Source organism: Cervus canadensis, chromosome 8 (genome assembly GCF_019320065.1).
Source record: "Cervus canadensis isolate Bull #8, Minnesota chromosome 8, ASM1932006v1, whole genome shotgun sequence".
In the NCBI taxonomy this organism is placed as follows: domain Eukaryota; kingdom Metazoa; phylum Chordata; class Mammalia; order Artiodactyla; family Cervidae; genus Cervus; species Cervus canadensis.
The window spans coordinates 85,689,474-85,761,562 of record NC_057393.1 but is presented as its reverse complement, the minus strand read 5'-3'; positions in this window follow the sequence as shown (position 1 = coordinate 85,761,562).

The window sequence follows — 72,089 nt, the reverse complement described above, 5'->3', positions numbered from 1 at the left end:
AGGGGACGACAGAGGATGAGATGGTTGGATGGCATCACTGACTCGACGGATATGAGTTCGAGCAGTCTCCAGGCAACAGTATCCAGGTGATGGACAAGGAAGCCTGGCGTGCTGCAGTCCATGGGGTCACAAAGAGTCAGACACAACTAAGCAACTGAACTGACTGAGGCCCTCTGACCTCCTTTTGAATATAAGTATTTGAGGCTAGCTCTGTGCAGCACTTCCCTCATGAACTGTAGTCTTCAGAGCACTAAGATCACCAGATAAGGAGTAGAGTGAGAGATGCTTAAGGAAGGAGTGGAGGGGGCAGAGACTGGAGAAGCAAAATCACAGATGGCTTCCAAAGTGCTCTGAGACTGTTTTGGATTTGAAAACTCTTTGTCCTAAGGTCCAGAACTTCAGTGTGAACCTGGCATCGGAAAGTGACAAGACCTGATGACAAATCGTCCTAACCGAGAAGCACTTTGAGCTTCTTGAAAAGAACTTGAATGAGGCCAGAACTGGGCATTATTCTTTCAGAGCCTCGTCTCCCCTATGCAAGTTGCTTGAGTTTTCTTCTTTTAAAAAAAGATTTATTCATTTCTGGTTGCACTGGGTCTTGGTTACTGTGTGAGGGCTTTCTCTAGTTGCGGTGAGTTGGGGTTACTCTTCATTGCGGAGGATAGGCTTCTCATTGCAGTGGCTTCTCTTGCACGGGCTCTAGGTCACACAGGCTCAGTAGCTCCTTAGCATGTGGGATCTTCCCAGACCAGGGATCGAACCCGTGTCTCCTATATTGGCAGACAAATTCCTATCCGCTGTACCACCAAGGAAGTCCCACTTGAGTTTTCTAATAGTCACTGGGTTCATCTCTTCAAGAGTGACCCTACAATTTATTGTTCAAACAAGTGCACTTTTGAGAATAAGGGGCTTCCTTGGTGGCTCAGCTGGTAAACAACCCGCCTGCCAATGCAGGAGATGCAGGTTTGATCCCTGGGTTGGGAAGATCCCCTTAAGAAGAAAATGGCAGCCCACCCCAGTATTCTTGCCTGGAGAATCCTATGGACAGAGGAGCCTGGTGGGCTACAGTCTCTGGGATTGCAAAGTCAGACATGACTGAGTGTGCACGCACACACACTTCACAGTTACTCTGGGATAATAGTGGGGATTGGACTGTCGGGGTTAACAGGATGCACAGTCTCCTTGCTGTCTTTTCTAACCAAGAGTTGAGTGATGATCTAGCATTTTAATGCACCAAACAAGGAAGTGAAATTCTCAGCCCTGCCCCCACCAGAGGGTACAGCTTCATCACTGCTGCTAGCGTCCCTGCCACCCTCTGCTCCTTCCCTGTGCCCAGGTCTAATTAATCCCTTTCCCTAAAGGTCTAAATTCTTCTTTGAGTCTTCTGCCTCAAATATCAGCAGAGGAATGCCGATTTCAACCATACTTTCCTGACCCCCACAGATTTTAGACAGCATGGCCCCTTGAAATGACCCCTTCTGGGTGCTATATGAATGCCCACTCGCAGTGAGCCGGCTGTCTGGTGGGAGAGACTGGCCCTGCTGGTGTTGCCCGAGGTCCCTGACCACACGGTTTGGAAACATCTCCTCAGCAGGGTCCCGCTGACACTGGTCTCTTATAAAGGTCTATTCCCACGCCTCGAGGAGCAGAGAGCACCAGAGCTGCAGAATGCAATTTTGCTAAGATCAAAGCGACAGCCAGCTGAGGCTTCAAGTCTGCAACTCCCCAGCGATCCCTTTGTGCTTGCCAGGTGAGCAGGCTTGATGGTGAGCGGACGTGCAGAGACCAGCGAGACCTGAGCCCGAAGAAGAGGGCTTTCTACAGCTTGATGGCTCTGTCAGGGGTGCTTCAACACCACTGCAGCCCAGCACATAGTAGGTGCTCAGTAAATTTCAGCTGGGTCACTAAATGATCAACTTCATCAATCATGCTAAGCCCTAAGCTGTTCAGCCAATGTGATGGGTGGGGTCAAGAGCTTCACAGTGAATGTTAGAGCTGGAATGTTAGAGCTATAAGAGATCTCGTGTGTTTGTGTGTGTGTGTGTGTGTGCGCTCAGTCATGTCCAACTCTTTGCAACCCCATGGACCATAGCCCACCAGGCTCCTCTGTCCATGGAATTCTCCAGGTAAGAACACTGGAGTGGGTAGCCATTTCTTTCTCCAGGGGATCTTCCCGACCCAGGGATCGAACCCACATTTTCTGCATTGGCAGATGGATTCTTTACCACTGTACCACCTGGGAAGCCCATAAGAGATCTTAGAAATCATCAAATGCAGCACACACACACACACACACACACACACCTGACAATTTCAGGTGTGTAACCCAGAGAGGGCTCTGAGAGGTGAGATAGGCGGCCCAAATTTTGCTAATGTCAGGGACTACAGGAGGCTCGGCTCTCCTGACAGCTAATCCTGTACTTCTCTGTCTATACCACATGCTCCGTGCCAGCTGGCCCTTTGACCACCACGATTTGCCTTCCTTACAGTTTTACTAGGGATATCATTTTCATCTTGGCTTCTCTCATGCCTCCATGGTGTTTAACACTCCTGTGTTATGGTATTAAGAGAATTTCTGTGTGACCCTAGGCCAACTATTCACCATCTCTGGGCCTTCTCTTGGATCTATAGAATAAATATGATACTGCTGACCTGTATGCAATGTGGCTGTATTCTAATGTATATATAACTGCAGAAAGATTTTGGAAATGCAGACTCCAGGAATGGTGCTCAAGTAGACGCCTGGTGCTGAGAGCGTTTCTTGGAGAAATTGAAAGGGGACTTTTCCGTCTGTGATGGAAGAAACGGAAGACGGTTCTGAGCAAATCTAAGCTCACACAAACTCTGTGTATCTGAGCACCCAGCCTGGATCCCAGTATCACCTTTTGGTGGGGGAGGGAGAAATCTGGTAGGGGTCCAAGAATGCAAGCATCCTGTGGAGAGGGCTTGATGACACCCTGACCCTCCTCTACGCAGGGCCCCGAGTGCTGCCCGGTAGGGTCTGTCCCGGCCGCCTGCCCACAGCGCCAGCCAGCAAGGGAACAGCCTCCCTTGTCAGCTGGGCTCCCAGCGTTGCAGATGGAGGGGGGAGCTGGCTGCTTTTAATTAGAGGCACTGCTTTCCTGTTTTCCATTGGCGGCCAGTTTCTGAGTTTCCCCGCACCCTCTGCTGCTTCCCAAAAGCAATTTCTTTCTTTTTTTTTTTTTTTAAGAATCCAAACTGTCTGGAATGAGAAAGGAGAAAACTATCATTATGTGAGCTGCCTGGTGGCTTCCGTTGCCTCTGCAGTCATTAGAGGTGGTCACAGGGAGGACTGCACTGTCCAGACGTGGCCTATGGTTCTGCTGTTAATTCTCTCCTCCCCATCCCCTGGGCTCTTCTTGTACCACCGATCCCCTGTGGGGAGAATATAGCGGCACCAGGCTCTGACCCCGGTTAGAACTCACTTCCTCACACGAAGCCCATGTCCATTTAGAACAGAGGGCCTTCAGAAGGGCTGTCAGAGTTGGCAGACAAGAACACAGGGCAGCCAGTTTCACGTAAGCTTCAGACACACCGCGTAACTTTCAGTGTAAGTATGTCCTAAGTGTTGCATGTCTGCTTTTAAGAATATACCATGTAGGACAAACCTGTATTACAAAAACGATTCTTTGGTGATCTGAAATTCACATGTAACCTGATGTCTTGTATTTTATCTGGCAAACTCTTTTCTGAGGTCCACAGAGAGTCCCAGACCACAAACCTGACTTGCTCTCCCCAAGAGTGGGTTGTGTGGAATGTATCCCTTTTGGGAGAGGTCAGCAAAGCCAAGGGGAAGAGAGAGATGGCTGTCTTGTGTCACCAGGATAAAAAAGAGAGACTTCTCAAATCTAAAGGCATCCACGTTATAGGTACTTTGGCTTGTTCAGATAAATCAGCACGCAAGGGGAAAATGGCGAGATGGTTCCAAGCCACAGGGCCTGTGGATGAGTCTGGTCTGTCCGGAGGCCAGTGGCTTGACCAAAGAAGGAGAAGGAAGGACACAGGCCAATCTGGGGGGATGCAGGCCTTAAGTCAGGAATTCCTAGCCCTTTTGGTCCCTCCATTCCTGCCATGGTCTGCTTTGATGCTACTCTGGCTCCACCTCATTATGCCTTAGATGGCTTACAGCCTTAATCTTCATTTAGTTCAAGTTTAATTTTATTTGAGAACAGGTTTACAAACACGGAACATGCTCAGACAAAGGAGAAGATTCAGAATCTCTGCACCGGAAACTGGAAAGTTCTAGAAGATTCCAGAAGGACAGGCAGAACGAGGAAGGCAAAGTCTCAATCCCCCAGGGTCCTTCCTCTTCTGGAGGAGATGGCCAAGGGGAGTCTGGAAGGAGAGGGTTGCTCCCCCTCCACACAAGGCAGATGGGAGTACTCTGCCTGGAGACAAGAGAGGTGCCCCCCACCCCACCCCAGACAACCCTTAGACCTGAGAGCAGATGAAAAAGGTTCTCAGGCAGCAGAACGTGCAGCCTGCTGTTATTTATAAACCGTCATGGAGCTTGAGAGGCGGTCTACCAAGTTTCCCCTTATGTAAATGACAGTTTACAATGCACAGGGCCCACACGTTGCGTAAACCAGGCCTGATATTTTAAACCCTCTCTGTTCGCAGAGGGCGTTGTGCTTTGTTCTCCGCTCCAGTTTCCCACTTCAGGAACTGAGATCTGTAAAATTGCACGTGGTCAATAGGGAAGTCCTTCAGAGCTGTTCTGAGCTGCCGTCCCCCTCTCCGCACCCCCACCCCAGCTCTGGTTTCATCTAGGATATCAATTATGGGCTTTTACATAAGATGGGCTAATGCATTTTCAAAGCCGGCAGATCCCCCTCCCATGTTGTAACAGTTTGGCTGGAGTTGAAATATAATTAAACTTTTTGAAAACCAGGGCTTTGAAACACAATCTCCTCCCTGTTGACACGCCGGTTGTTTTTTGTTGTGTTCTTTTTTTTTTCCTTAAGAGTTGGGTTTTTACTTGCTGCGGTGCAATGACTTCGCCCTTCACTTTCTGCACTCAAAACAAACACTGGTTTCAGGCATTCAGCTTTTCTAGCGCTGCATAGCTGAGAGTGGAAAAAATAACATCTGAAACAGGACGGGCTTTTGATGTTCCCTCCTTATGACAGACACATTTGAAAACCACCGCAGTGAGTCACACACATTCTGTGCATACCCTCTCCAAGGAGCAGGAAGTGTAGGTATTTTAAACCCTGAAGCCAGGAGAAGTTTTCAGCTGCATCTTGGCCCGCACCCCTCCTGAGAGAAGCTCAGTGGCCCTGCTAAATGTGGCCCAGGCTCCTGCCAGCCTTTCTTTGTTCTCTTTGCCCTGGTTTTGCTTTTTCGGCTAGCAGGCCAAGTTGAAAAAGCACAGAGCTAGCGAATTTACAAAATCAACAAAAACTTAAAAAAAACAATCAGCAACAACAATAGCAATGGAGGCCAGGGGTTTGTGGGGGCAGGCAGAAGGAGCCACGAGATGTCCTGGGGCAGCTCGCTAAGGACCCAGCCCTGCGGCTCTTTGGCCCAACAAGAAGTAGAGTCCAGTCCCTGCCAGCTAACTTCTAACCCAAGTCGTTAGCTGTGGGGAGCATACCCAAGTCCCCTCCTCCACTAGCTCCAAAGGCCAAAGGAACAGGAGGGGGGAAAAATACAGACAGAACTGGACTGAAATGACTTCCTCTCACTCATGTGTGTGCTCAGTCGTGTCTGATTCTTTGCAACCCCGTGGACCATAGCCCGCCAGGCTCCTCAGTCCATGTAATTTTCTAAGCAAGAATACCAGAGTGGGTTTTCCCTTCCTCCTCAAGGGGATCTTCCCAGTCCAGGGACTGAACCGGCATCTCCTTGGTCTCCTGCTTGGAAGGCGGATTCATTACCGCTAGCGCACCTGGGAAGCCCTGAAATGACTTGAGAGGAAAGATTTTTTAAAAAAAAGGACTTGGTGGAAATGAGCCAGATGTCGCTTTGAAAGAAGTTATAAATTCTAACCTTCCTTGGGACAGGAGACCCAAAGAGGGGTGTGCGGAGCTTCTGAGGATGGGGGCAGGGTGGTGGTAGGAGACCGTGGCTTCCTCTATGGAAGGGAAGGAAGACTTCCCAGAACATCAGCCTCTGATGTCACCAGCAGGTAGTACGGGAAAGCGGTAGATTCATGCAAGAATCCATTTTGCTCTGATGTTTTTGCTGTTGTTGATAGTTTTCTTCAAGAGGTGGAGTTGTTTCGGAAAAGCAGTCCCAGCCTTCAGCATTTTTCGTACAAGAACATGGTATGACCCTTGAACTGCTTGGGAACCGTGTAAATCACAAAAGCACCCCAACTATGAAGGACTATTTCTATTGTCTCAAATGCCAGCTGCTTCTCCATCCTAATGGAACCTAGGGACTTTCTGGGTGGAAGAAAATCCTGGAGTTGCCACGAGCAGCTCCTTAAGAGGTGAGATTGCTCAGAGCATCATGGAGTCTTTGAGGGTTTTATTGCGACATACGAATTCCTCAGAAGGGCAATGTGGACTGGGGTCAGTGGGGCGGCGGGGAGGGCGGTGTCCAGGCATAGCACAGACAGGGCAAGCATCTGGGATCAGTCACAGGGGGAGTCCACGGGACACACAGGGACAGCCATGAGGATTAGCCTCCTATCAGACGGTAAAGGATCCACCTTCAGTGCAGGAGGCCCAGGTTCAACCCCTGGGTTGGGCAGATCCCCTGGAGGAGGGCATGGCAACCCGCTCCAGTATTCTTGCCTGGAGAACTCCACAGACAGAGGAGCCTGGAGGGCTAGAGTCCATGGAGTCACAAAGAGTCGGACACGATTGAGCAACTAACACTGCTATGACAAATGACCATGAACTTGGCAGCCTAGACAGCACATGTTTATTACCTTGCCGTTCTGCAGGATAGAAGTCTGACATAGGTCTCACTGAGCTAAAATCAAGGGACAACAGGGCTGCGGTTCTTCCAGAAGTTCTAGGAGAGCTTCTGCCCATCCCCTCCAGAGGGGTCTTTTGGCGCCTTTCCCCTGATCCTTCACCCCCTTATTCTGCCTGCTCCCCCCACTTTCCAGGACCCTTCTGATTACACCTGGAGAATCCAGGGTGAGCTCCGTGTCTCAAAGTCAGTCAATTAGTAGACTTGATTCCCTCTGCGACCTCCACTCCCCTTGGCCAAGTAGCCTGACATCTTCCTAGGTTCTGGGAATGAGGCTGGGAATGTGTCTGGTGGCCACTGTTCTAGGAGGGTCCATAGTATCCTTTGTCAGTCTCACTGAGCATAACATGGTTTCTCATTCATAATAAGGTAATTGACATAATGCACATGTACTATCTGCCTGGCATGGTTCTAAGTATATCTTGCTGTACTTAATCTTCATGACAGTTCTGTGATGTTATTACTCACTCCTTTGTACAGATGAGGAAACCATACAGAGAATGTCCATGGCCAGTGAAGGGTGGAGATGGTTAACACTCAGCCTCTGGCCCAGACTCCAAGTTTTCTAGATAAATATAGGGCTTGTGTGTGTGCTCAGTTGCTCAGTCATGTCTAACTCTTTGCAACCCCATGGACTATAGCCCACTGGGCTCCTCTGTCCATGAGATATTCCAAGCAAGAATACTGGAGTGGGTTGCCACTTCCTACTCCAGGGGATCTTCCCCACCCATGGATCGAATCCACGTCTCTTGCATCTCCTTGCAGGTGGGTTCTTCCGCACTAGAGCCAGCTGGGACTTGACCTTCCAAACCCCCAGGGCAAGTCCTCCCGGCCCCTTGTTCCCTTTAAGTCCTCCTGCAGAGAGGGAGGGCTCCCTGTTATATCAGAGGACCAGCCCAGCAAAGAAGGTGAGTTATAAAGTTCTGTTCATCCTGCTGGCCTCACACCATCCATGTCCTGACCACCTGAAGCTGTTTCCAGCTAAGAATTTGGAGGAACCAGAAACACATGCAACCTTGCATACTTGGCTTAGACCATGACAATACAAGCTGGTGACAGCTGAGGCTTGGAAATCGTCTTGCTGATCTTTTCCCTGAGTGGAGAGGACCTTCTGCAGAGGAGCGGGAACTGGCATAAATTGGAACATGGTCCCACCCTTCAGGGGACCCTGGAGTCCCCTGTATTGGAGGGGAAAGCATGCACACTCACGCAGGGAGATTGTGTCCTCCTCCTCATCCTGGCCCTGTGACCCCCTGCCCCCGCAGATGGTCCCACAACCCACCAATGTCTTCTCAACTTCCCACAATGACAAACGGAAGGCAGAATTGGACATCCACACTGGGAGTTGCCCCCAGCCCCTTGATGTGTTCAGAAATCAGTCTAAGATGCAACGGCCGGGCCCTAGTTGGCAAGAAAGACCCCAACCAGACAGAAATAAGAGCTAACATGAAGGTCCTCAGGGCCCCAGGGAAATCAGCCAAGAGAACCTCCACTGCCAAGTTCCGCAAATTTCACAAGTTTGTTACAAACCCCACAAGTGTTGTTTGGTTGCTTAAAAACGATTTAATTTTTGCAATCTCCCAGAGAGAGAGTGCCCCAAATTAAAAGTGATGTTTGAAAAATAGCAACTATGAGGGATGAAAGATGGTTCTTCTCCAAGGACGGAGGCCAGCAGGAGTGGGGGAAACAGTCTAGTGTCAAAGGAAGAGAACCCTTAGGTCCAATACCCGAGCCCTGAGATGCCGGGTGACGGAGCCGATTCTCCCCTCAAATAACTAGAAGAGCCATCTTCATGCAATTCCCCTGGAAATCTGATTGTCATCAGAACCTTGAGCACTGGGGGTGAAAGGAGGCCCCCTGTCGTAGAGGAGCACTGGGTGAGCTGTGGCCTCAGGCAGGCCAGGGTTTGAAATGTAGTGCAGCCGCTCACTCACGTCATGGCTCTGACAAGGTGCTCAGCTTAGCTGACCCTCGGTTTCCTTGACTGCAAAGGGAAGGTGATTGGTCGGGACCGGACATCACAGGGATGCTGAAAAGTGATGATCATGCTGTGAAGCACACGACAGCTGGTGGTCTAAGGGACCTCCATCGTGGTCATTACTATTACTGTCATCTTAACACGTCATTACTCCTGGCATCCATATGGTCATCAAGTTGGCCTTCTTAAGAGGTCATCTATAGAGTATGACCCTTTGTGACCCCTCATGCTCCTTGTACAATTCCCTCAAGGCCTAGGGCTGAGGGACCACCTGTGTGGACTTGGACGAGTGAGCTCTGCACAGCCCAGCAGCAGATACATGGCCTCAGTTCATCATTGGGTATCACTTGGCCCATGGCCCCGAAAGATAGCTCAGCAGCAATATCCATGTCGCCTGGACCCTGTCCCTCCCAGGGACCTTTCACACCCCGGGACCAGCAGCAAGCAGGACAGAAGGATCCATGCTCACAGATGGAGAACCCAGAGGTGAGGTACCTGTGTCGTGGAGAGGTCAGCGCTGGTGACCCGTGAGAGAGGCCGCCACTGTCGCATGGGCATCTGGGGGTTGTGTGCCAGGGTAGTGCCTTTCCATCCTCTTTGTTTGAATGAAAGCTGACAGCACAGGAGCTGGCTCCATGTTGTATAGCTGAGCACCAACCGGCTGTGCTCACAGAACCGCCTTTGACGTCTTTCAATTGCCTGGCTGCCTGATCATCGTTCAAGCCACCTGGGTCTCCCCAGCACCAGCCTGGCACATAGGCAGTTCTGGTTGTTCTTTAAAGAAAGGCCCAAGGACTTCCCTGGCGGTCCAGCAGTTAAGACTCCATGCTTCCACTGCGGGGGGCACGGGTTTGATCCCTGGTCAGGGAACTAAGATCCCAGACGCTGCACAGCACCGTCAAAAATAAATAAGTAAAATAAAGGACAGCCTACCTTGGTCTGGATGAGTGGCCGGGGACAACTGAGCACAGGCTCCAGGGACTGACTCGCCAGCGGTGGCTGCACATGATGCCAAAAGAGTGGGGAAGCCAGGGAGCTCTGGGTCTCCCCCGGGAAACTTCCCATTAAGGGCACTGGGCACCCTGACCTTCCACCTTGGCAGCACACAGATGGCTGCAGGGAGCCACGAGATAGCCTGAGACAACTAGCAAGTGACTACATCTACTCTTGCAAGCAATTGCAAACCACAGGTGTCTGTGAGGGTCTCAAGAATCAGTTTGCTAAACTCCTCTCTCTAGTGGGCAGTTAAGACGCTACATTCACCGGGGGAGGGCAAACTTGGGGAACATCACTCAGTTCCAGAAAGAAGAAAAGGCACAGAACACATACCCTGCAGGTGAATCAGCCTGCCTGGCTATCGGGAAATCTGACAATTTCAAATGTCAAATAATCATGCAAATGGACACCAACCAAAAGAGAAGCCAAGATGGTCAGAACAAGTGGTATGGAAGTGTTTTATTTTTTATTTTTTGATGTAGACTATTTTTAAGTCTTTATTCAACTTATTACAATGTTGTTCCTGCCTTGTGTTTTGGTTTTCTTGGCCATGAGGCATGTGGGATCTTAGTTCCCCCATCAGGAACTGAACCTGCAGCCCGTGCATTGGAAGGTGAAGTCTAAACCACAGGGGCAACCAGGATACCCCTCAGGCAGTGTTTTAAGAGCTTCATGTGAGCTAACTCATTTAATCCTTGTGACAACCTAGCAAGCTCCATGCTGTCCTCACCCCTGTTTCACAATGAGGAAACTGAGGCAGGTTAGACAAAGTCCATATGTGATGACGCTGGGCTTTGAACACAGACTGACCCATGGTGGGAACACTGCTGACTCCCAGGACCATGCACCGGATCTGGACACCAAGCTGAATAAAAACAGGACATCTTGCAAAGCAAAGAAAGAGGAATCTAAAGATGTCAACAGCCTCCCTTTGGCAGAGGGGAAGGACCGGTGAACAAGATGGGTCAGGTTTCTAAACTGGCTCCCCTCCCAGCAAAAACTTTCTCTCCACCTTGGAGAGGACCTGCCAAGACCCTCTTGCTCCACCCAAATGAATCACACAAGTGTTGGGAAAGCAAGCCACCCCAAACCTTGCCCCCCAGCCCCACTGGGCACAGAATGCTGCTTACAGTGAGCTGTGGCAGGGTTTCCAACTGCAAACAGAAGAGGGCTGGCAAGGAGCAACGGAGGGATCTGATCCAGACGTTGAATCCCCCCTAAAGAGCACGGCACTTCCTAAGAGCCAGCCTGAAGCCTCTGGGACGGTTCTAGGTAACACCCAGGGACAATTCTCAGGTCCCTACGTGTGCCTCTGGCAGCCTGCAGCCAGTCTGCAGCAGTCCCCCCCCCTTCAGCTGGTGACCTATCCCAGCTCCGATGAGCCAAGCCAGGCTTCACTCTCACAGGACCCACCAGGAGCGTTCCCGGGAATCCCTGCCATTTCCCGGGGCTGTTTCACCAGCCTCTTAGAATCTACTGTGTATCTTGACTTGAGGCACATCAGGGGCAGGATGGCCAAGAATGCACCTTGTCCTTGCAGAGTCAATGAGACTTTGAGCTGATACCTGGTAGATGGTGGTTGAGGGTGGGGTGGGGGAGAAGCAGTTTAATTAGAAAGCAGAAATCTCAGTTTGATTCCTGTCTGCAGCTTGCAGCCTGTAAGACCAGGAGCCCGCCATCCACCTCAGAAAAATGAAGATAATCGTACCCAAGCCACAGAGGTGTGTGGGTGTGCTCTGAGTTACTGGTTCATTGATTCATGGAATATTTGAGCACTCGTTGTACATAGAGCCCTGGAAGTGAAGGTATTTTGAAATCAGAAGGGCACACCATGGGCTGGGAGGAGGAAGGGGTGCTAGTCTGAGGAGCAGAGCTGTAAGCAAAAGGGAGAGTCTCCAGGGTCCTCTGCCTGAGCAGTCAAAAGTGCAGGAAGCGGGGGCCTCCCACAACCTTGGGGTGCCATGGAGTGGCACCTGGGGCTACTGCTTGAAGGCACTGCTTACCTCAGGTAGCTCCCTGCGGCCAGCCTCCGAGATGGCAGGCTGTACCCTGCCTCTCAGCTGGTCAAGACTGGCATGCAGGGAGGAGACGAGCCCTGCCCTAGCCAGCATGCAGCCTAATTCAGCTCCTGGCCTAGCAGCTGCAGCCAGCAGCCCTGGAGAGGCCCCTACCAGGAGTGGGTCCACATTGAGAGCAGCCCACTGGGTGGCTCAGGATGCTCCCTGGCCGCGCTGATGCCTCCTGCGATGATGCTCCAAGTAGCTCACAGCCTCCGCAGAGAGCCAGCTGCTCTGGGAGGCTCCCCACTTGCTCCGTGGCACCTCACAGACTGCCACCTTCTCAGGCTTCTGTTGGACCAATGGATGATTGAGGATGCTGGCAATTCAGAAGCTGACGGAGATAATCGTTCAGTCCAGGCAACAGCTCTCTATTCTCCTCCTCCCTCAGCCCCATCGAGCAGCAGTTGACCAGGTACCTTCAGATGACCTGGCCCGAGAATCCCAAGAAATTGCCGCCTCTTCTCTAGAAACTATGCTCACACCTAGAGAGAGGGGTGGTGTCTGATCGCCAAGCTAAATTCTGAAGCACCAGGTCTGGTCAGACAAAGACAACCTTCCAGGACCATGAAACTAACAAAGCTCTGCAAAAATCACATCTACCCTTTGTCCTTTTAGGGAGAACCTGGGTGGTGAAATAAAGGACTTCGTGTTTGATGGAAAGAGAGCTGGATGAGACATCTGCGGATCTGAGCCTGTCACGTCTATGACTTACTGGCCTTTATTCTCCTGGTGCCTCCAATTTCTCATCTATAAAATGGAACAATAATACTTGTGGGTCAAAGTAGAGTTCCACGTGTACAAACGCTGTGCAGTTTATAAGGAGAGCTGAGTGTCATTTATCAGCAGCCTTGGGTAGAACCTCCCTGGAGGAAGGAGCAGAGATGGTAGAAACATTTCTACCTGTTTACGATTCTGAAATCCTGGAGTCTTAGCTTGTTTCTGTATTTTCCAGCAGGTCTGGAACATGATGTTCACTTGTTAACATTTCGTCTCTGAAAACTAATTTCCTTCTGGAATACAAGATCATGGCTGACCTCAATCCTGGGTCCATTTCACACATGAGTTGGACAGCCACATGAAATATCCTTGGCATCTACAATTAGAGACTGACATAAAATTAGTTGCAACTAATTTTGGCCAGTGGATGTTTCAAAGAAAATTGAAACTCTAATCCACACCATTAGCTGGGTGCTTCCTCACACTAGTGATGCTAACCCACCAGGAAGCAATGTGTCAGGTACCCTGGGAAGCATTTAATGGGCAAGCTGGTGAAATGTGGAAACCAGGCTCCATTAGGAGAATCTTCCACTGATTGATTGGCTCTTCTGGGTAAAGTTTTCGAGAAAACAAAAGCCTTCTTGGCAGAAATCTAAAAGATCAGGCATCCTGGTTATGTTGGGAAGAAGATGGGTTTGGAGCCAGACAGATCTTGATTCAGCGTGGACTCTATAGATAGTGCTTGGGGAGCAGTCTCATTAAAAGGGAGGTGGCCAGCAAGGCAAGACATATCAAAGTTTGATTTTGTCCCCTGCATGCTTATCTTACTTAGATCATGTGTTTATTTGTGCCGGGGAGGGTTTTGGAAATCAGTGGCTACTGAAGATGATAGCTGGACAGAAACCCTCCCAAACCACCCCTTGGTGGTGTCACTGTCCTGATACAAATTCAGGAACTGCCACTTCCCATCTCTGTGACTGTGGCCAAGTAACTCAGCCTCTGTGAGCTTCTGTTTTCTCATTTTTTGTAAGAGGAATAATAATAATTCCACCCTGGCAGGGTTTTGTGAGGGATTCTATGAGAGAGCATACGGGAAAGGGCTTAGCACAACTCAAGGGTATAACAGGCAAAGGTATAACAGCATCATCAAGTCTCTTCCAGCACAGGCCCCCAGATGTCTTAGGATCCTAAGGAAGGAACCAGATGGGCACTCAGATATGAAAATCTGAAAAAAAAAAACAAACTTTGGTTAGATTTTGAGAGGGTTTGCCTTTGGATTCTGCGGCCCACCAACAAGTGTGCTCCAAGAGGGTGCCACATCTGCCCCCCATATTGTCAGTCAGGAGCGCCAAGTAGCGGGCTTACTTGAAAGGGAGGCCTCACGGACTGAGCTAGAGCAGGCAGCGCCAGGCCTGCAGATGAAACAGTCACCATAGCGAATGAATTAGACCAGCGGTTTTCCTAAGGTCTGGAGGCAGCAGAATCTTCCATCAGTGGGTTTTTTTTTCCACCCTTTTCTCCCCGCTGCTCTCTCACAGAACTCCCAGAGTCTGGACAAGACACAGGATGATAGAAGTAGACATGATAAGCCTATTTCAGCACTGCGTTCTTTGTAAGGAATCTGCAGAGGCTCCCTGTGGAAACTGCGGGGCTGACAGGAAACTACTGCATTCGCTAATGACCAACACAATGAGCCCGTTCATTCATTCAAGCATTCGTTCAAGAAACGTTTACAGAGGGAGCCTCTGCAGCTTCCTGGAAGATGGTAAGATAAAATGCCACACAGTCCCAGGCCCCACACATCAATGATGTATCCTGGGTAACAAGCAATGTTGGCTCAGTTAGAAATAGAAAGTTGCAAAATTATCTGCCTTGAGACCTCGACCAGTGGATTGCAGAGGCCCATACCTGCACGTTGGTTTCTTTGCAGGGATCAGACATCTGACTTCGGTCTACCACACCCTGATGGCAAGCCATGCCAGCCCCGTGTCTAGCTCACAGCACACTTACTGAATGAATCTGGAGGAGCCCTCTTTATTGCCTGCAAGTTACAGCTTCCCAAGGATTAGGAGTCAGAGGAATAAGCCATTTAAGTGAAATTGCTTTTGAAACACAGATGAGTTGGAAACCTAGAAGAAAGGGCTCTTGGCAACAAACGTTTGGGATCTGGCGGGTTCTGTAGCTCACGTTGTTTTATGCTGCCATAAACCAGCTGCTTTCACCATTCCCTAAACATCAGCTCCCAAGGGAGCAAGTCAGCCCAGGGCTCTCGGGGCAACAACAGTTTCCCGAATAACGTGCAACCTCGTCTGGAGGGCCCAGCCAATCAGCACACAGCAAGCAGACTCCAGGGGAGTGTCGCGCCCATCCAAAGCTTTTTGCTTCTCTTCTTTCCATGGTTTCCATAACAACGGATCACATACACACACACACACACACACACACACACACACTGCAATACAGTGTCAGTTCAACTAAGCATGGTTCCTAGCACTTGACACAATAGATTCCTCACCACTCAGGAGAGATGTCTTCTCACGTGGCATCTCTGGGGCTCCTGCTTCTGGGGGGCCACAGGGGGTCCGACACCAGTAGCCCATCCTAGGGGACCTCCCTCTTCTCTCTTCAAGGGCAATGCCTCAGCAATCTGTTCCCCTCCTTTCAAGTACACCATACTTGCCTAGGGCTTCCCCGGAGGCTTGTCGGTAAAGAATCCACTTTCAATGCAGGAGATGCAAGAGACCCAAGTTCCAGCCCTGGGTTGGAAAGATCACCTGGAGAAGGAAATGGCAGCCCACTCTAGTATTCTTGCTTGGAAAATTCCATGGACAGAGAAGCCTGGCAGGGGATCAGAAATCCCCTTCAATCCATGGGGTCGCAAAGAGTCAGACACGACTGAGCAAATGCACTTGCCTGAGTACTTGCCTAAATGTGCCTGGAGAATCCCAAGCCAGAAAGATACTTGCTTCATCTTCTCTGATTCCAGGGTCCCTTAAAACCCCTTCCCCCAACCCTGCTCCTACCCAGTTCATAACCAGCTCAAAAGAAAACACAACTAAGACGGTACCTTTGATGGCCTGCAATCCAGCAGCCAGATGAGTGATCCCAGTGGGATCTGAATTTCATTAGTCAAACCAAGATCAGAGGGTTCTGGGTAAAAGTTTGTCAGGCTCAGAGAGACCCAGCCAAGGCTGTGTGAGGAAGGAGGCTGCATCTGGCTGCAGGGACACTTCTGGAGGGCTGGCTCAGAAAGAGAAAAGTAAGCCTCCCCTTTGCCGTTTGCAGACCCAAGCTGTGTGGTCTTAAAGCCTCTGGGATCAACGAGGAGGCCCCAGGCCAAAATTTCAGGCTTAGGCTTCTGGACCCAAATGGGTAGGCTTTTATTACGATGAAAAATACATAAAGTTGAGGGGATGGGTTTTTGTTTGTTTTTGTCTTTAGAATATTAATAGGTTTTAATACAGTTGTCTGGAGGCTTTAGAATAGAAAGACATACCTAACATAGTTCTCGGCACCTTGTAGGAGTTGCCTATAGGATTGCTATTGAAACAGCAAACGAAAAGGCCCAGCCCCGCCGGGTCTGGCTGGCCTCCTCCTCCCAAGCTGCCCCTCCCCCAGCCCAGGGGCTGGGAGCATCGGTTTTGCTCTCGCCACTGCCACCTGTAACTGGGTCACGTCTTACTTATTGCTCTTGTACTCGGCAGAAGAAATCAAATGAGAGTGTGAATTGAGGACTGGGTTAGTTGACACGGCTGCTCTTTTCTGGTGTGCTTTATGAGAGTGTAAGACAATCCCAGTTTACAGCGGGGTTTCGGTGTAACGGAGATTTCTCAGCGCTTTGTGACAGCCTTGCATTCAGTCCAGACAAAGGGTAATGAGCATCATCTCAAATTACCTAATCACATGGTGGCAGCAACCCATCCCCAGGCCGCGCTGGGCATTTCCATCGTGCGGTCCATCCAAGGAGCTCAAAGGGCTTAAAGAAAACCCTTTATTTGTTTGGGAAGTATTATTATCTGGGTTTGACCGAGAGAGGTACGGAGAGGTGACCTGCTTTAAGACCACACAGTAAGAAGGGGCTGGGCTGAGCCTGGGGCCCAGGCGGCTGAGCGGAGCTCCTTGGCTGGGAGATGACACATAGAAAGCATCTTGCACAGAGCCTGCGCTGGCCAGGCCCTGGGGGGTCTCGCGAGGACATTGAATGCAATAACAAAGGCCAGTGCAGATGAAATTTAAAAGTGTTAGCCTGAGGAAACGTGTGCAGAGAACTGCCTTCTCCTTGAGGAAGCAGAATGCTGACCACATTGCAAGACAGGCATTAAGACACCAGAACTCAGATTACCAGCGATTTCTTCAGCCCTTACCGGGTGCCTGGTGGCATGCCTGTGGACTGACGGCCAGAGAGGACATTGCCTCACCCCTGCTCCTATATGACCACGTCACTGTCATTAATAATCATAAATGCAACAACAGTAATGGTTAGAAAAGAAAAGCGGATAGTATTTTTCTGACCTTTTCTGCAGATGGTCGTGCCTATCCAAAAAATAGAAAATACAACAAATATTCCAGTACCGAGCAAATGCAATGGATTAGTCCCTATAATTACATTTGTTACATCTTAGTTACATGAATGTGTTATTTGGGGAAAAGGAAAAACTTATTTCCAGATTGTTCTATTGCAAAAATGAGGAATAACATTATAGTTTCTGTTATTGATGGGTAAATTCTTCATTTGACCATGTACTTGAAAAATTGATTTTGAAATTTTCATGCTCAGTGAACAGGATAGCCAGATTTGTCCATCTACTTTTACTCCTGGTTAATGAAAGAAAATCATTTATTAATTTTAATTTTGGAAATTGTCTTTCCAGGGACTTCCCTGGTCCAGTGGCTAAGACTCTGAGCTCCCAGTGCAGGGTATCTGGGTTCAATCCCCGGTAGGGGAACTAGATCTCATGTGCTGCAACTAAAGAGCCCTCACGTGCATGCTCAGTCGCGTCAGTCATGTCCGACTCTATGCAACCCCATGGACTATAATCCACCAGGCTCCTATATCCATAGAATTTTCTAGTTAAGAGTACTGAAGGGGGTTGCCATTTCCTCCTCTGGGGGAACTTCCCAGCCCAGGTATTGAAACCGTGTCTCCTGTATCTCTTGCCTTGCAGGTGGATTCTTTACCATTGGGGAAGCCCAAAAGACCCCTCGTTCACAAGGACGATGGAAAATCCCAAGTGCTGCAGCTAAGACCCGGCCATGTCGTGCCCTGCTTAAGTTCCAACTCTTTGTGACCCTATGGACTGTGGCCAGCCAGACTCCTCTGTCCATGGGCATTCTCCAGGCAAGAAGACTGGAGTGGGTTGCCCTGCCCTCCACCAGGGGATCTTCCCAACTCAGGGATCAAACCCACTTCTCCTGCAGCTCCCACACTATAGGTAGATTTTTTACTGCTGAGCCACTGGGAAGCCCTAAGACCCACACAACCAAATAAGTAAATATTTTTTAAAAAGTACCTTTCCTATAAAGCAATAGATATATTGAAAGCTCTTAAAATATACATAGCAAAAAAGTCATAAAAATTCAATTTCACCATAAATTCTAGAAATTGCAGCACTGCCCACATCTTTATTTCTCTAAAATCCATTCCACTCTCTTCCAAATGTCTCCATACGGGAAAAATTTTTAACACAAATACTCGCAGTTTGACAGAAGAGATTGACAGAATTGAAGTAACTCAAGTTTCATATGAGGACACATCGAGAGAAACAATCACATGATAAATATAGAGAAATAAAGAAAATTCAGAGCAAGGGAAAAAAGAAATAAGAGGTGAAAGTGCAGCCAGAGAGGAAAAGTCATGTTCCTCTCAGTGCACTGATGTAGCTGCTAGCCTTGAACCATAAATTTCACTGTACATTCTGGGCTTCCTGGCAGCCAAAGGAAAAAGGGAGATGTGACCACTCATGGCATTCACACTGGCAGAAAAGAAACCCTGTGGGAAAGCCTTAAGAACAGCAACTTGTGAACCCGTACAGAAGATTCCACTCAAGGGCCAGCCGAGTCCACCAAGGGAGACAAAAAGTTCCAGGACAATTTGATTCTGCTTTGGTTTCCTTTCCATATTGGTTTTAGGCCAGGAAAGGATGAGTGTTGGAAAGACATAACAGAGACCCTGTGAACAAACATCAGAAAGGAAGTAACCAGAAGAGATGAATTCTGTTAAGACATTAGAAAATTTGTATTTAGCACATTTTAAAACTGATGTTCATCCCACTCCTGGGCATATACCCTGAGGAAACCAAAATTGAAAGAGAGACATGTAACCCATTGCTCATTGCAGCACTATTTACAATAGCTAGAACATGGAAGCAACCTAGAGGTTCATCAACAGATGAATGGATAAAGAAGCTGTGGTACATATACACAATGGACTATTACTCAGCCATTAAAAGGAATGCCTTTGAGTCAGTTCTAATGAGGTGGATGAACCTAGAACCTATTATACAGAATGAAGTAAATCAGAAAGAGAAAGATAAATATCGTATTCTAATGCATATATACAGAATCTAGAAAAATGGTACTGAGAATTTACTTACAGGGCAGCAATGAAGAAACAGACATAGAGAATAGACATGAGGAGAGGGGAGGAGAGGGGAGGAGAGGGTAAAATGTATGGAAAGAATAACATGGAAAATTACATTACCATATGTAAAACAGGTAGCCAACAGGAATGTGCTGTCTGGCTCAGGAAACTCAATCAGGGGCGCTGTATCAACCTAGAGGGGTGGGGTGGGGAGGGAGATGGGAGGGAGTCTCAAGAGGAAGGGGATATATGTATACCTATGGCTGATTTGTGTTATGGTTTGACAGAAAACAGCAAAATTCTGTAAAGCAATTATCCTTCAATAAAAAAATAAATTAATTTAAAAAAACTGATGTTCAATAAATGGCAATGCTTAATCCAAAGGGCTAGATCAATAGTAATGAGGAAGAAAAAGGAGAGAGCTGGGCCGCAAGAATGGCCTAACACTGCCTTTGAACTCCACATTTGCCCTCTCCCCCAGCTCCTCCAGCTGCCAGGAGGCAGCCTCAGCTCCCCGGGTCTGGGCACGTGGGGACCAACACCCAAATCCTGCCTCAGGGCATCTTCCCTGGTGATAATGGCAGACTGGCTCATCACAGACTACCCTCTTGCAGAAAATACTGGAAAACATGGACAAGACACATTTTTTTTTTTTTCAATCTGCTTCAAGCCACCAGAATATCACCAGGGCATTACAAACTAAGGGGCCAAGATCCCAAAAAGAATGCATGAGTTGAGAGAGGAGTCTCAGCCACTTTTTTCCTTGGGATTTGTCAATTCCTAAGCAGTATCTGAAAAGTTGAGCAGTTTCTAGGAATCTATGGGGCTGGGTGACAAAAAAAAAAACAAAAACAAACAAAGGAATGCAGGGTTCTGCAAGAGGGGAGGGCCAGGTTGAACACCTCAGACTTGCAGCTAAGACTCCTTGATAAAGCACAATCCAGAAAGAAACCAGCCTGCAGAAAGTTCGAATCATCTTTCAAAAGCTCAGTCCTTGATTGAATCAGTGTGTTGTAAAGCAAAGCAATACATTTCTGAATAACCCATGAGTCAACAAAGAAATCATAAATGGAAATGAGAAACTATTTTAATGAAAAGATAATAAAACTAAAACATATCAAAACTTATGGGATGTACCCAAAGTGCACTTAAGAGAAATCTGTAGTCTTAAATGCATCATTAGAGAAGAATGGATGAAGAAACAATGAACCAAGTTTCTATATTAAGATTTTAGTAAAAGAACAACAAATTAAATCCTAAAATAATACAAGGGTGGAAATAGTCAACAGCAGGAATTAATGAAGTAGAAAACAATAATAAAACAAAACCCACAAAGTTAAAATTTTTCTTTTAAAAAGACTAATAAAGTTGATAAGCTCCTGATAGGACTGATTTCTTTAAAAAAAAAAGAATGAGGCACAAATAACCAATATCAGAAATTAAAAAGAAGACATCACAATATAGCCTACACCTATTAAATAAGAGGCTGTTCTGAACCAGTTCACTGTCTTATATCTATTAAATAAATGAAATCCACAATGAAAAATCTTTCTACAAGGAAAACTCCAGGACCAGATGGCTTCATCAGTGAAGTCTTCCAAATACTTAAGGACAAAATAACATCAATCTTACACAAACTGTTGCAAAGAATAGAAAATAAGTGGCTTCTCAACTCATTTTTGAGAACAATATTACCTTAATGTCAAAATCTGACAGGGAAGGAAAATTATGGGCCATCTCATCACCCACTAAAACATGGGTGCTAATACTAAACAAAATATTATCAAACTGGATGCAACAGTATATTAAAAAAATAATACATCACAACAAAGATAGGCTTTATTTCAGAATGAAAGATCATCTCAATGTTAGAAAATCAATTAATGTTAATTTGTAATTAACAAAATGAAAAAGAAAATAATTTATCAACTTAATAGATTCAGGAAAAAAATCATTTGATAAAATGAAACCCCTACTGATAATAAAAGGGAAAAAAGAACTGTCTTAAGAAACTAGGAATAGAAAGGCAATAGCTTAATATGATGGCGTAGCTACAAAAATATCTCTAGTAAGTATCATGCTTAAAATTCAAATATTAATACTTTTCCCCAATATTGAGAATAAAAGAAGGATAATCCCTGTCTTTATTTCTACTCATTATTATACTGGGGGTCCTAGCCTTTGCAATAAAGCAGGACAAAGAAATAAAATTTTAAGAATTAGAAAAAATATTAATTAAACTGACATCATTTATAGACCATAAGATTATGTATGTAGAAAACACAAAATAGTTTGCAGAAAAACTGTCAGAATTAATAAATAAATCAAGCAATGTTGTTGGATTAAAAACATCAACTTTGCTTGATTTATTTGTTAATTCTGGCCTTTTTTTCACAGATTATTTTGTATTTTCTACATATGTAATCATGTCATCTGTATTTTTTTATACAACAGAAACAGAAAGTAGAATCCAAAAAGGTAAAACGTTAAGAAATTTAGACTACATTAAAATTTGGACTTTCTTGTCACCAAAAAAAAAGAGTGAGAAGGAAACCCACAAAGAAGATATTTGCAGTTCATTTGACTGACAAAGGACTCATACCCAGAAAATACCAAAAATTCCTGCATATCATCAAGAAAGACACACAACCCAATAGAAAAATGAGCAAAAGACTCAAACAAGGCAATAGGTATTCAAATGACAAAAAACATTTGAAAAAATATTCAATTTTATTAGTCATCAGGGAAATACAAGCTAAAATACATTCACCAGAATCGCAAAAATTAAAAAGGCCAGCATTATCAATTGTTGGTGAGAATACGGTTACCTCTCCACTCACCCCCAGACTCTCACCAGAATTTGTTAGGATATGAACTGGTACAGGCACATTGCAAAACTATTTATTAGCCTCTACTAAAGCTGAACATAAGCATACCCTATGACCCAGCAATTCCATTCCTTGGTACATATCCCACAGAAATGTATACACCAAAAAAACATATACAAGAATGTTCCAAGGAGCATTATTTGTAATAGGCCCAAATTAAAATCTATCCAAAGACCAGCAGCAGATGAATGTATAAATAAATTGTAGTAGAGTAATACTAAGGAAACTCATAAAGCATTAAAAATGAGAAAACTATTTGTAGCCTTAACAACATTATATCAAATTTGCAGACAAAATTCTGAGTGGAGGGGGGAGGGGAAGCCAGATAAAAAGAATGCATGATGTACAATTACAGTTTTACAAAATCAATAGGCCAGCAATCTAATGTTTGGTGACAAAAATGGTTATCATTGGGGAAGAGGTGACTATTAGAGAGGGAGGGTGTGGAGGGATTTTTCTGATGCCAGTAATATTCTAGCTCGTTTTGGGTGTACTACAGTAGTACAGATGAATTCACATTTATGATAATCTATTAAGTAGCACACTATAGTGTTTTTTATGTCCATTAGACGTCACTCTTAAAAAATTTATTTACTAGCTGTGTGACAGTAGCAAGTTACTTAGTTGTGTTGTGTTTCTGTCCCCATTTAGAAAATGGGTATATAACAACCATCTCAAAGGATTACTCTGAGATACAAATGAAATAATGTATGTGAAAGGGACAGCAGAGGATGAGCTGAATAAACAGTAGCTGCTTTGTTATCACTCTAAAGGATTTCAGCCATTCCATTGTTTACTTCTGGGATTATCTGGGTTTAGCTGCTTCCCAAAGCAGCCAGCTCCCTTCCTGGGCACACTAGTCAGCACTAAACCTGGGAATTTTCCAGGCTGGTGGTCCTCACACCTACAGAGGGATTAGCTGCTTGGGGGTGTGGCCAGGATGAAGATGGAGATTAAGCTTCTGTCATCCCAGACAAGCTCAAGCCTCTGGCTTCCCCACAGGAGGCCCAGAGCCAGGTCTCCAGGAGAACCCGAGACAGGGAAATGTAGTCATTTGATCCAGAGGAAGTCTGTAGAGCTGGGACTTGAATGAAAGAGAGAGGGAGGGTAGGCAGCAGCCCTTGCAGACTGTCGGTCCCTGAGAAGGAAGAGTCCAAGGAAAACCCAGCCTGGGACTTTGGTGATGGGGAGCTCAAAGGGAATGGTTCAGTGGAGTACCTTGATAATAATGTGGGTGCTGTGATGGCCTGGAGCAGGCAGACCACTCATCCTGCTTGAGAAAAGGGAACTGCAGACTCGGCTATTTCTGAAACTCATGGGAGATCATGAAATGTGGACTACAACTGCTTTTCGCCAATTCCTGTTTTCTAACAGGTTCACATTGTCTTGGTTCCTGCCTTTTGGGGCAGACACCTCTCTCTGAGACCCGGCTTCGTCAAGTTGCTTTTTCAGTTTGAGAGGCAACACCTTCAAATCCAGGGTCTACCTAAATCTTCCTTGAGTAGAAGAAGATTACTGGGGAGTTCTGCTAAAAATGCAAATTCCCTGGCCTCAACCTGGACTCACTGAATAAAATCGTTAAGGAAGAGAACCTGGGAATCTATAGTTGTAAAGAGAATCCCAAGGGATTCTGATGGTCATTCGAATTGGGAAATCAGTCTTTCAACCTGGAACTTTTTCTGGCAACTTCCCACTTAGGATAACCGCCCCCCCCCCATCACCCAAGTTTCTCTTCTTCTGTGGAATAAGCTCTCCTAATGGTAGTTCTGAGCTCTGTCCACCCCAAGTTATCAAACCTCTCCTCTCGTGCAGGCCCAAGTCAGGAACTTTGTAGCCTTGAGCCTTACCTGCATGCCCACGATGCCGAGACAACGTCCTCTACTACAGTTTCACATCCTAGCTGGAGGAAATTCAGTTACATGACATGTTACAGAATTCAAACGAAAAAAAAATTTTTTTTTGAGAATTTTGGAATTATTGGTAACACCATGAGGTAACTCAAAGCCATCCTGTAAAATCACTGCACATGTCTGAAATAGCATCTTGAGCGTTACAAACTAAAATAACATTATTTGCCAGGTAAGAGTACTTTTCCCTGTCAGTATTTTTCAATAATCATTTGACCAGGAGCTACTGCTCATAATTGAGAGTTTGTAATTGACTAGCTGAAGTGGTACATACATACACAATAGCCATAAAATAGAAGGAAATAATGCCATTTGCAACAAAAAGGGATGGACCTAGAGATTATCACACTCAGTGAAATGTCAGACTGAGAAAGACAGATGTCCTGTGATATCACTTATATGTGGAATCTAAAAACAAACAAAAAATGATACAAATGAACTTAATTAAAAATCAGAAGCAGACTCACAGACTTAGGAAACAAACTTATGGTTATCAAAAGGGAAGGAGGAGGAGGGGCAAATTAGATAAATTAAGAGTTTGGGATAAACAGAAATACTACTATATAAAAAACACAAAAATGACAAGGTTCTACTGTATCAATTCAGTTCAGTCGCTCGGTCGTGTCCGACTCTTTGCAACCCCATGAACCGCAGCACGCCAGGCTTCCCTGTCCATCACCAACTCCTGGAGTTTACCCAAACCCATGTCCATTGAGTCAGTGATGCCATCCAGCCATCTCATCCTCTGTTGTCCCCTTCTCCTCCTGCCCCCAATCTTTCCCAGGATCAGGGTCTTTTCCAATGAGTCAACTCTTCGCATCAGGTAGCCAAAGTATTGGAGTTTCAGCTTCAGCATCAGCCCTTCCAATGAACACCCAGGACTGATCTCCTTTAGGATGGACTGGTTGGATCTCCTTGCAGTCCAAGGGACTCTCAAGAGTCTTCTCCAACACCACAGTTCAAAAGCATCAATTCTTTGGCGCTCAGCTTTCTTTGTATTCCAACTTTCACATCCATACATGACTACTGGAAAAACCATAGCCTTGACTAGATGGACCTTTGTTGACAAAGTAATATCTTTGCTTTTTAATATGTAGTCTAGATATAGCACAGGAAAATATATCCAATATCCTACAATAAATCATAATGGAAAAGAATATGAAAAATAATATATACCAGGTGCTGCTAGTGGTAAAGAACCTGCGTGCCAATGCAGGAAACATAAGAGACTCTGGTTCTATCCCTGGGTTGGGAAGATCCCCTGGAGGAGGGTATGGCAACCCACTCCAGTATTCTTGCCTGGAGAATCCCCATGATCAGAGGAGCCTGGCGGGCTACAGTCCGTAGGGTCACAAAGAGCTGGACTCGACTGAAGCAACTTAGCACGCACTAACACATGTATACATATAATCAAATCACTTTGCTGTGCACCAGAAACGGAAACAACACTGTAAATCAGCTACACTTCAATTTTTAAAAAGAGTTAGAACATCTGAGTCTTAGTCTCCGTTTTGGTATCACTGAGCTGTGGGAGATGGCTCTAACTAATTGGGTTTCTTCACCTTCCACATGCACAGTTGAGAAGACTTTACCTGCTTTCCAGGGCTCTTATCATCAAATGGGCCAGAGAAAGGACCCAGCAGACAGATGACAAGGGTTTCATTGAATAAAGCAAAATATGAACAAGTTAGTGAGTGAGTAGAGAAATGGTGATTCACTCCGAAAGAGTTTTATTAAGAATAACTAAGAACAAATGTTAGATCTTTTAAAAAAAATAAATCCCATAAGGTACGAGGCTGAGATTCTCTGAAGTGGCGTCTAATTTGGAGATGGAGTCCTGCCAGGAGAATGTTCTTCTCTGCCGGTGTCTGTGCTGACCCTCTGTGCAGTCTGCTGACTGCTCGAAAAAACACATTGGGGATCTCTCTTGGGTTTCTACTTCTTTTGTCTCTCGGCTCATGGTTGCATTGGGACTGCCAGGGAGCAGAATTTGGTGACAGCTTTCAGGTTTGATTTGCCAATGAAAATGTTTGGCTGAGTGTGGGGTTTCCGTGGTGTAGCTGGCCCATGGCCTTGAATCTCTTCCGGTTTCAGTGAGCCCACGGCATTACCCAAATGGCCTCTTGCAAATGGTGTCTCAGAAATGAGAAATGCATGCATGTGTGAATGTGGAATTGTGCACACATGTGCTCAGAGAGAAGACAGTCCTCAGACACCCAGCCTTTTGGACGCCTGGCCTTGAAAATGATATTCCCATCCTCATCACCATCCGCAAACATGCCTTGTCATTATTTGCAAAGCACCATTCTGTAGGACAATCAGATACCGTGATGTGAAGTTGCTCAGTCGTGTCTGACTCTTTTCGACCCTAAGGACTGTTGCCTGCCAGGCTCCTTTGTCCATGGGATTTTTCAGGCAAGAATATGGGAGTGAGTTGCCATTTCCTTCTCCAGTGAGATATGGTGCCTTCCATAAATTTACAAGCTAAGTTAGATACAATGTATATACATGGTTAATCAACCTCCCATTTACATCATCAGGTTTCTTGGTTACATGCCTTAGAAACCAACTCTGGATAACTTAAGGGGAAAATTGAATTATTGGGAAGGTTAGAGGAACAGGTTTAGTAAATGACCTTAAACCAAGGGATCCAGGAAGTAGAAACAGTCTTATGCCTTTAAGGAACATAGCTGTGATGGCTGGACTGCCTCCACCACTTTGGCCAGTTCTAATCTCATCATCTTTGTTTGCATCATTCGTTTATTCATGGAATAAATAATCTTGTAGGAGGCTGACGCTGTTCTAGAACTGGGGTTTCAGACATGAACCCAAAAGGCAAAACTCTCTGCCTTTGTGGAACTGACATCCTAGTGGGGTCATCTCTCACTCACTCAGGTTGGGCCAAGCTTGGTCCTATGCTTTTGCCCAGGCTATTATATGCCCCACAGTGAACTCCTTCAACCTAGGAAAAGAATGTAGATATTGGGAAGTTTTAAAATGATAGTTTTATACTATATCGTTAAGATCATATCAAAGTCTGGATAATGAATGGAGAGATGTTCAGAAGAGCTCAAACTCTCTTCCAGGTGGGGGGCATGGGTAGCCATGCATTTATCTAGAAAAGGCCTTGGAGAAATTAGTCATTCAGGGGAAACCGGGTGTCTAAGGGTCCAATTGGAAAAGTGTTCTCCAACCTCATGTATTATCAGAATTTCACAGAAAGTGACTTCAAGAAAGATCTAGAACAAAAAGCCCATCCTTTTAAGGACTGAGAAGGAGAGGGTTCTGCCCACAGCTTCTTGAGATCATGGAGTTGAAAGAGCAGTTTTAAGCAGGTGTGAAATAACTATTCAATTGCTTCTTCCTTCCAACCCAAAAGTAGCCAGTATAAGCCTCCACTGGATTCTCAGGCCACACTGGGAGCCATATGACCATCGTGGTAGTGACAGTGACCATGGAGATTTTGGATTCTGAGAGCAGAAATTAGTCTGCAAAAGAATTATTTGTCCTTCTACAAGGAGGGGACATAATACCATCAGAAGAAGGAGAGGCAGGAGCCCAAAAGTGTAATTACATCTTGGTGTCAATTTGTTCTTCTGCAAAATGGAGATACTAGACCCTTTCCTGCCAAAAGCAAATGGATGTCGATTATAAACTGAGATAAGAGCAATATAGTGAAAAGGATACAGAATAGGAGAAGCCATGGGACCTGGTCTTGCATCCAAGATTTATTAGCTGTGTGACCTTGGGCAAGTCACTTAAATTTTCTGTATCTGTTTGGGCATCAATAAAATGAAGATAGCAATTCTTCTCAGGTGTGTACAGAATAAACAAATAAGATAATGTATATGAACGCCCTTTATAAGTTACAAAGTACACAGACCTTATAAGGACCTATAATTTTTACACTGTAATAAATGCCTATGGCAGTTATCAATAGACTACCAGGAAGAGGTTTAAAGATGCTTATTAAATAACTTATGCCCAAAGTTTCTTCCACTGCATTATACTTAGGCTGCCGGCCTACCCTGCAAAGGGCCTGCTGAGACCCCATTCACCTCCAAAACAAGCCAGTGGCCAGAAGGTACTGGAATACTTTGGGCCCAGGAGGGCATGGAGGTCATAAATCTTGTGTATTGACCCAGGAAAAAGCCCCGACACAAAAGCCCAGTTTATTATCTTAGTAAATCACAAATTGTTCCTGTAGCAAAGAAAAAATTCTTAGGAATTCTTCCTAAGAGTGTGCAAAGCATCAGAGTCTCTAGGAAGAGAAAAAGAGGGCCCAGATGGATAGGAGCTGAGCTGTGGCCATTAGGCACAGTCAGAGAGCTCCTAGATGACCCCATGAAACTGTCCCTATGAAATACAGTTGTTCAATAGGATTGGGATGAATTTTCCCCCATAATCTAAAAACCTTCTATGCCTGTTGCTAACATGCCTCCCCAGACTGGCTCATGGGTTAGAGAGGGTGTTTCAGGGTGTTGGGGTACCAGTGCATCTTGGTGGCTTAATTTTTTAATATAGGCCATTCTCCTGCAGTCTTGCAAAGTGGTCTGTGTAGTTCATATTTAATGTCTAAATGAAAGCGAATTAAAATTAATCTTGTTTAGGGAATTCCACAACTCCCTCTTGAGATAAGTGGAAACACCCCAGGGTGATATAAAATTGAGGTTGGGAATTGCTGTGTTGGAGTGCCGTGCTAATGAGGTGAAGGTCAGGGGTTCAATCCCCATGTGAAGGAAGCAGTTAATTTCGCTCTGCCTCATGGCCTCAGATTCCACCCTTAACCCCGACCATCTGCCTCAAAGATGAGCCACTGGTCTCTAGCAAGACAATGCGATGGAAGGCCCAGATCCATGCAAATCCATCAACCCTGTAGAAAGACAACCCAAAGCATGACCCATGTGTAATGCGCCAGGATCTGTAATTTTGCTGATGAAAGCATGATGACAGTATTACTTTATGTTAAAAATAAAAATATAGAAGAGCCCAATGAATCAGATGTTCGGGGTCCATGAACTCTGAGGCATGACTCTTCATTCTCAAGAGTTTAGCTAATTTGTTAGAGAGATACCTTAATAAATGCAATGCATTAATATATATGGGATTCCCAGATGGCACAGTGGTAAAGAATCCGCCTGTCAATGCAAGAGACCCAAGAGATGCTGGTTTGATCCTTGGGTCTGTTCTGTCCACAGCTCCTTGAAATCATGGAGTTGAAAGAGCAGTTTTAAGTAGATGCAAATGAACTATTCAATTGTTTCCGCCTCCCAGCCCAAAAGTTGAGCCCTTGCTCTGCAACAAGAGAAGTCACCACAAGAAATCACCACCACGCCCATACACAACTAGAGAGTAGCCCCCGCTCATCGTAACTAAAGAAAGTCCACACGCAGCAACGAAGACCCAGCCCAGCCAGAAATTAATTAATTAAAAGAAATAAATTAAATATTTTACAAAAGGAAACTGAAAGCTGAGAGAGGCCAGCACTCTGGATTTCTGTGCCCTGGGAGGCTCAGAGCTTTGAAAAACCCATAGGGCAAGGAGCAGCAATATGGTGCCAGGGATCAGCAGAGAGATCAGGGGACTGGATTAAGTGATGGATCAGCAAACAAGGAGATTATCAAGAGTCTAACAATATTTTTCACCACTAATAAGGGCTGGAAACCTCACTGGGGGCTCAAGACCATGGACTGGCCACATAAAAAATAATAGCATTAAGGTTATACTAAGCAAGAAGGACACTTACATGTCTCCTCCTTTGTTCAACAAATATTTAGTGAGAAAATTCCAGGAGCCAGACAATGAGGCAAGTGACCAGAACACAGACCTGGCCACTAAGAGAGGAAACAGAGTAGCAAGATCCTCACCCTCATCACCATCCGCAAACATGCCAGCACCCTACCTCTGCTGGCAGTCTCTGTCAAAAGGGCCTCCTGCATGGATGAGGCATCATCTCTAGGGAGTTGAGAAGTCACGTGGACCCCAGGAAGTGAGGAGTCAACTGGATTCCTAGCAGAGAAGAAAGTGACATCTTTCAGTTTGATTAAGGCTCACACCCCCAAAGAGCCCTTCAGCTGGATAGGGGCTCTTTCTCTGACTTTTCACTTCCTGGGGATGTTACATACTTGGCCCATGACAGAGGCTGGCTTCTTCCAAGTGAGAAAGTGGTCAAGAGCCTCTCAGTCTTTGGAAAGCAGAAGTCAGGATGCCGAGTAGAACAATAAATCCTTCACACTTTTAACAACCATTTATTAGAGACATTACTTTGTCAACAAAGGTCCATTTTGTCAAGGATATGGTTTTTCCAGTAGTCATGTATGGATTTGAGAGTTGGACTATAAAGAAAGCTGAGCGCCGAAGAATTGATGCTTTTGAACTATGGTGTTGGAGAAGACTCTTGAGAGTCCCTTGGACTGCAAGGAGATCCAACCAGTCCATCCTAAAGGAGATCAGTCCTGGGTGTTCATTGGAAGGGCTGATGCTGAAGCTGAAACTCCAATACTTTGGCCACCTGATGCGAAGAGTTGACTCATTTGAAAAGACCCTGATGTTGGGAAAGATCGAAGGCAGGAGGAGAAGGGGATGACAGAGGATGAGATGGTTAGATGGCATTACTGACTCAATGGACATGAGTTTGGGTGGACTCTGGAAGTTGGTGATGGACAGGGAGGCCTGGCGTGCTGCGGTCCATGGGGTTGCAAAGAGTTGGATAAGACTGAGTGACTGAACTGAACTGAACTGAATGTGCCAGCCCCAGTGACCAATGGTGAGCAAAGTATGCTCTCTGTCCCCAGGGAACCTACAGTCCCCTATGTCAGTCAAAGAGAAGAAAGGTTCTTCGGTTCTAACAGAACCTCAAATTAGTAGGTTTCAAATAAGCTGGAACTTCCTGTCTCTCTCACATTTCCATGTGTGTATAAAGCAGTCCAGAGCTCTGATGTAGAGACCCAGGTGCCTTCCATCTAGAATGCTGTCCTCATCCGTTTAGTCCAAGATGGTTCATCACTAGGTCCACCTTCCAACAAGGGGGAAGGAAGTGTGGGGAGCAGAAGAATGAGAGACACAAACCTCTCCCCCAAAAGGCCCAGAGATGGCACCTACCACTTTAGCACAAGCTCCATTTACAGGAATGAGTCCTATGACCCTCTTATGATGCAAGAGATCCTAGGAAATGGGGTCTTTAACTGGACGGCCATGTGCCCAGCCCACTTTCAGTTCCGGTGGAAGAAGGTGAGTGTGGCTATTGGGGCGAGGGGTAAGCAGTCATATCTAATTAAGCAGGGAGGTGAGTAGCAAGACCACATAGCTCTCCTGGAACGAGAGCTAGTGAATGAGAGATCCAAAGCTGGGCAGAAAAGGAAAAATCCACAAAATGCACAGGACCTAAGGGGCAGGGAGAAAGGGCAATAGCGAGAAACAAAGGGAACCACTGATGCTCATGCAAGGTTTCAGACTACCTAGGAATGTCACCTGAATTTCCTTCAGAGGCAGGCATCACCCCAGGCAGTTTACAATTGGGAAAGGGATAAAGAGGGTGCAGCCTGCGGCAGGTCTGATGAAGCAAGCTCCTCAAGAGTGTATTTTTTGGTTCCAGAACCATCCATCATGAAAAGGCATCAAGAAGGGTGAGGCCCAGTAGTGACACCAACTTGTTGCCTTGCCAACCATCCTAATGGCCACAGCAACGCTGGTGGTGATGGCAATGTGATGCTGGATGAACACTTTGTTTCACTGGTGGAGCAGTGAATTCCCTTAGCATCCTTGGATGAGAAGACCGGTGAATTAGAAACTTTAATTGGAGCTATGCTGGTAGGCAAGGGAGAAATCCACATTTGTGTGCACAATCTACAGAAATTCTAAGCCCATCCTCTGTAGAACAGGACCTGGACCAACAGCAAGTCTCCCAGTGATGGATAAGCCCAGACTCGCAGGATGTGCTCACTACCCCTCACCCCTTCCCAGCATGTTTCAGCTTTTTCTTGCATTTCATATTTTCATGCAAAATGCACAAGAAGAGTTGAGAACAATTTCCAATGATTTACACCCTATGCTGTGCCAGGCATGGTGGTCAGCACTCAATGGCATTTACACATGTGTTTTCCACTTCACAACATCTTAACCAGATCCTTTCTCTGTGAGGTACATGTAATGGGAATCACAGTTATTCCCACTTAACAGACGAGCAAAATGTGAACTATGATTTACCTAAGATCATGTGGCCAGTCCGGAACCAAGGCTGACCTAGACGCCCTCCTCTCTGGGGGTCACTTCCAATGGTCACTTCAGCTGAACCCACCTCTCTTTCCGGCAGCTTTGAGAATTTCTCCTCCAGTACCATGTGTTGGGGTGCTCAGTGATGTTCTAATATATGTCAAATCCCAGGGCAGGTAAACTCCACTCATTATCTGCACACCTTGTATTATAAAACAGTTTTCTTTAAAAAGTGGGGGGAGGTTTGCAAAAGGCTTCCTTGAAGGTCCTCTAGGGCAATTACGATATAATAATCTCTGGAATAATTGCTTTTCCATTCTGTTTTCAGGAAGGCACCTGCTGTGGGGTGGGAAGCACGTCAGGTCGTGAGAACTTGATGGGAGCCCAGCTGTACCTGGGGAGCACTGCAGTGGTTTAGTAGAACCTAGTGTCAAGTAACTAGACTATGGATTGGGGTTTGTGATTTTTGTTAGTTTGTTTATTTCAGTCTTCAGCTTCTGTCATTGGTCAACTTCTGAGGGACTAAACAGTGCACAGTATGTTGGGGCTGCATGGAGCTGGGCTCAATCTCAGTCCTCATCTTAGGTGACCTGGCATCATTTGAGCCAGCTGATTACTTCCTCCTCCTGAAATAGCTCCTTCTACCCCCACCTCCTCTGAATTTAGTAACACCTACCCTGTGATGTCTTCACAAGGATTAGAAAGAGCCTGTGTTGGGTAGCCTATCCCGTCTCCAGTGGATCTTCCCAACCCAGGAATCGAACTGGGGTCTCCTGCATTGCAGGCGGATGCTTTACCAACTGAGCTATCAGGGAAGCCCATGGAATAAATAAAGAAGTTAAAATTTAAAAAGGAAAGTGCATGTGCAAAAATAAATAAAAGTTCAAACTAAAAAAGAAAGAACATGTTCAAAAATTAATTAAATTTCAAAAAGAAATTTCATGTGCAAAAATAAATAAATAATAATAAAAATGAGAAAAGAAAGAGCACGTGCAGAAAATAATTAAAATTTTAAAAAGGAAGTGCATATCAAAAATAAATAAAATTTAAAAGAAAAGCATGTGCAAAAATAAGTTAATTCATTGAAATTTTAAAAAGAAAGCATATATGCAAAAATAAATAAATTGAAATTTAAAGAGAAATAAAGAGCTTGTTCAAAAAAGAAACGAATTCATTAAAATTTTTAAAAAGAAAACAAATATGAAAAGTCAGTGTAGGACCTAAAGTGAAGTCGCTCAGTCGTGTCCGACCCCATGGACTGTAGCCTACTAGGCTCCTCCATCCATGGGATTTTTGAGGCAAGAATGCTAGAGTGGGTTGCCATTTCCCTCTCCAGTGTAGGACCTGGTGCGGGGTAATTCGCTGATATTGCTATTATTCCAGAGGTAAACAGAGCCACGTGAAACACACAACTCTGACCCAGTAGATTTCCACAGCTTTTTGACCTGGTTGACCTCCAGCTTGGTTATCATCACGGCTAAACTCTCCCTACTATGCAAAGGATACAAGCTAGTGGTGTCCCAACAACACTGTGTTCAACAATTTCACTGTAAACCATCCAGCATGCAGTCAGCAATATTTATGGATATGTGGGGATATTGCAAAAGCTGGAGGTCCAAAGAAAAATGAGACTTTGGCCTCTCTCCTCATGGAGCTCATGGTCCTTCACAGAGGATGAGCAGGTAGACAAGCGATGTCAGATGGGGTGGTAAGTTCTAGGACATTCTGGGGCTAATCTGTGGCCTGCCCAACACCTCCTGCCCCATCCCATTCCACATCCTCACTCACACACATTACACCCAAGGTTCCAGACCATCAGCAACAAACCCCCAAGTGAGCATCATTGGCATATCCAGTTATACTGAGCCTGCAGCAGCAGCCATGGAGACACAGACCTCTGAGGATACCTCAGAGGGCCAAGTGGTGAGCATCTGGCCCTCAGCTGTGCCATACTGGCCTGGGTTTGGCCTTGAGGCAAGCTGGTTCATGATGGAATGAAGGCAGTGAAGTGAGGCTGCATGAGCCCCTCTAGACCAACTCAGAATCCAACGGGAGTTTAAACAAAGGCCAGGCAAGCTCCTGTCTGGGTCCTGCCTCCCTAGTCAAGTGCGGAGACACTGGTGCCTCCTGGTCTTTCCGGAACACAACTCCCTTCCCCTCCGCCTCCTGGGGGTGGGGGTACTTCCTGCCCGGTGGCAGAGGAAGGTTGTTCAGGATGATGAGGTGCAGGCTGGGGGTGGTGCCCACCCTACACATTCCTTGGCCCAGCTCCAAAACAGATCCCCATCTCTTTACTTCTCAGCTGCCATTTCACCTTGGGGCCAAGTTCTTCCCTCAAACTGGTGCTTGGGGCGAATGATTCACCAGCAGGCCGTGGGAGGGCCTTGAGGAGGAGGGTGTTTGGCTCCCCTGTAAAAGCTTGAGCAAGTGCTGTCAGAAGGCCGTAGCCAGGGGCTAATTCTTCTCTCTGCGCCAAAGCTCCAAGAGCCTTTGTTTGACTAAGGTGTTTCCCCCATGGTTGCCAGAGTGCCAGCCATTCCTACAAGATCCCACTTGATAAGGCAGGACTGGGAGGGTGGGGGAAGGGGAGCTCAGGGTTGCTGGCTGGCAGGCGGCAAGTGGCTGTCTGCGGAAGCTTCTGGCACTCCAGGCCCTCGTGCTGCTGTGCTCCAGGGGCTTTGAGCCCAGAGGAGGGTTTCAGGTTCACATCCGGAGGGGGCATGCAGTGTTCCCACCTGAAGGGCAGGGGGAGGGTGGAAGCTCCCTGCAGTCAGCAGGGGCTGGCTTAACCTCAGAAGCTTTCCTGGGAGCCACCTAAAATGGACAGTCTAGGTCCTATGACCCCAGGCACCCGACTGCACTCAGGGCCAGTTCTGAACTTGCCAGGGCTCGGCTCCCTTCTGAGCCAGGAAACACTCTTCTAAGAAACGTTAGGTGTGGATAAGTGGGATGGGGGCGGGAGGAGGAACCCTGATCACTATCTTTCCCACAAATCCACCCTCCACAGGGTGGTGAGAGCCCGGGTGTGGATGTAAGTAGATGGTACTCAGATCTTAGCAGCTATTGAAGCTGGATGAGCAGTGACTGCACCTCTGAGACACACCTGAAAGGACAGTGATGGGGCGGTGCTGTTTCCGGGATGGAGGAAATGCTGTGCGTCCAGCTTCTCTCTCTCTTTCTTTCTTTTTTTTTTTTTTTGCTGCACTGCATAGCTTGCAGGGCTTTCCTGGTGGCTCAGACGGTAAAGAATCCACCTGCAATGTGGGAGACATGGGTTTGATCCCTGGGTCGGGAAGATCCCCTGGAGGAGGACATGGGAACCCTCCCCAGTATTCTTGCCTGGAGAATCCCATGGACAGAGGGACCTGGCGGGTCCATGGGGTCGCAAAGCATCAGACATGACTAAGCGACAAAGCACAGCACAGCATAGCATGCAGGATCTTAGTTCCTCTATCAGGTATTGAACCCATGTTCCCTGCAGTGGAAGCTTGGAATCCTAACTATTGGACCGCCAGGGAAGTCCCCATATGCCTAGCTTCTAACCAGGGCCGGCCACATAGAAAACTCTCAAGAAATGGTGGTTGCTCAGTGCTCTGGGACAACTCGGAGGGATGGGGTGATGAGGAGGGAGGGAGAGAGGGGTTCATGATGGGCAGATACATGTACCATTCAGTTCAGTTCAGTTCAGTCGCTCAGTCGTGTCCAACTCTTTGCAACCCCATGAACCGCAGCACACCAGGCCTCCCTGTCCATCACCAACTCCCGGAGTCCACCCAAACCCATGTCCATTGAGTCGGTGATGCCATCCAACCATCTCATCCTCTGCCGTCCCCTTCTCCTCCTGCCCTCAATCTTTCCTGACATCAGGGTCTTTTCAAATGAGTCAGCTCTTCTCATCAGGTGGCCAAAGTATTGGAGTTTCAGCTTCAGCATCAGGCCCTCCAATGAACACCCAGAACTGATCTCCTTTCGAATGGACTGGTTGAATCTCCTTGCAGTCCAAGGGACTCTCAAAAGTCTTCTCCAACACCACAGTTCAAAAGCATCAATTCTTCGGCACTCAGCTTTCTTTATAATCTAACTCTCACATCCATACATGTACACCCGTGGCGAATTAATGTCAATATATGGCAAAAAAAAAAACCCACCACAATATTATAAAATAAGTAGCCTCCAACTAAAATAAATTAATAAAAAAAATAAAAAAGAAATGATGTCTGCTAGCCTCCTTCCTGGAGAAGGAAATGGCGACCACTCCAGTTTTCTTGCCTGGAGAATCCCGTGGACAGAGGAGCCTGGTGGGCTGCTGTCCATGGGGTCGCACAGAGTCAGATATGACTGAAGCGACTTAGCAGCGGCAGCAGCAGCAGCAGCAGCCTCCTTCCAGACCCCTTCTCTGCCCCCCTAAATTCCTTGGGCAAACTTTGTTGAGTCTCACTTCATGCTTCGGTGATAACTCGCCAGGATTAGTATTCTGAGTGTTTGCATTCACCTCTCCAGCACATCACCATTGCTTGGGTGTAGGAATTCTGCCTTGCTTGGTATCACCTCCCCAGCTGTGTCCCCCTCCCTCATACAGAGGTGCTGATGAGGGTCCATCTATCCCTGGGCTCTAGCTCCACTTCAGAAAGTGTCAGCGGCCCAGATAAGGCATGCCCAAGACTCAGGAAGGCGGTGGAGAGGGGGAAGTGGTCCTTCTTCCCATCCTGTCATCCTCACTTGGTTCCCACCCCTGCAGAGTACCAATGAGACCGTCCCTTATCAGCCAGAGAGCAAATGGCATGTGGGGCGGCCTGGAGTTGAATTGAAGGCTGATCACTGTGTTAACCGCAAAATGAGGATAAAAATGCACCACCCCCTGAAGCTCAGAGCCAGGCTTAGCCTACTCCAGAGTCCTTCTGTGAATAAATAATAACCTCACACCATTAATCGCAGGTGGCACTAGTGGTGAAGAACCTGCCTGCCAAAGCAGGAAACATAAGAGACACGGGTTCTATCCCTGGGTCAAGAAGATCCCCTGAAGGAGGGCATGGCAATCCACTCCAGTATTCTTGCCTGGAGAATCCCACGGACAGAGGAGCCTGGTGGGTTACAGTCCATGGGGATGCAAAGAGTCGAATATGACTGAAGCGACTTAGCACATGCATCACACCATTAAAGAAAAATAATGGACACCATGAGAGCTTCAGTCGAATCACTTCCTGATGCAGAGAAAGTTTCTGTCTTTGAAACTGGAATCGAGAGAAGGTATGTCTTGTCCTCCTTTCAATTGTGCACCCAGGAGGCTTTTCCTGATCCCTGGCATCTAAGTTAGGGCCCTTTGCCCTCTCTGTCATCATTTCCTGGAGCTCTCTGTCATAGCTCTTTTCACATAATCTACATATGCTTTATTTGTACAGGTATTTGTTTACTATCCACTTCATCTCTATACTCACAGGTATGAAGACAGTGATGTATCCAGGATCTAGCATCCTATAATATGTGTATATATATATAAAATAAGCTCGCAATGTATTCATCCAACAAATAGTTCCTAAGTGTCTTCCACATGCAAGATAATCTTCTAGATGTTAGTCAACACAAACAACAGACAGAGGGATAGTTTGTCAAATTAGTACAAGACACTGAACTGGGCTATGTGACTGTATTCGTTTTCTGTGGCTGCTGTAACAAATGACCACAAATCCAGTGGCTTACAATACGATAAATCCATTTGTCAGAAGTGAAAAATCAGGGACTTCCCAGTGGCCTGGTGGTTAAGACTTTGCCTTCCAACGTAGGGGGTGTGGGTTCGATCCCTGGTCCGGGAATTAATATTCCACATGCTTGGAGGCCAAAAAAACAAAACATAAGACAGAAGCAATATTGTAACCAATTCAGTAGGGACTTTAAAAATGTTCCACATCAAAACAAAATCTTTTTTTTTTTTTAAAGTGAAAGATCAGTGTCTCAGGGCTAAGATCAAGCAGCAGGGCTGTTTCGTTCCTCTGAGGGGAGAACCTATTTCATTGCCTTTTCTGGCTTCGAAAGGCAGCTTACATTCCCTGGCTCCTGGCCCCTTCCTCCAACTCCCAAGCCAGCAGTGTAACATCTTCAAACCCTCCATTTCTAATCTCTGCTCCTCCGGTCACATCTCTGACTCTGACCTGCCTGCCTCTCCCTTATAAGGACCCTTGTGATGACATTGAACCCATTCAGATAACTCAAGGTAATCTCCTCACTTCAAAATCTTTAATTTAATTGCATCTGAAAATTCCCCTTTACCATGTAAAGGAGCATTCAGAGGTTCCAGGGATTCAGTCGTGGACATCACTAAAGGTCCATTATTCAACCTGCCACAATGACCTAGGTAACATATATTTGGAAATCTTTGAATGAATTAGGTTTCCTAAATACTAGCAATTTCTTACTCCAAACCTCAAGGTGTTTTTACAAAGTACATGTCTTTGAAATCACATCTTACTTACTCAAACTGGAGAGGATGTTTTCTCCTCAGCTCTGAATGTTTGTGACATGTCCATGCTCTATGATCACCTGCAGAGGAGCAAAGGGACCCCTTTTCTGGTAGATTAAATTGTGTCTCCCGCCAAAAGATATGTCAACGTCCTAACCCCATACCTGTGAATGGGGTCCTATTTGGAAATAGGGTCTCTGCAGATGTGTTCAGACAATGTCTTCCTAGATTTGTTGTTATTCTTTAGTCGCTAAATTGTGCCTGACTCTTTTATGACCCCATGGACTATAGCCTGCCTTGCTCCTTTGTCCATGGAATTCTCCAGGCAAGAATACTGGAGCAGGCTACGATTTCCTTTTCCAGAGATCTTCCCAACCCAGGGATCGAACTTGCGTCTCCTGCAGTGGCAGGCGGGTTCTTTACCACTGGATTAGATGAGCCCCAAGCTGAGTGAATTGTGTCCTCATAAGGAGAGCCCTTATGGGGTTTGGACGCAGAGATCTGGACACAGAGACAGAGGAAAGATTTGGACACAGAGACAGAGGAAAGAAAGTCATGTGACAGGGAAGGCAGAGATTGGAGTGATGCAAGTAAGATAAAGATGAGCAGGATCCCCTGGAAGCTGAAAAAGAAAGGAAGTCTTCTGCCCTAGAGATTATGGAAGAAGCACGGTCCTGTGACACATCCATTTCAGGCTTCTGGCCTCTAGAGATGTGAGAGAGTACATTTCTGTTGCTTTAAGCCACCCAGTTTCTGGTATTTTGTTACAGCAGCCCTAGGAAATGAATACAACCCCTTCACCACCCTATACCCCAGGGGGTGCCAGAAGGACTGCCCAAGGATGCTGCAGGAGCAGTCTCAAATTATCCCCGTCATCCCATGCCTCTTTCCCACGCCACAGCCCATTTCTTCCACATCGCACACACTAGGCCACGAGGAAAGGCTTTGCCATTGGGAGTGAGCCACTGATTTCCCCTCCACTTGGACTGCCTTCTCCAGACTCAAAGTCACCACTGTGAATTCGCTTTTCTCCCCCTTGTTTCTTGGAAAGCACCTCTCAGGACCATGTCAAGAAAAACAAATTGTGAGGTTTGCTTAGGATCTATTTAAAGGGAATCATCAGGGCAACTTCCAATAACAAACCAGAGGCCAGTCAGAGCTTTAGGACAAGACTAGAGCCACTGTGAATGTGTGTGCCCTGCCAGCTGGGCTGGACCAAGGCTGCCACACACCCATCCCCTGGCACGGCCACCCTCGTTCACCAGCAGCTTGGGTGCTGGTTTCCCAGCCCTCTGCCCAGATGAACACAAAACTGCATGGTCACCAAAAAAGAACTGCCAAGCAGTATTGCGGTAAGGTTTCCCACCTTGGCAAGTTCACCAGGAACATTTTGAACCCACAGAGTTCCTTTCAACCAGAAATCCCAAACCACTCGGTTTTAACTGGTTCTGTGTGTTTTGCAAAGCCTGCTGCCAGCTCTTCAGAGTGAGGTGAATAGAAACTGTTCCTCCTGAGAAGGGTCCACTCATGCTGAGACCTCAAAGAAGTGAAGGAGCCATGAGAAGATGCAGAAAAGAGTATCCTGGCAGCAGGAAGAGTGTGTGCAAAGGTACTGAGGCAGTGAAGTTGCTGGCCAGGGTTCAAGGAACTGAACAGAGCGTGGCAGGAGAGGCGTGAGCATAGGGAAGCAGGAGCAAGATGAGGCGGGAGAGGAGGGGCTCGGGCTGGATCACAGGAGCTTTACTCCAGGTTTGGGTCTTACTCTAAGTACAAAGGGGAGCTACTGAAGGGTTTTAATGGTGAGGCTAGAAAGGGACAGAAGATAGAGACAATTCAGGAGAGAGTGATGAGATTCAGTGGACTGGATGGGTGTGGGAAACCCAGATAATGAGGACTCCAAGATGGCGCCCACGGCTGAGCCCACACAAGAGTTTCCCACGCCGTTGGCTTACCATGGGCAGCCTCTTTGGAATTCTCTAGATGTAAAATTCTGTTCTGTGACTTCAGAGTCGCCACCTTCCGAAGCTGATGAAGAGCTTCCTAGAATGTCCCCTGGGGTCCCTCCTGTGGGATGGCACCAACACAGTTCTGTGAGCTGCTGGGGGCCATGAAAGGGTGCATACGGGCCCCAGTCACCAAGACTGCTGGAGCAGCCCTCACAGACAAACTCTCCGCCCCCCATTCATCCCACGTCCTCCCACATCCTGAATTGCCTCATTCCATAATCAGCACACCTAATACCATCCTCTTCCCAACCTGAGTTCTCTCCCTTCAAAGCCACAGAAGTGAAAGTCATTAAGAGAGGTCAAGAGATGGAACCAGGAGGTGTTTAAACACCTAGGGAGCAAGGACTGAGCCTTTTCCTTCCTTCCTTGTTCTCAAACTTTTTTTGCTCATACTGGGAACATTGGCTGTTGATGCATGAAATATTGAGGCAACCTTGTTTATATTCTTGGCACCTTATTTGGCTGAATGTGCCTTTTCAAAATCAAGACATTCTGGTGTTGTTTTTTTTTTCAATAAAAAATATGAAAATATCCCAAAACAGAAAGGAGTACTGAGGGTAACCATATGAAAACATTTTAAGCTGAGAAAAATAACCCAGTCCCACCAAGTCCCAAAGACAACCTTGGTTTCCACGGGATGTTAACCAAGCACAGAGCTCCTGGCAGTGGGTGGGACGGGACACTTGCTCTCAGTCCAAATAAGCAAACATCCTCCCCAAATCCAGTATCCTTGCCCCACATGCTGTGGTTCCAATTTGCTTCCTGTTTTTGGCCCTCCCAAAAATACTTCTCACAGACTTTTTTTTATTCTCATCTCCTCACCTTGAAAAGCACAGATTTGCAAGCCCAAGTATCTTAGCGTGGAGACAAATCCAGCAGGCATTCAAGACACTCGGGCGAGAAGAAATGCATCTCATCGGAAAATTTCCATTGCCAGCACTTTTTAGAAAAAAATTCCCAAGATAAATGGGTCTTTACTTATAGGACTAAGGGCTCCATTATTTTTCAAACACTTTCCTGCTTCCAAGAAGCCAAGAAAATTGGTCATGCACCCGGCTAGCTGATCCAATCTCAAAAAATCTTCTGACCTTAATAAAAAAGCGCTAATTTTTCCTTCCCTTTAATAAATGCATCTTCTCTCCTTCCAAAGCAATATTCAGCCTGTGGGTTAGGCAGGCAAGGTGCCCAGTTTATGTAAATGGGCAGAAACACCTGATTTATCGGGATTTTTCCCACTGCCTTCAATCCAAGAGTCCCTGCTCCAGAGGGCCTGGGAAGGGGAGCAGATGACTCATGGACCGTGACTCCAGGGGACTCGAAGAGCAAGTACATTCGAATGTGGATTTAGATATTTACATATATATGTGTGAAGGTAGGGTGTGAAGGGAGGGTATTAAAAGACCAAAATCTTAGAGACCGCCTGAAGGTGTCAGAAAAGCTAACTCAGGTGGAAAACTCTGCCTGGAAAAAAAATTCCCCTGCTCTGTAGATGCTTCTAATCTGTCTTTCAGAAGCTGGAAGAGAGTGGCAAGGATTTGGACCATGGCCTGGAGACAGAATTATTTGCAGCTTTCTTTCCCAAGGAATGAATCGCAGCCCCTCGGGCTGGTACAGCAGGTGCTGTGAAATCTGGCTGACAGGTCAACTTCAAGGTGATCTGCTTGCCGAGGCTTCTCTCTGTTCCACTCATCTCCCACTGCACCTCAGGTGCCTGGTAAAGGTAAATAATTATGACTAAGTACATAAAGCAGGAGGGTCTTTGCGCACCTGTAATTATTTCCTGGCAAGACTCTACAGAACCTGGGAGTTTCCCAGAGGGCCGGTGGGGGCCCTTGAGGCAGAGAATAAGTCAGGGTGGGTCCTTCCAGTCAATATCTGGCTGGAGGAACCAAAATTCAAGCACAACACTGGACGCCTGTTTGGGGAAATGACTAGAAGATTCAGAGTCAAAGTTCCCAGGCTCCTAAGCTGTGATAAACCTGATTGGGATGCCCACACATGCCGATAAATGTCTCAAAGTAAACAAAACCTCATCCCCTTCCAGCTGCACTGTCCCAGAGAAATAAAATGGGAGCCACGGGTGTCATTTTTAATTTCCAATCACCATGTTTAAAAAGAGAAACAGGTAAGATTTACTTTGACAACTTAATAGACCAAGAATATTATTTCACCATTAAATATAAAAGATATCATCTATAAAATATAAAAATTATTAGTGAGATTTTTTTTTCCCCACACTAAGGCTTCAAAACCCAGGGATCTGTAGTATTTATGTCATATATGAATATAGACCACCTGGAGTAGGAAATGACCACCCACTCTTGCCTGGAAATATTTCTTGCCTGGAAAATTCCATGGACAGAGGAGTCTGGTGGGCTACAGTCCATGGGGTTGCAAAGAATTGGACACGACTGAGCATGCACACACACACACAACACATGAATATAGACCAGCCACATTTCAAGTTCCCAGGTACCATATTAGACAGGTAGTCTCTGAAGATGATGTTCCCCCCTCAAAACATTTTGACTTCCCTGAAACATTTTCCATAGAATAAAGGAAACTGTGGTGCTTGATTCTTGCTTGATTTAAAATGTTCGCTTTCTTAGTAAGATAAGAATTTCTAAAAATGTCTTTTGAAGAGTACCAAGCAGCCTTGGTTGGTCCTTTCCTTCTAGTGCTCAGAACTGCAATCAAAGCATCATATGTTAGGCTAATCAGTTTTTGCCCCTCACAATGGAAAAATAAACATAGCCAGATTCTTTATGAGAAAAAGTTTTATTTATCAGGAAGATGTAGTATTTATAAACTAATATGAAATAAATGTCCTCAAGACATCTAAAGCACTCATAATAAACAGATCTAAACAGGAAAAACTGCAAATTCATAATCAAAATTGTAGCTATTAACTGCCCATTGCTTAGGGCTCCTCACCAACCTACTGTTGAACACCCACATGTGTTCACGTGTTGTCTGCCAGGGACCCTGGGCACACAAGCTGCCCTGGAGGAGTGCAGGGCCTAGTCACAGCCAGGCAGACAGAGAACGCAGGGGCAGGAACAGCCTCGAAGCCAATGTCTGCCCATCGAGCGGCTCCCTGGATAGAAGGCTCTAGGCCTGGATCCAGGGTTGTGGCTACAAGTTCTGCAGGGAGGAAGGCAGGAAGGAGGGAGACAGGAAGGGAGTAGTAGGTACATAAGTTGCATCTCCCTGGCTGTCAGGGACATGCAGGCCATTAGTGAAGCACAGAAGGAACCTCCAGAGTGGGGTGGTCAAGACCAGTGCTGCCCAAGACCAATACAACATGAGTCTTACATGCGGCATTTATTTTTAGTAGCCACATTAAAGGAAACATAAAATTAATTTTAATAACACTTTTTATTTAACCCACTTTTTCCAAAACGTGATCATTTCAACATGTGTGATACTTCACGTTCTCTTGTCACTTAAGTCTGCAAAATCCCATGTGAGACTTGCCATCATAGTACATCTCAGTTTGGAGCAGCCCCATTTCCAAGGCTCCAGAGCCACAGACCCTGGTGGATACCATATATGGCTGTGCAAATCTAGCTATGGGTGTGTGTAGAAGGATGCATAACTTCGACTCCGATTCTTAAGTCCAAGAGAGAAGTCAGATCAGCTTAGAGGGAGCGGGCTGGGGACACAGAGGGAGATAGGTCATCCAAGCCTTTGGAGGGGCCAGCCTGCCTGGCTCTGCTATAACCAGAGATTGAATGAGAGGCACCAGCTCCTCTCAGGCGTCCCCAAGGGTGTCTGTGCAAACAGTGTCAAGATGATGCAGAGCACCGAGGAACATTGGCTAAATTTTGCCAAGTGCTTGGACACCCGATCACAAGGGTGACCCAGAAAACTGCCAGTGCACCTGTGATGAGGGGCTTGGCGCGGAGCCCGGCATGGAGGTCACCCGAGGTCACTGCTGGAGGCGGGGAGCCCAGCGCCGAGGCTGCCTAATGTGGAAATGTTTGGATCCGAGCGGGGCAGGCGCTGGGGGCAGCCTCCAGGTCGATGGGGGAGGAGACCTGGCCGGCGGGGGCCGGCGCTCAGCGCTGACAGTAACCAGACGCGCAGAGGACCACGTGATCCGCAGCGCAGCTCCTGCCAAGACCCCGACAGCGTCTTTCCTAATAAGTCTGGCGATGCCTGCGTCCTTTCTCTCTCGGCAGAACAGCCTCTCGCCTGCTCCCAGGTCTTATTTAAGAAGAGCGGGCCGCAGGGGAGAAAAGCAAGCCAAACCCAGCAAAGAGGTGGAGGCCAGCCTTCCTTTCCCCAGGCTTCCCTTCTCCGCAGAAGATCGGCTTTGTGAATGAATGAGGGGACACTTTCTCCAAGATGGCATACTCCACACTCCCATTGTTGAATTGGTCTCATCTGTTTCAGCACGTCTCTTTGGGGTGGGGGGGTGGGGGTCGCCCCCGAGCATCCCCCCCCCCCCCCCCGCGGTTCCCTCTCCTGCTTCTGCCTACCCCTCCCTGCAAAGGCACCGCCCCTCTAACTTCAGAAAGAGGTCACCCTCCCAGCATCTGGGTCTGGCTGGGAATCCACGCTTCCTGGTTGCCTCCCAGCCCCACACAAGGGAGGGCAGGATTACAACACGTGTGTGTTTGGGTCAAAAGGAGCACTTTTGAACTGTGGCTGCAAAAAAGAACAGCCTGTACAGCCGCCCCGAGTCTCCCAGCAACAAAGAATGTACAACAAAGAATGATTAGCCCTCACTTGCAAAACAATTTTTTTAAAAAGGTGCAGCGTCGTCTCTTTATAGGGTCGTGGAAGGAGGGTAGCTGGATGGAAAAGCGCCCTCCCTGGACACCAGAGCACCAGCGTCATTCCCGCTGGGGGCGGGAGGGGGGGGGTGGTTTATGACCTTGGCTTTTAGTCAGAAGCCCTTGTAACACGATTACCGATTACCGACCGGGTTTTGCAAGCTTCCAGACCCAGGTGTGGTTGAAGGTCAGCTGCTGGTGGACAAGGGGCTCTCCTGCCGTTGGGAGAAGGTTACAAAGAATAATTTTCCTGTCCAAGGGCTTGTAGATGATTAACACGTTTCTTTCTGTTAACCAGAGAGTTAATAGTCATTCCAAGCACTCTTTGATAATGGGGGCGGAGGGGAGAAAAGGAATACTGTTAACCATTAATCAAGAGAGATGCCATAAAAGTTAGTATGGAAAATACGCAGTTTGGGAGAGGAAATCACAGGCAAGGCGAGCCTGGGACAGAGGAGGAGAGGGAGCAGAGTGAGGCCATAAAGTTCATGCATACTTAGAATGGGGGATTTTTTTTTTATCCTTTTCCTTGTTACATTACTCTGAGGAAACAGAGTAGGGTTAACAAAATAACAAACACAGGAACATTATAAATAAAGCCAATTTTATTGGCTCTTTCGCTCCAGCCTCCCACAGCTGAGCATGTCCTCTGCATGACTTCTTCTTTGGGCCTCTCTGGGGAGGAGAGGAGCCCAGACACCCCACCCTCCCTTGGAGAAAGCCAGGGTGACCAGAAGGCTTACCCCAGGAAGCCTCTTCTGGGGGCCCCCCTTAGCCAGTGCTTTCATCCCTGACTCAAATCATCCTGCTGGGCCCCTAGGCAGCCTTCCCTAGAGAAGAGGTTATGACATGAGGCCCTGGTGCCCATGAGTGCTTTCACAGCAGGCCTGGCCCCGGACACAGGAGGACGCAGGAGCAAAACTCTTGCTTTGCACAGGCAGCTCCCAGATACCCCACCAAACTTTCTGGGTGCAGCAAACAAGCCTGTGTATTAAAAAAAAAACAAAAACAACTTTGTATCATTGATGAGATTTCTACTTGATGCCCTGCACTTACTTTTATCGATTGATTGATTTGATTTTGGCTGGGTCTTTGATGCCCCTTGACTTTCTCTAATTGTGGCACGGAGGGCTTCTTGGCAGGGGGGATCTTCGTTCTCTGACTAGGGACTGAACCCACATCCCCTGTAATTCTTTCCCACTGGACCACCAGGGAAGGCCCCAGCGTGTGTATTTTTTTAAAGCCTAATTCTCCTGTGTAGCTACAGTCGAATGGTCGTCACCTGGAGGAGGCAGGGTGGAGAAGAGAGCTGGGTTGCAGGACTCAGAGTAAGGTAAGGCATGCGTTGATGGCCCAAGAGGATGACAGCCAAGATGAAGAGTGTGTGATAAATGTCAAAAGGTTCTGGGCAGCACTGGAGCAATGCTGTGGGGAACACACTGGGGAGACTACCTGCTTCCCTCCCAGAAACTTGGAAAGACATGATGGACAGTATAGATACCTGTGGAGCCACTCCTTTCATCCAGTACCTGGAGGGACACAGGCCAGGGAAAGTTGACTTCAGGGAGGCATGTCCCAAGAGCACGTGACACTCACGTGGTAACTTACCTACTTGTGCAGGCAGAGAGAGATGGCTTCTCTCCTGAGCTCTGTTCTCCACTTGCTCCATGAATGAAGGTCTCATATTTTCCATCTGTTAAATGGAATAATAATTCTTGACATCTGCCTGCCTCACTTGGACACTATGAATAGAATATTTTCCCCAAGTGCTTTGGGCTGACGTTAAAAGGAACTTCCTAAACATTAGCGCACTCACTGCTAGATTTTCTTGGACACCAGTCAACTTAAATGGATAATAATAAATTCCTCTGCCTATCTTTGTTGAGAGATTAAAAGAGAAAAAATATCCCACAAGACTTTGGTTCTTGAATCCTCTGCTCTATAAAATCTCTTTTGGGAGAAGGGTCTGAGGATATACCCAGGGTTGAAAGATGGCAAGAGTTATTTCTAGAATATTGTGGTTTTAAAATCCTCTTTCCTGAATGATGTAGACAAAAGCAGTCTGCAACAGGAGGAAAAGAATGGAGTCGAGTTGCTACTGGACTTTGGGACCATGTATAGACATGAGATAGATTCCTACATACGTGTACTCATTGGCATTTATTTATTTAACCCATAGCAATTGACAGAGTGTTTATAATGGGCCCCCAACCACCAGCCCCAGGTTTTTTTGCCCCTGTTTGATCCCAGAACCAGCTCTCCCTGGCTGGACAACCCCCTCCCCAGAGTCAGGCTGCCTGTCTTGCATCCCAAAACCCACTCACATGTCCCCTCACTCTTTATGTCTATGGCAAGGGGGTGAGGGAACTTCCAGGCAAAAGGGAGTTGTTTTCTGGTCTGTGTATGTGGTGTGTATATGCCTCAGACACACAGAGACTAAAGGCAGGAGGAAGGATAGAGATCCCAGTAACCACCCCAATAGCCTAAGATGAGAGTTCCTGGGGGTGAGGTTGTAAAGTCCAGATAAAATTACCATCTCTCTAAAGAGTTTGTAAGTATCTCAAGCATTAGGATCTGAATTCCCTTATATTCTGTAGGGCTGTTTACACAACAGGGTTTTGTTGAATGGCAACTGAAGAAGTGATTTACTCAGTGGATTTGAGAACTAAATCATTCGCTTTTAACTCCTGCTGGTGTAGACAGATACTGAAGGGGTTTCCTTGTTCTTGCCTCACCTGGGGGCCTGCCATTCCCTGTCTGAACTAAAAGTGGAAGGCATAGAACAGCAACTAAAACACAGCCTCTGAAAATTCAATCCCTATAAATTAACCCTAGGCATTGACTCATGTCAGTGGGCCACCACTTGCCAAGGATTGTAAACAGACAAGAGGAGGAACCTGACTGGAATTGCTCCTTGGATCTTGTGCTTCTTTTTTTTCCTACCCAGGGGCTTAAAAGCTTTCTCAGCCTTTCCTGCGTCTTCCATGGCCAGATGGGAACCCAGCGCATCCTGGGACTCACCCGAACACAGCCAACGTGTTGTCAGGACATTATACAAACAGATCCATCCAAGATAGAATGGGATGTCTCCCAACACAGGGAAGGGGAGTCTCGTGTTTGCCAGCAAAGACTGTGCCACCACTTACCTGGCATGCCATGAAACGGACTCTCACCCTGGGTGATCAGTTACACCTGGCCAACTAACTTCGAGGGTCTCTTCCAACTTGAGATCCTTTATTTCCTGTGGTTTCAGGTCGGGGGACTATAGAAAGAACGGTGATAAGGCATAGATTCTGACCCCACAAGAAAGGACAAAGCTTTGATAAGCATAATTGATCTGGTGTTTGGGCCATCCTAACAGATCCAACACGTGCCAGCTAATCCACTCCCTGGGGCTGAAGCTTGTTGTGCAGACACCTGGGAAAGCTTGACCACCAATGGCAGTGACAGCCGGCCGTAATGGCTTCCCTTTGGCCAGTGTCCTTGCCCCTTATGGCTCCACCCCTATCCTTCCGAGCACCTTCTGCATTATCTGAAAGGTGCAGTTGGTACAAAATGTATGTGAAAGGCGCTCGCATAAAAGTGATTTTATGGCTCTGGCTTGGGTTTGGAAGCTAAGCAAACAGAAAGATCTCAGGAATAAAAGGGGCAATAAAATCATTACATGATGCTTTGAACTCATACTAAATACCATCTTTATTTCAAGGTTCTCAACGTGTCTTACCAACAAGTTCAGAACTGTCTTTGTTGCCCCCTTTAGTGGGTGGGGAAACTGAGTCACAACTGGGTGAGGGCTGGAGAGCCTGCAGGGTTTGCTTCAAAGACCAGTTCTTCGGTGGGCTGGTGGGAGAGCATTCCTGACCACACCTTGGTTCTGAGGGAAATGTACAGATTCTGAGCCCTTGGTGTAAATCCTATCCACACAGCACACCTGAGATCCAGTGGCTGGCTGGTTGCCTCTGGAGTTAACCATAATAATAACAGCACAGACCAGTCTTCATGCTTCCTGTACATCGGGCACCACCTCCGCTACTTCTCACTGCAGTCCTGTGATGTCGGTATTCTTATCCTCCTGTGTAAATTGGGACAGTGAGGTATAAGAAGATGAATGCATTTGGAAGGACCCCCGCTGGAGGGCGTGGTGCTGCGTTCTGATCCCAGAGCCTGAATATTAACAACCAGGATGCTTACTTCTGAGAACAAGGACCAGGCCACCATTTTTGCTCAGAAGCCAGAAACTTTCATTTATCTCTCCATTGTTTTTTTTTTTTTTTCTTCCTTGGCTGCACTGGGTCTTAGTTGCAGCATGTGGGATCTTAGCTCCCTGACCAAGGCGCGAACCTGAGTCCCCTGTGTTGGGAGCTCGGAGTCTTAACCACTGGAGCACCAGGGAAGTCCATCCCGCTAGTCTTCATCTCAGAATATGGAGAAGGCCAGGGACAGATTCTGACAGGTTTCCCTTAGAGGTCAAGGAAACAGTTTGAAAGACAATGAACCATGAGATGAGCCCGACAAGCATGTCTAAAATCACAAATACAAAGAACCCCCCTCCCAAATGCCAAGAGATTGTTAAGATGTTGGAGAAAATTCTAAAGAAGTCATTGCTGGGACTTCCCTGGTAGTCTAGTGGTTAAAAATCCTCACTTCCACTGAAGGGGCACAGGTTCAATCCCTGGTGGCAAACTAAGATTCCACATGCCACACATGCCCCCCCTCCAAAAGAGTATTCATTGTTCCTGTTATTTTACTATTTAAAATTTGAAAATTGTCCCATTGAATGTATTTTGATTGTCCAATAGGGAGATAGCTCAAGAGTTACAAAATGAAATACCACTGGCCCAAGCAGCACCCACTCTAGATGCTGTGGTGCTCAATCACCCCCTCCTGGAGCACCCAAAGCCCCTCCTGGCCCACAGGGGGACTCTGCCTAGCTGCTCAACAAACCTGGCTCCCTTTCCTTCTGGGCAAGCTGGGCTCCATTTCCCAGCCTCCCTTGCAGTTAAGTAAAAGCCACCTAACCAGGTTCTGGCCAGTGAGATGTATTCTGGCCAATGTGACTTCCGACCAGTGGGCGTTTCTCCACTGTCTTTTATCTTTGTCGGTCTCCTGGATGTGAATACTTGGGTGATTGATCTTGGAAGCCACATCTTGAGAATGTCTCAGGCTCCATCAGCCTGGATTCTGAAGTCCTCAATGGAATGAAACTCTTTCCCCTGGTTCCGCTGCTGGTCGAACACAACTGATTTGCTGTTGAGAGTCATCCTAATGAATAAATCCAACACATGGAAGCTATTCCAGTTCATGGGGCAGAAGCTGGTCAGGTGAATGGCTAAAAAAAAAACTGAACTCAAAATGGCTTCAGTGAGAGTTACAATACGTTATAAAATGTCATAAAATGTTAAAATAACTTGCTTTACCTTAACTAATAGAGCAATTTAGAGATAAGAATCCACCCTCTCCAGGCTAAAAGTGAAAAATTCTCTAACTATCAACCCCTGACACAGTGGAAAGGAACCTGAGGCACAAAAACATCTCATTATTTTCCTTCTTTGTTGGGTTAGTGGTCTGTGATAAAACTCAACTTCTTCAGTTCCCTTCCTGGATACTCTGGGCTGAGGATGACAAATGGGTTTAGTCTGGAAGCCACCTCCGCATGATTGATGGTCACTCCCTGCACTGAGGGTTCTGGGACCACATCAGCAAAGAGCACGGTGACGAGGCGATCTTCTCTGCCAAGTGCCCAGAAAGGGGGACGGCTGCCTGTGCGCTTGGAGAGCCACCGGCTCCCACTACCTGTCCACGGACAGGCTCCCTCAGAATCACTCAGGATGCTCGCTCACAATTCAGTCTCCAGGCCCCTACCCTCTGTCTTACAAGATTAATGAAACTCTCTGGGTGTCGACTCTGGAAAGCTGTATTTTCATAATCTTTCCATATCTTTGTGATAAAGAGTTTGCTTTGAAAGCCACGCAGGTGCACACGGGCACCTAGCCAAGGTATTTTAAACAGCGGCAAAGACCACCAGACCACCTTCACTGCCTGAAGCTGGGTGACCCTGGGAGAGTCACTAAACCTCTCTGTGCCTCAGTTGCCTCCTGTTTGTATTAGGGATAATGATATCACCTTCCTCGTAGGGATATTAGGAAGGTTAAATGAGGTTGTGCATAATAAGCACTCAACAAATATTAGTTTTTGTTATATTAGCTTCTTTTAAGAGTCTATAATCGTATTTTTCCCACAGGCACTGCCATAGGTAAGAACGCTGTTTTCTGCAATTTCCAGATGCCCTGGACAGCACCACCATCCTGAAAGAGCGTGAGAGACAAAGCACTGTGGCTCTGGGGCAGCGGCGATCATCACTCTCCACTCACTGCTGCCTCACGACTGCATCCAGGCTGGTGAGGACCACGGACGGGGAACCACCTGCTGAGAAGAGCTGAGAGGGAGGCAAGAGGTGAGCACAGGTGATGCTATCTTGGTCCTGACCATGATGGTTACAGTGCCTGGGACAGTAATGCCAGTGATGACGCTGGTCACGATAATGACCGGAAGAATAGTCACAATGGGACATGATGGCAGTGTGCCAACCAACTGTGCCGATGCGGGATCAGGACTGTCAGAGAACAAGGTGCTCCATCTTCCTCAAACATGAACTCCTCACATTTAAGCTCATCCTTATCATGGGACTTCCCTGGTGGCTCAAACGATAAAGAATCTGCCTACAATGCGGTGAACCAGCCCCAGCTAAGCCTTGGCTCTTTTCAGCTGACCAATAAATACGTGGAAGAACAGAAAGCTAGCATCTTGCTGTTCTATCTGCCTCTCCATCTGTGGGCAGGATTTGAGCATAGGTGAGGCCAGGCTCCTGGGGAGGAAAGGATGTGCGTGGGTGGTATTTAGGGATGTTTTGATTGCTTCTTCAAAGTGGAGCCTTGGCCCAGGGTGGTGGTGTCTTGGGAGCCCAGGGGACCTCGGTCAGTCCCAGGCAATGGGCTTCAGTGAAATGTTGCCCACGAGGGACCCTGGGTGGTCAGAAGCCTGGGCATGCCTCCTCCCAGCACAGCCCGGGGAATCGCTCAGCAGAAGAGGAGCCAGGAAGTCTGAGCTCAGGCCCCACCTTGCCTTTGCTCCTGGCACAGCTTTGAGCAGATCTTTCAACTTTTGTGACTCAGTTTACTCAACTGCCAAATGGAGGTCATCACGTGGCGCTCCAAAGACTTTTGTAATACTCTAATGAGTGTTTATAAAGCACTTTGTAGGAGTTTATGGTTATTTGAATTGGGAAAGGAATTACAAATTATTCCCAAGTAAACAGTATTTAGAACCTGGATTTTCACCAGTCAAAGGATGTTTACAAGATCATCGTAACCAGACACCCTGAGGTCCCATCAGTGCAGACTGGTTCACTTACCAAAGCACCTCTCCTCCCTGAGAAGCATGCTATATGCTTTGGGCAGGGGGTCATCTGTGTATATGTCGTGCTTGTTTGTGATTCATGAGCTAACAGGACAACTGGCTTCAGAAATGGAAGCCAGACACTCATCTTTCTTTTTGATTTTTTATATTAATTTTTTAGGATTAAGAGACAATGGAGTGCTCGCTTCGGCAGCACATATACTAAAATTGGAAAAGACAATGGAGAACTGTTTGAAAAGCCAGCTAAACCTGATTTCTCCTCAATTACATCTTCCAGAGTGCTATGTATTTCTGCTAGAATTTGCACTGCATAGGATATCAATAGATAATCACTGATAAAGAGATACACGTGTATTTCCTCCAGAAGTCTGGAATACATAGAGTGCTGTGTGTAGGGGGAAAAGGGTAAAACATGGTGAGATGCTGTGCCAAACTATGTGCTCCCCTTTGCCCTGTTTTCCCTCATTTGCACAACTCTGTTATAGTGTAAGCAAAGTTAGCAACCCAAGAGCAATGTCACCCACAGCCAGTGTGTGACCGGTGAAACTCACGTTCACACCCAGCTATGTCCATCTCTGCTTCTGTGTTACCACTGCTTCTGCTACAACACCACTATTTATGCTGTGCTGTGCCTAGTTGCTCAGTCGTGTCTGACTCTGCGACCCCATGGATGGTAGCCCGCCAGGCTCCTCTGTCCCTGGGATTCTCCAGGCAAGAATATTGGAGTGGATTGCCATTTCCACCTCCAGGGAGTCTTCCCAATCCGGGAATTGAACCCAGGTCTCCCGTATTGCAGACAGATTCTTTACCAGCTGAGCTACCAGGGAACCCACCATCATCTATACCTCGCTGCAAAGTACACAAGCACCCTACAAGTTTCCTAAACTCTGTCCTATTCCCTTACCATACAATCAATGCTCTCAGCCTCCAAGCAGAAGAAAACAGGCAGGATGTGGAGGACAAGCGAGAAAAGGAGTGTCTGGGGCAGAAGTTGGGGCTCCCTGGCCTGACTTGGTTTGGTCAGAGAAGAAGTGGTGGGACAGCAGGAAAAGAGCGACTCTCTGGACTTCTAATATTGGGGACAGGAGCCAAACCTGTCAACTTCAGGAGCTCTTGTTTTGCTCTCCATTTCAAAGACCAGCCTGATTCTGCAGAACCGTTGCTAACTGCTTCCCTGGTTAACATGAGCCAGGAAGCCAGAAGCTTCTGAGATTTTTTTTTTCCCCCCCAAATCATTTCCATGAGGAGTGTCTGGGCTTCCTAACCCTGACCCACCATTAAGAAAATGAAGATGGGTAAAGAGGACGTGTCATCTCAGAAGATCATGTCCTTGTCCACAAATCACTTTTTTAATCTATGATTTCAATTAAGCCTAAAAGAGAGAGGAGAGCAGATGAACAGAAGGAGTCAGGTCCAGAGAATTTCCTACAAACCACTCAGCCTGGTCCTGAAGACCCACCACTGTCTGACAGCGAATTTCCATTCCCATCAGAGGGTGTCCATCCAAATCCATTCAACAAACTTTCACTGGAATCCCTCCCCTATGCTACATGTGATGTTTATACAAGGATGTGAAGGAACTATCCCTGGCCTCGAGGAATTTATAATCTAGAGGGGAGGAAGAAAAATGATATTATTCCAGAAAACTGCTTTAATGGAGAGATGAGTACAATGCCCTGCGAGAACATTCCATTCTGCTCAGTTCAACCAGATTCTTCACTGCTCAGAAAGATCTGAAAATTCTCAGTTTAATGTATTAGCTCTTGGCTTCCTGTTTGCCCTAGATGTGTGTCAGGCTCCCAGCTCCCTTTGGTTTAAGTCTTTACCCCCTGGCATATCAGGGACGCTGCTTTCTCTAGGAAGTCTTTCTAATGCCCCGCATTTTGTCTCCTTGGAACTCTTAAAGTTCTTACTTAGAATCTCCTCTATGACACCTCTTATTTTTCTGCCCAGTTATTTTCACATTTTTCTTAAGCCCCCCTTGCCCCAAGGGCGTGCATGTCTGCATGCTAAGTCACGTCAGTCATGTCTGATTCTTTGTGACCCTATGAACTGTAGCCCACCAAGCTCCTCTGTCCATGGGATTCTCCAGGCAAGAATATTGGAGTGGGTTTTCATCTTGCACAGGATAGGTGCTCAGTAAATCTTTGTGGGCTTCAATTAAACCCTATTGAAAATATTATCAAATAAAATTATGAGGAAATGTAATTACATCTAATAGCATTAAAAGATTCCTCTAAGAGAGTATTAAGTTTTAAAAACCAGATGAATAAGATAGAATAGATATTAAGGCACCGTTTATGTAAATACAGTTGTGTGTTGTTTCAGTCTGGGTCCTGGTAGGAAGCAGAATTCATTCCACATTTAGTGAAAAGACCTCTTCAAGGGCTGTGAGCGAGGACTTTCCTGGTGGTCCAGTGGTTAAAGTGCAGGGGATGTGGGTTCAATCCCTGGTCAGAGAACTAAGATCCCACATCCCACAGGGCAACTAAGCCCATGCACCGCAACCAAAGCCTGCATACAGCATGAAAACCCAGTACAGCACCCCCCACACCAATAAAGAGAACTGTGGGCAGAGTTAGGTGAACAGTTGGGAGGGTGACCAGCCCTGGGGGGAAGCCATTATGGCTCCAAGGACTTGAAGAGCAAGGAGGGGAACGGCTGGGCCTGGGCCTAGTTAGGACTGAAACCTCACAGGAGGGGCTGAAAGTAGAAACTGAAATCAGCAAGGACAGAAAATCCCCGGGAAGTTGTAGGGAAGGAACAGTGTTCCAACTTCTCTGCCTGCCACTGGCTGAACATAACAGGATGCCAGCATGGGGTATGCAAAGGAGTCTGGATTCTGCCCTGATGGGCCAGCTTCTGGCCACAAAGCAGGGCAGAGAAGGGCAGAGAAGGTCTGGGGACTCCGTGGAGGCCACAGAGGACACACCCAGGACAGGGTAGAAATGCATACCCTAGGAGTTGTGATTATGAAGGACGGTCAGCTTTTCCCTTCTCCCTTTTATGCAATTAAGTTTTTTATAATGAACATGTGTTGTCTCTATTACCAAGGGAAAAAATAGGATTTTTCATTTAACACTCTGACCTTCTAGAAATCCATGTGGGCAAAAACAAAAGAAAGGAAAAAATGAAAGGCATATTTCATGAGTAGTGATCTGGACTTTTGAAATCTCCTTCAAATGTTTTCAATCTCTAACTTGTAAAGTGAAGGTCACGCCTAGCCATTCATATATTCATGCACTCACTGATGTATTCATTCAGCAAATATGTCTCACGCTGGACCCAGGCAGACACAGCCCCAGATGCACGAAGCCTAACCTCTGGCAGGGAAAATGGAACATGAATCTACATGCCAGAGGGTGATGGTCCCCAGGTGACAGATAAGAGGGAACTGTGGGGCTCTACCCCACTGGGAAACATGTAGGGGTGCCCAACACCCAATGTGTCCTCTCCCCTGGCCCAGAGAGGGGACATGGAGGGCTTTACCCCACCATCGCATTAGGTAGTATCACTCTTTTCCCCCATCAAGGCCAAGGGCACAAAACAAGTCAGTGCCTCCATTTCTATTGGGCTAACTGTCCATACTCAGACTGGATATATGCAACATGACAACGAATTTAGGTAAAACTCACTTTGAATATCAACAAATAACCTAAGTGGATAGTGGGGGAGGGGAGACCAGATAAACTGGGAGACGGATTCACACATACACACTGTGCTGTGCTTAGTCGCTCAGTCGTGTCCGACGCTTTGCGACCCCACGGACTGTAGCCTCCAGGCTCCTCTGTCCATGGGGATTCTCCAGGCAAGATGCTGGAGTGGGTGGTTGCCAGGCACTCCTCCAGGGAATCTTCCCAATCCAGGGACCAAACCCAGGTCTCCCACATTGCAGGCGGATTCTTTACTGTCTGAGCCGCCAGAGAAGCCCAACAGATGCACACGACTATATATTAAATAGATAAACCACAAGGACCTACTGTATTGCCCAGAGAACTGTATGCAATATCTTGCAATAACCTATCAATACAATGGAAAATAATCTGAAAAAAAGTATATATATATATATATATATATATATATATGTACAACGGAATCACTTTGCTCTACACTTGAAACTAACACAGCATTGTAAATGAAGTATATTTCAATTTAAACAATGTTTTAATAAAAAATCAACAAATTAAGTGGGAATTTTATAAACACGATGCCAAGCCGCTGACCCCCATGAGTGGGCTGTTTACAGGTCTCATTAGATATAAGCTCACCCTATTTCTGTCCTTTGGCTCTGCAACCCCACCCAGGATACAGTTCTCTGCTCCACTGGGCCTGATGTTTAAAGGGTCATCATGGTATTGGCCTTGGCTTGTCTCTTTATTAGCAGCTCTATATTCTCAAACCTGGGAACTCTTTTTAAACTTCCCCCCAATTTGGCAGACTCATAGAGAATAGTGGTTGTATGTTAAGTATTTCTTGATTGAGATGATATATAATGACAAAAGTCTATAATGAATTTAGATATGTTTTCAAGTAAATAAATGTACATTTTATTAATTATAACCATGTACATATATTTGAAAAATAAGAGCTCACCTGAGTGGAAGGTGTGACTTATTCAGACAAACCAACACTGACCTTCATCTGCCAAGCCCTTTCATCTGCCAAGTCCACAAACCTGGAGGTTTTGGGCACTTTCATCCACCATTCTACAGCTTCTTTATCCCCAGAACTGCAAAAGAGATTCTGCTGAGACAGTGAGGTTCATCTGGGGCTGGGGACCTTTGATCAGCATGAGACAGTCTTTAATTGAAATTTGATGTCATGGGAGGGGTGCCATTGAATTGCATTTTTAGTTAAGAAAGTCAGTGCCAATGGCAAATAGAAGGAAGGATCAGGGTGGAAGAAAGAGGGATGTTCTTTCCACTTCAAAGAAACAGAAGTCAATTCTGAGCTTAAAAAACTCTTTTAAGGAGACTTCCCTAGTGATCCAGTGGTTAAGAATCTGTCTTCTAATACAGGGGACACGAGTTCAACTCCTGGTCAGGGAACTAAGATCCTTCATGCTGCGGACCAACTAAGGCCACCGAGCCCAGCAAGCAACTACTAAGCCTGTGCACCACATCTAGAGTCCATGTGCCACAACAAAAGATACTACATGATGCAACAAAGATCCCACGTACTGCAAGTAAGATCCCATGCAGTCAAATAAATAAATCTTTTTAAAAAATTTAAGGATAATTGTTAAGAATCAAGCCTGTCATTCAGCATTTATATCAGTGATGAAGCTCTATCCCCAATCTGATGTCACCTCTTTTCTCCTAAACTAGTGTCTATCCAGGCCAACTATAATTTTCAAGCTGGTAAATACTCACAATCATGTGCTAGAAAAAGAATGAATTCCTTTATCACTGGAGATTGGAAATCCCCTAACTAGACTAAGCCACTAAACATTAGCCCATTAAGTGTCTTTATTTAGAGATGACCAGAACTTGAGTGACTTCCTAGAGTCTTATTGTAGGACTTCATTCGTGTTGGTACCTGGAGTGAAGTAAGATGAGCAAACAAGTCTTCTGTTGGCCATTCTGTCCAAAAGTAACTTGATACTTAAGTGTTGGGCACCCCGGTAATTTAATTCAGGATGAATGCAAATCACTGTTTGTTTTTTGGTACAGGCCTTGCATTTCCTTAAGTAAAAGGCTCAATAACAGTCAAGACCATCACAAGTGGGCTTGGAGGCCACAAGGAAGAAATGGGGAGAGTGTCTGGCTCTTCCAGGCATGACCTCTGCACCATCCTGGAGAGGGCTGAATGGTCCCCAGTGAGGATGACCTGTCTCCCTGCCCGAACAACCTCAGACACCATTTCCCATTTATCTTTTCATCTCAAAGCCAGCAAGACTTGTGACTAATTTTCTTTGTCCATTCTGTTGGTTTGGAGATGTTGTAAGGGATCAAGTGAATTGTAAGGCAGCTGAGGTTAGGTCCTTTCTGAAGGATATTCCAGAACATATTTGTAACATGAGTTCTTAACTCCAAAAGTTAAAGATACTTGAGTTTGATATTGTTATTGAACGTCATAAATGGAAATCATAAAGGTAACTCTTAGGTGAAGGGAATTAAAAGATACAAACTTCCAGTTGTGAAATAAATTAGTCTTGGGAATGTAATGTGCGACATGGCAACTATAGTTAATAATACTATACTAAATATTTATAAGTTGTTAAGAGTGTAAATCTTGAAAATTCTCATTGAAAGAAAAAAAAAATTCTGTAACTATGGATGATGACAGATGTTAACTAGACTTACTGTGATCATTTCACAATATATGCAAATATCAAATCATTATATATTTGAACGAAATACATAACAAATACCAAATCAGTTATGCATTATATCTGAAATGAATATAATTTTGCATGTCAATTATACTTTTAATTTTTTTTTTAAAAAAAAAGTAACTTTCTGTAATCTCATTAATGAATAAAAGCTCTAATAACTCAAAGGGTGTATAATAATAGTAACATTGGTCTGATCTGAAAATGAAGTCATAACTTTTAAAGCAGAAGCTTCCGCTTTCAAATTACACATTGATCTAGATAAACATATCTATTAAACTGTGTCCTGGTACAAGGTTGTGTCCTGATGGTTTTCCTGGGGGCTCAGACAAGAAAGAATCAGCCTTCAATACCAGAGACCCAGGTTTGATCCCTGGGTCAGGAAGATCCCCTGGAGAAGGGAATGGCAACCCACTCCAGTACTTTTGCCTGGAGGACTCCATGGACAAAGGAGCCTGGTGGGCTACAGTCCATGGGGTCTGACACCATCTACAGTCCAAGAGTCAGACATGACTGAGCAACTAACACTTTCACTTTCACAAAGCATCTGATGTGGAAAGGATGTGGCCACATGCGTCCTGGATTGACAGTGAAACTCTTGCTCCAAAGGAAAAATTGGCTCCCTGGATAATGCACCAAGTTGAAGAGAACACGGATAAATCTCAGTTGTCTGATGAGCAAGATTTAGTTAGCTCACCAGGAAATGAACACATGTTTGGAATATGAACACAGCTAAAGTTTCCCTTTCTCTTTTCATCACTCCATCTGGTCCCTTGCATCAGGTGAGTAACTGCCTAGTTGACTTGGTCACTTCTTCTGCCATGTAATGGCTGAAATTCTTCATAAAGGTGTCAGCAACATCAGTGGCTCCCTGAAGTCGGGATGGACAGCAACTCACGTTGTTATGTACACAAACTCATGTTCCACTCCCGACTCCCACTAGTGCTTGTCAACTGGGGAAATGGGTCCCAGATTTCACACAGGGGCTCGAGGAGGAATGAGAGCCTCTTAAGGGAAAGTCTGTGGAACATAAAATTAAAATGCTTTTGGAGTCCCGGCTATACTTCAAGGTGTGGCCAAGAGGGGGAAAGAGTTGGATAGACTCCTGGATAATGGAACTTGTAAGTATGTTAATACATTGGGGAATTATTTCTAAATGTCATCCAGTAATGCAGCCCTTGCCTCCAACCGCCAAGATAGTAAGTACCAGCATCTCCATGTAACTGAATGCAGAGCCAACAACATACTTAAATTCTCAACATAACTGCCAAGGACGCTGAATGTGCATGCAAGTGCTTCAGTAAATCCTTCTAGAATAGTCTATCTTCTGATGTCCAAGCCAAAGACAAAACCTGTTCCCAGACCTAGCAGAGGTTTTAGAAACTACATGACTATTCACCAAGGAGATGTTGAGTACATTTGCCAGCATGTGAAATAATTGTGATGGAAAGGAATCAATTACAGACCCATCTGCAGGCCATTAATACGATCTGTTGAAAAGGAGGCCAGATTCACCAAGTCAACCCGAAAGCCTAAAAATAGGACTAACGTGAGCCTGGCCCAGTGCGCATGAAGCAATAAAAAGATGCCTACATCTGCTAGATCAGTGTCCCTTGTGCTTCCTCATGCTTTACTACTTATCCTCAGGGGTCATTGAGAATGGAGGCATTTACTTTCTTTCCAGAAAAAGAGAAAGCATTCCATGACGATCACTATGGCCAAAAATATCATCCTGTGCGGGTGCAGGAGAATAAACAGAGTTTGTTTTCTTATAACATAAATCCTACATGTTCCAAAGATCTCTAAAGAGTTGTATCTTTTTTTTTAAATTTTTATTGGACTATAGTTGCTTTAGAAAGTTGTGTTAGTTTCTCCTGTATAGCAAAGTGAACCAGCTATACTTATACATTTTGTTGCTGTTGTTGTTTTCTAATTTATTTTTCTAATTGGGGGAAAATTGCTTTACAATGTTCTGTTGGTTTCTGCTGTACAACAATGCAAGTCAGCCATAATTACACGTATATCACGTCCCTCTTAAGCCTTCCTCCCTCCCTCTCTCTCATCTCTCTAGGTCATGGCAGAGCTCCAGACTGGGCTCTCTCTGTCATAGAGTAGCTTCTCACCAGCCATCTATTTTACACATGGTAGTTTACATGTGGGCTTACCCAGTTGCTCAGCGGTAAAGAATCTGTCTGCAAGGCAGGAGACGCAGGTTTGATCCCTGGGTCGGGAAGATCCTCTGGAAGAGGGCATGGCGACCAACTCCAGTATTCGTGCCTGGAGAATCCCATGGAGAGAGAAGCCTGGAAGGCTACAGTCCATGGGGTTGTAAAGAGGCGGACACTACCTAGCACGCACGCATGCAGGCAGTGTATATATACCGATGCTACTTTTTCCATTTGTCCTACTCTCTCCTTTTCCCACCGTGTCCACAAGTCCATTCTCTGTATCTGAGTCTCCATTCCCTCCCTGCAAATAGGTTCATCAATACCATCTTTCTAGATTCCATATGTGTGTTAATATGTGAGATTTGTTTTTCTCTTTTTGACTTACTTAGGGTCACTCTTAAATGGTTCAAAGTGATTCATCTCCCTTGAAGAGATATGGAAGTTACTAGAACAGCAACTGCCAAAGTACAGCATAGGCAATGATATTGGCAGTACATAGATGAATGATTTTTTAAATTAAATTTAATTAATTAATTTTGGCTGTGCCCTGCAGCATGTGGGATCTTAGTTTCCTGACCAACATCAGACCCTCACCCCCTACATTGGAAGCTTGGAGTCTTAACCACTGGACTACCAAGGAAGTCCCAGTAATTCTTGAAGAGTTGTATATATTGTGATGTGTGTTAGAAAAAACATAACTTAACAAACCTGTAACTCCAAGATGTTCTGTAGGATTAAGGTAGATCTAAAAATCAGTTGTAAATTAGTAAGTGCAATTCTTCAAATATATAAATACTAAATAAGTTGGTAAAGGAGGTATGCAATCACACACACACACACACACACACACACACACACACAAAAGGAAATCAGAAGGTAGCACACAGATGGCTAAAACTGGAAAATATTCTAGGACTGAAGCCAGATATGCTCCCATGGCTTGGGTCAGTCACGTGAGATCATTTTCACAGCTTTACAGAACACAGAACCACCAAGATCTCTGAGCTCTCCATGACCTTGCTGCCTGTCTGGTACCTCAGCAAAGTTGCAAGAACCACATGGTTTTCATACTATCTTAGGAAGTCTTAATTCAACCAGATTGAGCAACAGGCAAAAATTCTTTTCTGATCTAACATCTCTGGACCCAAATCCCTGAACTGGAAGCAAGTGTTCCCAGTGCCCTAGAGATAAAACAAAGACTGTTTAATTATTTTTCTCAAATTATTCCAATGAGAATTTTATTTTTATCACTGAAGTATAGTTAATTTAAAATGTTGTGTTAGTTTCGAGTGTGCAGCAAAGTGATTCAGTTATATATATACATTCTTTTTCCGATTCTTTTCCATTATAGGTTATTACAAGACATTGAGTAAAGTTCCCTGTGCGATACAGGGAGGTCCTTATTTATCTATTTCAGGTATAGTAGTGTGTATATGTTAACCCCAAACTCCTAATTTTTCTACCCCACTGCCAGCCCACACTATCCCCCTTAAGTAAATTTAAGCTTGTTTTCTACGTCTATGAGTCTATTTCTGTTTTGTATAATAAATAAGCTCATTTGTAACATTTTTATAGATTCCACATATAAGTGATATCATAGGATATTTGTCTTTCTTTGACTTACTTCACTTATTATGATCATCTTTAGGTTCATCCATGTTGCTACAAATCGCATTATTTCATTCTTTTATGGCTGAATAATATTCCATTGTATATATGTACCACATCTTTATCCAGTCATCTGTTGATGGACATTTTGGTTGTTTCCATGTCTTGGCCATTGTAAACAGTACTGCTGTGAACATTAGAATGCATGCATCACTTCAAATTAGAGTTTTCTCTGGATATACGCCCAGGAGTGGGATTACTGAATCATATGGCAAATCAATTTTTAGTTTTTGAGGACACTCCATACTGTTTTCCATAATGGCTGCACCAATTTGCATTCCCACCAACAGTGTACGGGGGTTCTGCTTTGCTACTTTGAACCAGCCTGAGGCTACAGGTTCAGGGAAGGGGTTCCTCCAGGCTTTTGACACGTTATTCCCCCATGGCCTCCTCCCTAACAAAATAAGCAGGAAGTTTTGAAGCAGCTGGTCCATTTCCTGAGATGGTGAGGGTTGCCCTGTAGGAGGCATGAGGATGCACCCATAGGCATTTTCAGAAGGAAGAGGCAGGGGAAGGGGTAGGGGGGACTGCAATTTGATGGGGAGGAAACTTGGGGAGTTAACCAGTTCACACAGAGAAAAGAGTCTGATGCCTTTTTACTTACCAGTAAAGTTCTCATCTCTGGTTAAATAAACTGGCCATGATGGGAAACCATATGGCTGTTAAAAGGAATGAGTGTGGGCAGAGTTGCAGCATGATTTGGCTTTTGTGTAAAAGAAAGCATTTATACGTGCTTGTAAGTAAACATGGAGTATTTCTGAAAGGATTTACCCAAACGGTTAACCATGGTTGCTGATCCAAGTCTCCAAGTCAGGCTGGCAGGGGAGCGGGCCCAGCATGTGGCGGAAGCTCCACATTACAGCTGTCTGCGCACTGGCAATTTTTGCAATGACCTATATCGCTTTGATGACAATAGCTTTTCGAATGGTAGCAGACAATGGGAAAATATTTTAAAGCCCATGTCAGTGCCCCAGGAATATTAGTCCATGAGACATATGCTTAGAGTGAGAGGTTCATTTGTATTTACATAATAATCACAATACATAATCCATATTACATAATAATCATGATGACATACTTGTATTTACATAATAATTATCATACAGAATGCAGGTTGCATAATAATCATTATGAAACCTTCAGCAGAAGTACAGGCATGGACAAAGCATTTGTAATCAGGAAGGGACGAGACTGGATTGCCCTTGCTCTCCCTAAAGGGAGCGAGCCCCTCACTCACTGGCTGTAATCACCACCATGGCTTGTGTCAAGCACTCAACTAGTCTTATCACAGACATTAGCTCTGATCCTCACAAAAACTCTTGAAGATGGATTCTGTCTCTGTTTTACAGAGGAGGAAATTGAGGCTTCAGAAGGTCAGTCCATCATTGTGATAGAGAAACTCAGGGTCCAGTGCACCCACGTTCTCCCATCCCCATTACAGAATCCTCAGTGGGATTACATCTCCCAGGCCTCCAGCTCAAGGAAATGGAGTAGAAGCTATTTCAGGCTCACAGGGTGAAATGTACCCTCTCCCTCATCTTCTAGCTTGTGCAGAGGTCTCCAGGGCCCCAGGGGATGGGAGCGCTGTAGCTGGAAGGAGTCTGGCTCCTCAAATCAGCACCTGAGGGGAGCTGTCCACCACCCTGAACAGGAGAGAAACATCAGTGTTGAGGACCTGAAATCTGAGGGTTTATTTGTTACCTCTGCGAGAATTCCCCAAAATAATACAACTGCTGAAACGTAGCATCAGATACCATCCAATTACAGAGGATAGAGGGTCAGGCCAGGATACCAGAGCCATTGGCCTTAAACCTTCTAATGCAGGGGACATGGGTTCCATCCCTGGTCTGGGAACTAAGCTCCTACATGCCTTGTGAACTTAAATTGTTGTTGCTATTTAGTCACTCAGTCGTGTCTGACTCTTTGTGACTCCAGGATCAGCAGCTCACCAGGCATCCCTGTCCTTCACTATCTCCCGGAGTTTGCTTAAACTCATGTCCACTGAGTCAGTGATGCCATCCAGCCATCTTATCCTCGGTTTCCCCCTTCTCATATTGTCCTCAATCTTTCCCAGCATCAGGGTCTTTTCCAACAAGTTGACTCTTCACATCAGGTGTCCAAAGTATTGGAGCTTCAGTTTCAGCATCAGTCCTTCCAATGAATATTCAGGGTTGATTTCCTTTAAGACTGACTGGTTTGATATTTCTGCAGTCCAAAGGACACTCAAAGAGTCTTCTCCAACACCACAACTTGAAGCATCAATTCTTCGGCACTAAGACTTCTTTATGGTCCAACTCTCACATCCGTACAAACCTGAATAACTCTATGCAAAAAAAACCAGCAACAACAACTGATCATATCTGACACCACATACAAAGATTAACTATAAATGGACATAGACCTAAAATGTAAAACATAAAAATAATTTTTTTTAAAGGGATATGTACTGATAACCCTCCAAATAAGAAGAAAGAAGCCAGTGGAGGAGAGAGTATTCAAGTGGTCGCAAGTGACTTTGGGGGCACATTGAGAGCTGTTTGCTAACGCCTACTCTGCTGGACGGCACAGTGTCTGGGAGAAGAGTGGGTTGGTGATAGACTTCACATCTGTGTGAAGACCAAGCCACCTCCCACTTCTACAAAGACGGCAGGGCTGGCTGGTGGTCAGAAAACAGAAGTGAGGCTCAAACCCCAGAGACAAATGAGGAACTGTCAAGTCAAAACCAGTCAGAGTCCACGGGGGAATGAAAGCAGTATGCTTATGTGGTAAGTCTGCAGAGAGGTGCTTGTCTAATATTTTCCAAGACCTAAGCTTTTTTTTTTTTTTTCAAAATCCTATACAAGGAAATGTTACACAGAGGCCCTGTTACAGCAATTGCTTCACAAACGTTGCGTCAGTTTTCCGTGGTAATATTAGCATTTAACTCTACTAGAGAACCGATACAAACATTCTGAAAACTCAAGCAATTAATTTCCTTTTTCAATTCTACATAATTCATTGATGGATCAATAAGACCCTATGAAATTTAAGAAGAAAGGTAATCAGTAATATTATTTTAAGATGAAATGACTGAAATTTTTTTAAATGAAAAGAATTTTTTTCCTATTCTACTTTTTGAAAGAGCTAGAAAAAGTTGGACTATTTCTTGATTAAGTAGCATGAGTGCATTTATCAATGGTATCATTTTCTGATTTCTAACAACATTATTCTCTGTACATTGATATCCTGACAAGAGGATGTTTCCCTTCCATTTGTAGGAGATATTCACACTTTATCCCAGGCTGTCTTCTGGAATGATAATATAGCAGAGATCAGACCAGCCCTTGTGGAATGTATATTCTGGTGGAATAAGTAGTGGACCCCATCAATAGAAGGTTGGGTTTGAGAGTTTGGGATTAGCAGATGCAAACTATTACATATAGGATGGATAAACAGCAAGGCCCTACTGTACAGCACAGGGAACTGTATTCAATATCCTGTAATAAACCATAATAAAAAAGAATAGGAAAAAAAAATGAACCCAAGAAAATGAGTTCTTTTGTACATGGCAATAAGCTGCCCAGAGCTGACTCCTGCTCAGCAGACCACGCCCACTGTAAATTACACATTTCACTGCATGAACAAGTAAGTGCCCCAGAAATACAGCTGGGAAACTTGACCCAGGTCAAGTTTCAACTGACTTCAGTTCTTTCCCTAAGCTCAGTGAGGGCTCCCAGCACACGACAGATCTCAAATAGAATAAGTGACTCAAAAGCAGTTGGTGAGATGGCTCTCTGGCAAGTGTCTGAAAGCTGTTAGGCAGCCCAGCTCAGAGCCCAAGTCTGGAGGGAGTCCATAGGGCCTGGTTTCTGGCAGGCAGCTGGGCTGAAGGACTAGCAGGTCTCTCTACATGATCACATGTGAAGCCCTGGGAAACGCATAGCCTAGGGACCCAGCAGGCTTTCTGCAGAGCCAAGGCTTAGGCACCTGCGAGCCTCTGACCTCACCACACCACCACCCATGGAGGGAGGCTGTTCGGCGTTCCCAGGGAGTAGCAGCCTCTTAAGCACTACAATAATGTCAGCAGACTTGAATTGATTAATATCACACACTGTGATGGACTCTTCCAAAAAAAAAAAATACGTTCTAAAACAGTTGAGCAATTGCAGAGCTGAGGGCATTAGGAAAAGTTGACTATCTTACACCAGGCAGCCAAGCAGTGAATCAGTCAGGGACAAGGCTGAGATGTTCATTTCTGTACAACAGATTTCCTTCGATTAAAAAAGTAATGGGTGATGCAGACAAAAAAGGACAAATACAACATGATTCTACTTGTAGGAAGTACCGAAAGGAGTCCAGTTCATAGAGACAAAAAGTAGAAGGGTGGTTACCAGGGTGGAAATGGGGAGTTGTTATTTATTGTGTACAGGGTTTCAGTTTGGGGAGATGACAAAGTTGTAGAGATGGATGGTGGTGATGGTTGCACAACAATGTGAACGCACTTGATAACACCGATAAATGGCTAAAATGGTAAATTTTATGTTATGTCTACTTTATCATGCACACAAAAACTTGTGGAACTATTCGTTGTGATTTTTTTTTGGCTATTCCAAATGTGGGATCTTAGTTACCCAACCCAGGATCAAACTTGTGTCCCCTGCGATGGAAGCTTGTAGTCTTAACCACTGGACCACCAGGAAAGTCCCTCATTGTAATTCTTTAATTAGATCATTTGAAGATTAGTTGGGTCTCATTTAGTACTTTCTTTCTGTATATGTGCTGGTCTCCCCACAAGGCATTGTACCTTGGGATTCCTAAGGGCAGGGACTGTTTATAATTTACCTTTTCAGTGCCACAGAACCTAGCACAAAACCTGAAGGAGCATAACACTAGATAGATGTTATATGAACCAAAAACAAAAAAAAAAGAATGAGCAAATGGGCCCAGAATTCCCTCATTGACAAAGGCCATAATACTGCACAGTGTTTGTTTCTAAAAAGATGTTCATAGGATAATAAAAACAACAAAACCATGAATATTATTGAATGTTTTACATTCAGAGTAAATAAGGCTTTTAATCCAAAACAAGCAAAAAAATCAATTGTACTTCAAGAAAATGATTTTTTAGAGAATAGTAGGAAAAAACACAAGAAAAAAGTTAAGTATATTTATCTAGTCATATTGAAAGTTTCCTACCTAAATTACCCGTGTAGCCCTGACTTTAATGAGAAGTAAAAATGATGAATGCATGGATAACTGAATGACTTTCCTTCTTGGTCCACAAGGCTGTGTTTTCCCTGTCTAGCTATCAGAGCATTCCACACCATGAGCCTTGTAGGTCCTTGGAGAGGTACAGGAACCAACTAATGTCCTTCCAGTTTAGATATCCCTTTCCTGGGTAGCTCCCAGGGTGACACAGGAAATGATCACCAGCTGCCCTCCCAGCTGATTCAGCCATGAAAGCTTTTGTAGGGATCTGTCTTCACTTCTCTGGTGCTTCTTTGGGTGAAGACTTTCTCATTTTCTGATAAACCAGATCTTGAAGGGGCAGAAATTTTTCAACGGCTAAAGGAAGAAACAGCAGACAGCAACCCTGGCATTATTCGAAGCTAGAGAGCTTGCACGGCACAGGGGACGGAAATGTCTCTCTCCTCCTGTTTCCCTTCAGTGCTGAGCAACCCTCTTGGTGTCCTCAAATTCCTAAGATTTTTTTAAACATCTCACATTTTGATACTAAATAAATCCAGCCATTTGTGCACTTCAGTCATTTTTAGCAAAGAGTAAGTACATTAGCTGTTTTCTTTGCAGAACAAAACCAAAGTCTCATCTAAATCAAAGCCACCTATAAAAATAAGGAGCACTTTCTCATAGGTACAAAAGAACCACCATGAATTTTGTCAGGGCTCCTGGCCTGCTTCATAAGATGTTTCTAACACCTAGAGAGATGTCAAAATATGTTATCATAGTGAGAATGCTTTTTCTGAGCTCAGAAATTCAGAATGACAGGAACTATCATTTGTGGCAATATCATGAAGGAGAATCTAACAAAACCTCCAGCCACAAAATACCTAGATATGCCTACAGAAATAACAAACATGGTTTTAAGAGCTCAGCTGAGATCAGCAAAGGAAAGCCCTGAGACCAGAGCAGGTGCTGACAGTGTGGCTGCCCAGGCAGTGGGAGCTCTGGCAGGAAGAAAAGTCGCCTTGAATTTCATAACCACAGGCCACACTTCACACAGGTTTGCATTTAAATTTACTCACCTGTACAGTCTAGGAATCCCAAACCAATTAAATAACGTAAGAAGAGTCCCAATCTCATTCTATCACAGGGGCATTTGCTGAAGCAAATGAAAAACTTCTCTATAGAAACAGATCCTCAACCTCTGCCACACAAAATCCCCAGAGTGAGAATTCTGTGAGATAGAAGCGCACAATCAAAAACTACACAGTGCTTTAGGAAATATGACCAAGACTCCACTAAGAACCAGAGTTAAGACACACAACTGACAGTATAAGATATTGAATCCCAGGAACCTCAAGAACATCAGATAATGAAACTATCAGAAAGAGGCTGGGTATTATGGCCCAAATGTAAAAGAAGTAAAAATTATCAGAAAATAATCAGACTCCTAAAAAAGAGACCAGACATTTTGGAAAATGACCAAATATAACTTCTGGAAATGAAATGTATATCATAAAAAACAAAAACTCGATGAATGGTTTTAAAGATCAGATAAGATAGCTGAAGAGAGAATTAGAGAACCAGAAAATGGTTTGGAAGGAGATTACCTAGAGGACAACACAGAAAGATAAAGCAGTTTTAAAAATAAGTTAAAGACATGAAAAGTTCTAGCATGGATCACATTGGACTTTCAGAAAGAAAAAATGGGTCAATAGTCAATATTTTAAAAGCTAGTGGCTGAGAATTTTTTAAAACAGGATGAAAATCTGATTCAGGAAGCAAAATTAGGTCAAAGCAAGATACACAAAACTAGACACATTGTAAGGAAAAACTGCAAAGGGCAAAATCAGTCAGGGGGGAAAATACCTTCAAAGAAACAACAGTTAGTTTGGCAGCAGACTTTTTGATAGCAACAATATAAACCAGAGGTCAGTGGAAGAGTCTCAAAGCACTGAGAAATATAGATCAATCATATTTAGCTTGGAAGTTAAAAATAGCAAAGAAACAAACCAAGGCTAAATCACAGATCATGCCTAGGTTTAGTCATAAGAAGTTATTTAAGTAGGAATAAAGGATTTCATGGGGGTGAGCTCTTGATCTAATAATCTACTGTCACCAACTGGAAAGTTTTAATAACTTTTGAGCAAGATCCGTGTGATTCTATTTTTCACTAGGCCCTACAAAGTATGTGGTTGGTTGTGTATGCAGGCCCTGAGGACCTAGTACTATTTAGAAGCAAGCAAGCAGCATTCCATATGACATGTGGTCAAGTTCATTAAAACAAAACAAACATGCAGAAAAATCTAGGTCTTGTATCTTGAAAGACAGAAAGAAGAACTTAGGCAAACATGTTTGATGGGATTTGTCAACTACAAGTGCTCAAGTCCCTTGCACATGAGGAGGAGAGGGGGAACCAGGCTCTATCAGGGACCTAACCGAAAAGGAGTAAGCACATCACCAAAAAGCAAACATTTCTTAAGCCAGATAACTTGCACAAGGCACCAAGGAGCTGAACAAGAACAAAAAAAGAGGAGCGGATAGAGTTAGAGCTGGTGTCCCTAGAAAGGAAATCATCTTTCTCAAACACATGGATAGAAACACTTATCAGTAGCATTGGAAGTCCCTCCTCTAATCCTTTAAGTTACAAGGGCCTTATGACAGGTGGTGATGAGGAAAAGCTGCTGTAAAAATGTATCTCGAGGGACTTCCTTGGTGGCCCAGTGGTAAGGAGGCCACCTAACAGTGCAGGGTATGTGGATTCGGTCCCTGGTCAGGAAACTAAGATCTCACAAGCCTTGGAGATCATGCGTGCTGCAAGTAAGACCCGACACAGCCAAATTAATTTCATTATTTTTCTAAAAGGTATCATGATGGATTTCATTGTTTAATTATTTTATTTTGGTAATGTTAGATTAATTAAACTAAGAATCTTAATTCTAAAAATGCAGTTCTGTGCTGTATTGATATATGATGGGGCTTCCCAGGTGATGAGGGCAGGAGAAGGGGACAAGAAGATGAGATGGTCGGATGGCATCACTGACTTGAGTGATGAGATAGAGCAAATTCTGGGAGACAGTGAAGGTCAGGGAACCCTGGCGTGCTGCAGCCCATGGGGTTGCAGAGAGTCGGATATGACTCAGGGGCTGAAAAACAACAACCACCCAGGTGGCTCAGTGGTAAAGGATCCACCTGCCAATGCAGGAGCTGCAGGAGATACAGGTTCAATCCTTGGGTCAGGAAGACCCCGTGGAGGAGGAAATGGCAACCCATTCCAGTATCCTTGCTGGGATAATCCCATGGACAGAGGAACCTGGACACCTACAGTCCAAGGGGTAGCAAAGAATCGAACACACCTGAGCAACCGAGCATGCATGCAGAAGATTCTGGTAATATTAGACGATGCCTTTAAAAGCAGGAAAAAGTAGCAGTACTAGTATGAAAGTACCTGATTTATTATTTTTTCAAAGATATAGGTTTATGGCCTTACATGATGATGGGTTCTATCCATTAAAATACTCTGACTTTGTAAGAAATAGCAGTGTTAATTGGTCTATTTGTACTATATTTGCAGCCATCTTGATCCATTAGACAAAAAAAGTATCAAACATCTAGGAGAAAGTGCCATTTTTAGGACCAAAAATTCAGAGTTGCAAAATAGCCTTGTAGTATCAGAATTAAAATGGAAACTTTTCATCTGCAGTTTTTGAGGTTATGTGGGGTAGGATGGAATTAAATGGCAAGCCAAGTGAAGTGGAAGAAGACAGAAAGACGCAGAGAGAGGGGAAAGAGACAGAGGCAGAGAGAATGATGGCTT